Source organism: Aethalodelphis obliquidens, unplaced genomic scaffold, assembly GCF_003676395.1.
Source record: "Aethalodelphis obliquidens isolate GAN/ISIS:26980383/991018 unplaced genomic scaffold, ASM367639v1 scaffold43, whole genome shotgun sequence".
NCBI classification, from domain to species: domain Eukaryota; kingdom Metazoa; phylum Chordata; class Mammalia; order Artiodactyla; family Delphinidae; genus Aethalodelphis; species Aethalodelphis obliquidens.
Window position 1 is genome coordinate 11,978,579 of NW_020837987.1, and position 51,093 is coordinate 12,029,671.

At 49.0% G+C, this 51,093-nt stretch overlaps 2 protein-coding genes and 1 non-coding gene across 8 annotated transcripts; 2 read left to right on the forward strand and 1 right to left on the reverse strand.

Moving 5' to 3' along the window:
* Positions 1-6,939: 6,939 nt before the first annotated feature.
* CCDC61 (coiled-coil domain containing 61) lies at positions 6,940-24,954 on the forward strand. 6 transcript variants are annotated; one of them, XM_027079920.1, is made up of 14 exons: positions 6,940-7,007; positions 14,175-14,333; positions 14,583-14,665; positions 18,252-18,409; positions 18,992-19,153; positions 21,433-21,643; positions 21,733-21,815; positions 22,500-22,669; positions 22,788-22,863; positions 23,196-23,338; positions 23,428-23,506; positions 23,683-23,737; positions 24,451-24,529; positions 24,644-24,954. In XM_027079920.1, exons 2-14 carry the CDS (start codon positions 14,186-14,188, stop codon positions 24,739-24,741), a joined length of 1,545 nt encoding a protein of 514 aa, XP_026935721.1. In that variant the 5' UTR covers positions 6,940-7,007; positions 14,175-14,185; the 3' UTR covers positions 24,742-24,954. The 6 variants fall into 6 exon arrangements, with proteins under 6 accessions (XP_026935721.1, XP_026935723.1, XP_026935724.1 ...); XM_027079918.1 differs by lacking the exon at positions 6,940-7,007 and adding an exon at positions 7,141-10,748; XM_027079919.1 differs by lacking the exon at positions 6,940-7,007 and adding an exon at positions 7,141-10,748 and having other exon boundaries at positions 24,454-24,529.
* Positions 24,955-25,513: 559 nt separating this feature from the next.
* PGLYRP1 (peptidoglycan recognition protein 1) lies at positions 25,514-29,543 on the reverse strand. Its single transcript, XM_027079924.1, is given in 4 exon segments — positions 25,514-25,764; positions 26,394-26,515; positions 29,064-29,305; positions 29,307-29,543. Coding segments are annotated over 4 exon segments (585 nt in total). The 5' UTR covers positions 29,346-29,543; the 3' UTR covers positions 25,514-25,582.
* An 18,083-nt stretch (positions 29,544-47,626) lies between these two features.
* On the forward strand, positions 47,627-47,699 carry TRNAW-CCA (transfer RNA tryptophan (anticodon CCA)). The gene has a single exon. It is a non-coding gene; the product is annotated as a tRNA-Trp (tRNA).
* The last annotated feature ends 3,394 nt before the right edge of the window (positions 47,700-51,093 follow it).

Genomic DNA, 51,093 nt, shown 5'->3' on the forward strand with positions numbered 1-51,093 from the left:
TTTTTTTTTTTTTTTTTTTTTTTTTTTTTGTGGTATGCGGGCCTCTCACTGTTATGGCCTCTCCCGTTGCGGAGCACAGGCTCCGGACACGCAGACTCAGCGGCCATGGCTCACGGGCCCAGCTGCTCCGCGGCATGTGGGATCTTCCCGGACCGGGACACGAACCTGTGTCCCCTGCATCGGCAGGCGGACTCTCAACCACTGCGCCACCAGGGAAGCCCCACCCTCAGATTTAATTTCTCAAAGTATTGTCAGATTGTTGTCTGGAAAGGATACACCTATTCATACTTCAGTGCCCAATGACCTGCTCTTCCACATACTTCTCCAGAACTTGGTGTTCTTAGACTGTCTAATTTTGGCCAATCGAATGGATTTGAAAGTATTGCTGGGCTTCCCTGGTGGCGCAGTGGTGAAGAACCCACCTGCCAATGCAGGGGACACGGGTTCAAGCTCTGGTCCGGGAAGATCCCACATGCCACAGAGCAACAAAGCCCGTGCGCCACAACTACTGAACCTGAGCTCTAGAGCCTGCATGCCACAACTACTGAAGCCCATGCGCCTAGAGCCCGTGCTCCGCAACAATAGAAGCCACCGCAGTGAGAAGACCGCGTGCAGCAACGAAGACCCAACGCAGCCAAAAATAAATAAATTAAATAAATAAATTTATTTTAAAAAAAGAAAGCATTGTTTTATATACTTTCTTATGTAGATCAATGAAGCTTCTCTGGGTTGCTTTAGTTTGCATATCCGCTCAGAATTACTACAAACTTACCTGTGTGTGTGTGCGTGTGTGTGTGTGGTTTTGAATGCTAACACTTTAATATTTTAGCCACTGTCACAGTAAACAAGGGAACGTAATAGTACCTCCTTCCTATGTCGTGATGATAATTGCCACTGTTTATTATATGTTTACTACATGGCAGGCACTCTGCTAAGGACTTTATCTGTATTAACTCATTTATTCTTCACAAAAACACTATGAGGCACATGCTCCTGGTATCACCCCCGTTTTACAGATGAGAAAACTGACACACAGAGAAACTGGCTAGAAGGAGCAGAGCTGGGATTCAGACCCAGGCAGACACGCTCATTCACCACCTCACTACCTCTGAATGAGACGATGCACGAAAAATACCTGAGGCTTAATGAAGGCTCTGAATTATCACAGCTGTAAAAATTTTACAAATTCTTACAAATTTGTAAAATTTTACATTTTACCAATATAGTAATAACAGCATGTCACATTAAAAAAAAATCATGTTAGGACTTCCCTGGTGGCGCAGTGGTTGAGAGTCCGCCTGCCGATACAGGGGACACGGGTTAGTGCCCCGGTCCAGGAAGATCCCACATGCCGCAGAGTAGCTGGGCCCCTGAGCCATGGCCGCCGAGTTGGCGCGTCCAGAGCCTGTGCTCCGCAAGGGGAGAGGCCACAACAGTGAGAGGCCCGCGTACTGCAAAAAAAAAAAAAAATCGTGGTAGAATGTGTGAAACCCGGAAGGGACTCACCTGGACCTCTGTTCCACCATCCTGTAAAGGGATAAGGTTGGACAGAATCCTCATCCCTATTCGTTTCACAGTCCCTCTGTCTTCCCAAATCAAAGCACTTATAGCTGTTACAGTTGCCTTCCTTTCCAGCACTCACCAGGTACCAGGTCCTGTTCCTAGCTTTTATGTGAATGAGATTGCAGGCAATTCTCACCTTACTCTCCTTCTCATCTGCCATGTGCCTGTACCTGCTGAATGTGGCTGGGCAAAGAGACACACTGCAGTGAGCCTGAGTTTACCGTAATTTCATGCCTGGAAGCCCCCCTCATGCCCATTCACTCTCCCGCATTCCTGGAAGTATATTTCACACCTCCTCCTCCCTCCTTCAAACTCAACCACCTCCTCTGTGTCCTCACTCTCACCCTTGACCCTGCTCCTGTTTTAAATCCATCAGAAGAGAATTTCCGCAGATTCCCAACATATTTATCCCAGCTACCTGTACCAGAGACCCTATTCTCAGCCTTCCCTCCTGCTAATGATGGGAACCACTCCTAGCCAAGGCCACTTCTTCACGTGTGCATTGCATCCCATCCCCTCTTGCCTACTCAGGGATGTAAATCAAGCAATTCTCTCCTCTCCTGTGTCATCAATTCTCCCCTCTCTTCTGGATCATTCCCACTGGTGTAAAAACACGGTGTAATACAAACAAGCTTTATTAACCCCGTCTAGCTGCAGCTCCAATGATGTGCTGCTTTTTACAACAACAAAACCCGCCAAAAAAGTTATCTGTGCTAATATCTCCAATTCCTTTCCTTCAGTCCTTCTTGAATCACTCCGGTTAGGGTTTGGCTCCCCCACTTGGCCAAATCACCCCTTGAGGTTATCAGGAACCTCCCTATGGCTCAATTTAATAGTTCAGTGCCCTGCCCACACGTTACCTGAGCCTTCTCTCAGACAGTCACACCCTCTTCCTAGGTTTATTTTCATCCCTTGACTTCTAAGACACCCCACTCTCATGAATTCCCTCCTATCTCAGTGGCTGTTCCTTCCCAGACTCCTTTGTTGTTTCTTCCTCATCTTTGGGGTCTTTAAACATTGGAGGGTCTTGGGGCTCAGTCTTTGGTCCTCTTCTCTTTTTTTCTCTCCACTCACTCCTTTGGGGATGGCCTCCCCAAAGCATTCATCTATCTATCTATCTACTTACCTATCTATCTATCTAGGTTGGACCTCACCCTTGAATTCAGACTCATCTATTCAGCTACCCTCTCAACACTTCCACTTGGAAATCTATTAGGTACCTCAATGCATCCCAAACCGAACTCTCGATCCCCACTCTTCCCCTGCCTCCCGCACCTGCTATTCATCTAATCTCAATAAATGGAAACTTCATCTTGGCAGCTTCTCAGCTCAAAAACCTTGCAATCATTTCTGACTCCCCTTTCTCTTCCTCCCAACACCCAATCCATCAGCAAATTCTGTCAGCTCTACCTTTAGAATAGATGCAGATTCTAACCACGTCTTTCCACCTCCACTGCTACCACCCTCAGAAAAGCCACCATCATCTCTCGTTTGAATGATTTTTTGGTAATCTTTTGCTTAAAAGATTGTTTTATTGAGGCGAAAGCCACACACCATAAAATTAACCATTTTAAAGGGCACAGACCAAAGGCATTTCATACATTCACAATGTGGTGAAAACATCATCTCTATTTAGTTCCAAAACATTTTCATCCTCCCCAAAGGAGACCCCACACCCATTAAATGATTCCCCATTCCCCTCCTTTCCACCTCCCAACTCCAGTCCCTGGTACTGCTAATCTGCTCTCTGTCTCTATGATTTGCGTATTCTGGACATTCCATACAAACGGAATCATACAATATGTGACCTTTTGTGTCTGGCTTCTTTCACTTAACACAGTGTTTCAGGGTTCATCCATGTTGTAGCATGGATCAGTACTCCGTTCCTTTTTATAGCTGAATAATACTCCATTGTATGGATAGATCGTATTTTGTTTATCCTTTCATCTATTGATAGACACTTGTGTTGTTAACACCTTTTGGTTATCATGAATGGTACTGCTATGAAGATTCATGGAAAGTATTTGTTTGAACACAAGTTTTCAGTTCTCTCGGGTATATACCTAGGAGTGAAATTGCTGGGTCATTAAATAATTGTATGTTTAACTTTATGAGGAACTGCCAAAATGTTTTTCCCAGGTTGTACCATTTTATCTCATTGGAATTATTCTTACAGCCTATTCTTGTTTTTTTTTTTTTTTTTTTTTTTTTTTTAATGCAGTACGCGGGCCTCTCACTGTTGTGGCCTCTCCCGTGCGGAGCACAGGCTCCGGACGCGCCGGCTCAGCGGCCATGGCTCACGGGCTCAGCCGCTCCGCGGCACGTGGGATATTCGCGGACCGGGGCACGAACCCGTGTCCCCTGCATCGGCAGGCGGACTCTCAACCACTGCGCCACCAGGGAAGCCCTAACAGCCTATTCTTAACAGAGTATGACTGCTCAAGACATGAGTAAAATTATGCCCCTGCTGCCCTCCACCTTCAGTGGGTCCCTTCTCACTCACAGCAAAGACCTCACAATGGCTTTTAAGACCCTACACAACTTGGCTTCTGGATCCCTCCCAGACTTCTTCCACCACATTCCCAGTCACTCAATATTGACCTCCTCACTGTTCTTTTTTTTTTTTTTAAAGACTTTATTTTTTATTTATTTTTAATTTTTGGCTGTGCCGCATGTGGGATCTTAGTTCCCCAACCAGAGATTGAACCCGTGTCCCCTGCAGCGGAAGTGCCACGTCTTCACCACTGGACCATCAGGGGAGTCCCCTCACTGTTCTTTAAATGCATCAGGCATGCTCCCAACCTCAAGGCCTTTGCACTCACTGTTTCCTTTTCCTGGCATGCTCTACCCCTGGACCACAAGGCTGGTTCCTTCACTTACTTCCGGTCTCTGCTCTAAGCCAGCTTCGCTGAGACACTTCTCTGACCATCCTGTCCCCTTTACTCTGCTTTATTTTCTCCACAGCACTTATCACCACCTGACATTTATTTATTTGCATTTTATTGTTTGTCTCACTTTCACTAGAGCATGGGCTTTTTCTGCCTGTTCACTGAGGTACCTACTCTCAGCACATAGTGTCTGGAATATAAAAAAGTGCCTGGAATATAGCAGGTGTTTAGTAAACAGTTGATGAATGAATGAATGCACTGAACTCCATTTACAGATGAAGAAAGCGAAGCTCACAGAAGACGTATGGCTTATGGACAGTCCCAAGCTGGTAAGAGGAAGCCTTGAGAGATTATTTTTTTTCCATATGCTTTGGGATTCTAATCCAGGTCTCTCTGATTGCAAACCCCCAAGTTCTTTTTTTTTTTTTTGCGGTATGCGGGCCTCTCACTGCTGTGGCCTCTCCCGTTATGCACAGGCTCAGCGGCCACGGTTCATGGGCCCAGCTGCTCCGTGGCATGTGGGATCTTCCCGGACCGGGGCACGAACCCGTGTCCCCTGCATCGGCAGGCAGATTCTCAACCACTGCGCCACCAGGGAAGCCCCCCACCCCCACAAGTTCTTAATAGGACTCTTTAGTGGACTTTATGTTGGGGCCTCCTAATAACCCCAAATGTTAGTCTTTTAGCAATACTCAATCTATAGGTGGGAAAACTCACACCCAGAGAGGGAGGGGGTCCCCACAGCCAGTTGGTGGCAGTGTCAGGATGAGCTATTATGCTTCAGGGCAGGATTTCTGGCATTAGTCTCTGGCACACAGTGGACATTCAATTCAATAGATGCATGATGACAGGTATTCAGAGTGGATTTATAGTAAAGCTCACATAAGCTTCAGGGCCCCTGATTTGCATAGGCCCTTCCATGGCCCTAGCAAGGTGTTCCTGTGGGCTGATGTTTTTGTAAGATTTGCAAAAGGAAGGTATTTAAAATGCAGCTGGTTAAGACCACTGGTTTTTCCCAGTTCTATGTCCCCCTGTTGCATTTCTCTCTACCACGGGTGGGGCTAGAGTCACCTTGGTTACTGGTGGGATCTAGGTGAGGGGAAGGTGAGTTGAGGATACATTTAGGTCGGGTTCCATGGGATGTTCTGATGTGGTTCATAGACACTTTCAGCTGTACTTAAATTACCTAACTAGTTGTCCTGGTGTCTGGAATGGCTTCCAGAATAATCTTATTGTCCAGGGTGCTAACTGACTAGTTACAAGGCCAGTCTGCTGTGGTATGAATGGTCCTCTTGTGGTCTACTCCAGAAGCACCTGCATAATGAAAGAGAGTCAAGAATTAAAAGGACTGAGCTAGAAGCTAGTCTGTGGAAACATCTTCCAAAACATGTAGCTTACATGAGTTAAACTTTATGAAAGTTTTCACAAATTTCCAAAAAACTTAGATGACATCACCAATACTGACTTGTGAAGCTGAACTTTTTCTAAATGATAATGACTAAAAAAAGTTCCATCAAGTATGCAGAGGAAAGATAATTTACTTTTCTCTTCTCTCTGCAGATCAGGATATTATGAAATAAGTATAAGCAGCCAGAAAAGTAGGAAACATACCACAGAGGTGTGTCAGGTAGTAAGTTAATAAAAACATTATCTTATCTTTGGGGATTTTGCAATGTTTGTGGTATTTGTCAGCTCTTTTAAATATGTACCATTTAAAAGTAACAATAACAATATTAAAAGTACAATAACAATTATTTCATATCATATTCTAAGTAAATTTTCATGTTCATACCCAGTTTTGTGTTAGTGATTTTGTATTCCTTTCCTTAAAGAACGCTCCCCTCCCCTACTCCCCCATCAAATTCTATAAACTGTATCGTCCCTATTGATGACTCATAAGCCAAAATAGGGGTAGTTTTCAAGCTGTGTGATCCCAGGCCAGTGGCTGTACCTCTCTGAGCCTGTTTCCTTAGTGACAAAATGGGGATCATAATAGCCCCTACACTGCATGGTTACTGCTAACTATCAATAAGCCAAGGCCTGCAAACTGCTAAGTGCAGGCTTGGAACGCACTGAACGATGATAAATCTCAACCAGTCTTCAGGAACGTTTCCGCATCTTCTGTACCCTCAGCCAAGACGTTCCTCTGCGCAGGCGCGTCGGACACTCTCCTCCAGCCTGCCCCTCCGCGTGGGCGTGGCCTGCTCTGCCGCAGGGGGTTACGGGCGGAGTCAAAGAGCTACTTCCGGGATTCCCTCCCCTCTCAGAGGAACAACCTTCTTTGTATGACTGGCAGTAGTTTCCGGCCAGTAGTGATTGGAGAGAAGACTGACGACCCGACCCATTTCGGAGCCTCTCTTCTGAGTTGGCCAATTGCAAGCATTGGAGGGCGGGTTCTTCTCTGGGGCGGGCTATAGTGACGGGCGTCTGTTTTGACTAATGGGAACTTGGCTGCGATTAAGCCATTACCAATCAGAAGCGAGAAGGCCGGATCCTGGGGCGGGGCTGGAGCTTCGGCAGTTGAACCGCTCGCGAGGAGTGTTGTCCGTGGAGAAGGTGAGAGGCGGCGAGAGTAGTTGGTGCGCGGGCTGGGGTAGCGATCCTGGGGGGAGGGGGGTGCTCTGGGGGGAGAGTGGGCTGGGCAGGCAGCAGAACTGGCAGTATGAGAATCGGGAGGGGTTGCCCTTTAACAGGGGTAGAGTTGTGAGGCAGAGGGCAGTATGTGAGGCGGGGGGCGTTTTCTGTTTCGCAGGAGGCTCTTTAAAGGGGGAAGTGTGTAAAGTAGGAGACAGAAGATGGTAAAATATAGAAATGTCCTTGTAAGATAGCCTTGCGATTTAATGGGAGGTTTTAAGGCAGAGGGTTATTATAGAGCATTGTGGAGTGGTGGAAGTCCCTGCCATCAGTTAAACCTTTGATTTGGGTGGAGGGCAGGTGCAGAACAATATTGAGAACTCCAAGGATGAGGGTGTGCTTTGATGAGGTGTGAAAGCTTATGATACACGTAGCGTTTACTGAAGGCTTACTATGTGCCAGGCACCTACCAAGTGTATTATGTGAATTAACTCTTAAACTTCTTAACCCTACCGGTGGCTAAGAGTGTGGGCTCTGGCGTTGTGTTGCCTGAGCGAGAATGCTGGCTTTGCCACTGGCTTTGCCACTGGGTGAGTTGTTTAACCCTCTGTGCCTCAGCTTCATCATCAGTAGAATCACTTCCTCTCTTCTCAGTCTGTACCATTCACCTTGTGGCCTCACCCAGTCTCCTGGCTTCATATGCTCTTTATGTAATGATATTTCCAAGAGTCTATCTCCAGTCGGGATATCTACTCTGAACTCAAGACTCATATGTCCAATGGCTGGCCCTTCTCTACTTGGAAGTCCAGCTGACATACAGACTTTAAAAACTTGTCCCAAACTAAACTTGGCGTTTTCCCCCTTCAACCTCCAAACCCAGTTGATGGCAGTCCCGTCCTTCCAGGTACTCAGGACAGAAATCTTGGAGTTGTCGTTAACTCCTCCCTGTTCTTTCACCCACATACTGTCAATCAGCAAATCTCACAGGCCTGCCTTCAAAACACATCCAGAATCCAGCCGTGTCTCACCACCTCCCTTGCTACTGCTCTGGCCTAAGCCATCACCTGTCCTTACCTGATGTTTTGCAGTGGGCTCCTCACTGGGTCCCATGCCTCTGCCCTTGACCCTGCGGTCAAGTTAATACAGAAGTGAGATCATGTTGCTCCCCTGTTCAGACCCTCCCATGGCTCCCATCTCACGCAGTAAAAGCCTTTGTCAAGCCTACAAGGCCCCACCTGATCCAGCTCCCCGCCCCCCCGCCGCTCTCAAATCCCACCAATCCCACTTACTCTGCTTCAGCCACCCTGGCCCCCTTGCTGTCCCTCAATCATAGCAAATACATCCCCACTTGGGGAATGTACTTGCTGTCCCCTCTGTCTGCATTGAGTTCCCCCAGATGCCTTTGTGGCATCTCCTTCAAGTCTCTGTTCAAATGTCAACTCCACAGACAGGCCCTCGCTGACCACCCAAACTAAAATAGCTCCTGCCATCCTCTGGCCCTTCACCACCTGGCTTTACTTTTCTTCATAAGGTTTACCATTACCTGACATATGTTAGTGTTTGTTTATATCCACTGGGCTTCTTAGACGCCCCTCACTAGAGTGTTGGCTTCAAGTGGATCTAGAACTCAGCACCTAGAAACGCACATAGTGCTTAAAAGGTGTTAGTTGTACTGTTCCACCATTACCACCGTTTCGTGGGGGGTCTCCCTGTGATATAGGGCAGGGTTGTTGAGCTGGGAGGGTGTTGGGGTCTAGATGGGATCATAAACTGGGCAGATTGTGGTGGCCACAGGCAGAAGATCTCAGCTCTAGTTCGTGCTGGGGGAGCTTATAGGAAATGCAGATTCCTGGGCCCACCTCCAGGAATTCTGCTTCTGTAGGTTTGGGACCAGGCCCAGGATGATGCATTGTCATCAGGCTCCTGTGTTGATGCTGAAGGTCTGCGGCCCTCACTTTGAAAAACAGGTCAGTTCAGAGCTTGGGCTGGAACTCTCATCATTCAACTCCTCTTCTGTGGCTGGCCCAGTGCTAGGCCATGTTGGGGACTCTGCAGTGATCGAGGCAGCCCTTTACCCAGCCTGGGAGTCAGGGAGGGCTTCCTGCAGGAGGAGACATTGGAGCTGAGACTTGGAGGATGACAAGGAGTGAGCTGAGAAGACCTTGCTTGTATCTCCAGTGCCTTGAACCCTGCCTCCTGGCATCGATCATTAATTCACAAGCAGCCCCCGATCTGTGCCAGGCCCCGGGTGCTGAAGATACAAGAACGATCAAAATGGCTGTGCCCTCATGAGCTTCTGGTCTGGCAACTAGTCATCAGCTAGTTGCACAGATGGTAACGGTTGACCAAGTGCCAGGCTCTGTTTGAAGCACCTTGTATGTATTGACTAATTCAATCCCCACAATAATCCTATGTGAGGTGGGAACTCTTATTATCCCCGCTTTACTGATGGGGAAAGGCCCAGAGAGGGTAAATGCCTTGCCGGGGGTCACATCGTGGGTTAGCATCTGAACCCAGGAGTCCCCAGCCTGCAGCGTGTACCATGCTTAAGGTGTGAGCCCACATTTGGATTTGTGCTGGAAGGAAGAGAGTTATGGCAGGAAAAGGAAGGTAGTCAGGGAAAGGCAGCTGAGTAAGGAGTAGGGGGATGAATGTGCCAGTCCCTCGCGGTAGGATTCGAGGCAAGATGCTTCATCCTCTGTAAAATGGGGGATGGTTACAATACCTACCAGAGAGCAGAGTTAAGGGTGAGTCACTGGTTGGTAGGTGTGCCTAGTCCTTATCTAAGGCAAAAAGCATTTGAGGGACACTGGGGGAGGGTGTCTGATATCCAGGGGGTGGTGATGGGCTGCGGTGGGCACTATGGGGGTCTGGATTGTGGGGTGTCCTAAAAGGCTTTGGGGTCCATATATTCCAGGGGGATAATGTGGAAGGTTTTGATCTGGAGTGCAGGGCTAAGGGGAAGGGGGTTCCATCCAGCCCCAATTCACCCACATGGTGGGGGGCGGGGCAGTGAGCTGGGGGCTCGGAAGAGTCACTGAGGCCAGGCCACGTGTATGAAGGTGAAATGGGGGGTACGCTGTATTGGAGACTCCAGCTAGGTCATGGCTGGCGGGAATATTTGGTGTGGGGCGTGGTGGTGGCAGATGGTGGGAAAACAACCATCGGGTAGGGGCTGCCAGGGGCGGTGATTTACCCATGTCTGGTGTAGGACATGGTGATGTGGACTTGTTTTGGGGGAGCCCAGCGTGGAGGACTGTCAACTCCGGTCCTGGGGTGAGGGCTGTGAAATCTGAAATATCCGGGGAACATAATTCGGGAGGAGGAGCCAGGGGCGGTGGTGTCACACTGGAAATGGAGAGGGGGTCACCTTAGTGAAAGATGAGAGGGCTGGGGGTTGGAAAACTGAGTGTGTGTACACGCGCGTGTGCACTGAAGCCATGATGTCATAAGGCCGGAGAAATGGTGTCAGGTGTGAGGACCAGAGTGGGGCGCTGGGGAGTCCAGCCGGAGTGCACTAGGTGGAAGTGCTGACGTCGCGGGTTGGTAGGGGCGGGGCCTCAAAGGCACAGCACCCCGGCTGGGTTGCAGAGGTCACTAAGCTGAGGCGAAGAGGAGCTGGGAGAGACGTGAGACTGGAACAAAACCAGCGACCAGGATGGGCCACTGGTCGGCGGTCACGGGCCACTGGTTGGAGTCACAGAGCAAGGATGGAGGATGCAGGTAGAAGGACAGGGTCGGCAGTGGGGGCAGGGTGGGGCATGAAGGAGGGAGGGAGTGACTCCGTGCCTGGAAAATTCCAGAACTTGGGGGAGAGGGGGACTTCAAGGAGGGCTCTCCAAAGGGAAGAGAAGTGGAAAATGGGGGGTGGTGCGGGGAGTTTACATAGAATTTGAGAGGGAACAGAATCCAGATGAAATATCAGGGTTACAGAATACAGGCTGAAGATGGGGTGTGTGTGGAGTAGAACCTTGGGCAAATATGCAGACAGGATCCAGGCGGAATAGTGTGTGTGTTGTGGGGGACAGGACAAAATTCAAGTAGAATATGGGGGGAACCCCAGTAGAACATGGGGGACTGGGAGAAGGGGGGTGACCAGAATCTCGAGGCCATCTAGGGAGTGAGTGATGGGGAGCTGGGGTCAGGAGGGGAGAGTCGAGCTGGCTGGGGAGTGTGGGATTTATTCTGTCTAGAAGAGAGGATGGAGGGAGAGAGCGGGCGCAGTTTGTACAGGTGAGGAGGCAGGTAGGTGTAAGGGGAGAGTTGAATTCGGGCAGAATATTCAGGGGCTTACTATCTGGAGACTGAGGTGTTGGCTGTGTCATCAGGGCAGTGGGATGCAGAAAGGCCCTGTTATCTATCTAATGAAGGCCTATGAATGGGGGGCTTATGTAGGGGAGTGGGGAAGGAGGAGGGCAGGGCCGGGTCCCCTTCTTCCTCTGCCTCCTCGGGAGAGTTGGGTACCAAGAGTGGGGTGGTGAATGGGGCGGTTAGGCTGCGTGGCTCGTCAAGTGTTCCGCTGCTGCCTTTGGCGCCGTGGTAACCGGGACAGCGCAACCGCTGATTGGCTTGCGGGGTCTGAGGGGCGGAGTGGGTGGGCGGCGTTTAGGACACCCGGTAGGGCGGGGCCAGCGCTGCCTGGCACCCGCACTAGGGGCCAGGGGATGAGGGATATGTTGAAATGTGTAGCTGTTTGTTTGCCCGTAGATCAGGAATTATTAACCTCCCCCCGGCTTCTGAAACCCCAGAGAATGAAAGTACAGTTATGAGAGTGTGAGTGGGAAAAGGTTCTCCAGATTTCATCAGTCCGTCCAAAGCACCAGAGACCCCCTCCCCCAGATAAAGTTAAGAGCTTGGGTCTAGAGGCAGAGACGTGCCTCTCAGGATGGCTGGGGCTCTGGCGATTGTCCTTGGGCATTTGAGAAAGGGGATCTGTGGATGAGCCTGGGGATGTGGTATTCTGGGAGACTCTGAAATTACTTGCAGAGGTTATGGATCTATTCATTTATCTGGGGAGGGTTCAGAGATCTCATTAGATTCTCAAAAGCTCAAGGACTCTGAAAAGATTAAAAATCACTGACCTAGAGGGACTTCCCTGGCAGTCCAGGGGTCAAGACTCGGTGCTTCTGCTGCAGGGGGTGCGGGTTCGATCCCTGGTCGGGGAACTAGGATCCTGCATGCCGTGCAGTGGCACGGTCAAAAAAAAAAATCACTGACCTAGAGATTCAGGGCTCAAACTATTAAATTTTCCAATATCAGACTTTAGGAAGGACTAAATTGGGGAAAGTGTGAGGACTAAAGGAGACAGTGGGGAGAGAAGGAGGTCAGGCATTGGAGGAGTCCCCATGAACTGGGTTGGGGGCATCCCTGGGTGCCTCTGTCTTTGCAGCACCCGTGGGACTCTGCACAGGGCTCTTTTTCTCACAGAGCCACAGTTTCCCCATCTGTACACTGGGAAGGGAATGGGCTGGCCTTGTCTCTCTAGTCCCTTTCAAACTCAGAAACAACAACAAAGTAATAATAACAAAAATAGTGATGACTGGGAGTGGGGATGAAATAGGTGAAGGGGATTAAGAGGTACAAACCTCCAGCTATAAAATAAGCCACATAATATGATCAGTAATATTGGAATAACTTTGTATGGGGATAGATGGTTACTAGGTCTGTCGTGGTGATCATTTCATAATGTATGCAAATGTCAAGTCACTGTGTAGTACACCTGAAACTAACATAATGTTGTCCATCAACTATATTTCAATAAAAAAAATGATGATGATGCCGATATGTATTGAGTGCTTGCTTGGGTCAGGGATGGCTCAATTTCACCAAGGATTTTTACATAATTAATTCATTTAATCCTTACACCAATCTAAGGAGATAAACGCTGTTATCCTTCTGTGGGCTTACAAAGGCCTGCAGGAACATCATCTGGCCCGTTACCTCTCTGATCTCCTCACTTTCCCTCTCTCCTTCCCTCACGCTGACCTCCTTGGTGTTTTCAGAACAGACTAGGTACATCCTGCCTTGGAATCTTTGCCTGGCTGTTCCCTCTACCTGGATCCTAATCCCCAGATATTCACCTGTCTTCCCCCCCTCCCTCCTTCCAGGCCTCTGCTCAGCAGGGAGGGGGTGGCCCTTCCCTGACCACCTTAGCTAAAAGAGCGACCCCTACTCACTAGTATCCCCTTTCCCCACCAGTTGACATTTTTATGCCTCTAACTGTTGCCACCCTCTTGAGGGTAGGGACAGAATCTGGTTTCTCATCATATCCCCAGCACCCAGGATAGCACAGACTTTAAAGATAAGGAATCTGGCTCCAAGAGAGGTTAAGTTACTTGCCCATCTAAGTGCACGTAGCTGAACTTGGACACGAACCCAAACAGCCTGGGGCTCCCATTCTGAACCACTCCCTAGAATTCATGCTGAGGGTGGAGGCCTACCCTCTCCTCCAACTCCTCATAGAACTAACAGTGAGTAGTAGTCCTGTTGGCTGAGAGAAAGTATTTATGCTTACAGCAGACTAATGAAGAAGTTCAATTATTAATTCAATGTAAATGATTTAAGTTTATCATGGATAATCTATTATCCATGCACTGGCTGTTCTCTCGACTTGGACCACTTTCCTTAGGGATAGCCACTTGGCTTGTTCCCTGACCTTCTTCAGTTCTCTGTCCAAATGTCACCTCCCCAGGGAGGCCTGCCCTTGACCCTCTATTTAAAATCTCTGCCCAGCCTGATCTCAGTACTCTGTCTCCCTTTACGGCTTGACTTTTCTCCACAAATGTTTAAATAAATGAATAAACAATAAATATATAATGAGTATAAGGATTAATAAGTTAATAATCAATAGTATTAATCTTGATCCTCTTATTGGAAATCATATATTCTATTAACCAGCGTGTATTGGGCATAGTAACGTGCAGGACACAGTTCCAAGTGCTTTTACATGTATTGTCCAATTTAATTTTCATGACAGCTCTATGAGGTAGGTGCCATTATTGTACCCATTTTCCAGATGAGGAAATTGAGGCACAGAGAGACAAAGTCTCTTTCCTAAGGTGGTACATGGTGGAACCAGGATTCTGGCCTTCCAGCTCCTGAGTCTGGGCTCTCAGCCCCTCCAGGTCTCTGTCTCATTCCCCTCTCCAGCGACACTGGCCATGGACCAGCCAGCTGGCCTGCAGGTGGACTACGTCTTCCGGGGTGTGGAGCATGCCGTGCGGGTGATGGTGTCTGGGCAGGTGCTAGAGCTGGAGGTGGAGGACCGGATGACGGCCGACCAGTGGCGGGCCGAATTCGATGCCAGCTGTGAGTGTGCCTGCCTGGGTGGGCTCACTTGTCCTTCCCTGGGCTCAGCTTCTCCCAGATGAGGCCAGTCAGGATCCTGTCCACCTGCCTCTTCTACCTGACTAGAAGCTCTCTAAGCTGGGGAGGGGGTGTAGGGCTCATCTCTTGGGCCAGGGGCACTGGTGTTGGGGAAAGGTGGAAAGGTTGGGTGCATTGCCCTTGGGCTGGGCAAGTGGCCAGACCTCAGGAAGGACTTTTCTTCCTACCTAGTCATCGAAGATTTGACTCACAAGACAGGGAACTTCAAACAGTTCAACATCTTCTGTAACATGCTGGAGTCGGCCCTCACCCAGGTAGGGGCCAGGGTTGGGGGCTGGGGGAGCTGTCTGTTCCCTGGGTCTCTGGGAGGGTAGATGCCCACCTGATGTATGCAAGACCCTCTACCTTCTCTTTCATTGAAGGAACAGGGCTATCGTTTTCTTTTCTTCTTTCCCAAATGTAAATACCTTATTCTGATTGTAATTCTAATGATAATGATTATCATGGAGAAAATTCAAGTCACAGAGAAATGTAAAGAAGAGAGTAAAAATCACTCCATTCCCAATACTTACTCCTAGTAATATTTTGTTAATAGATATATATTTTTTGGCCGCACTGCGTGGCATGTGGAATCTTAGTTCCCCAACCAGGGATCAAACCCGCACCCCCTGCATTGGAAGGTGGAGTCTTAACCACTGGACCCCTGGGAAAGTCCCTTTTATTAATATTTTGATGGAAATCACTCCAGCCATTTCTGCATTTCTGTATTCACTTGTGAACGTGTGTGTATTTGCAGATCTATAATTTTATATAGTTGATATATTTCCCAAGGTATTCTGTAGCCTTTTAAAAGATTTAACAATAATTCATAAAAATTTAGTCATGTCAGTGGATATAGATAATCATTCATTTCATTTACTGAGCATCTGTTGTGTGCCAGGCACTGGAATACAGCACTAAACAAAAGAGACAAAATTCCTGCCCTCATGAACCTGACAGCCTAGTGGGAGAGACAGACAATTGAAAAAAATATATAATGTCAAATAGTTAAAAATATTAATAGGAAAAAAAGAAGCAGGTTGGAGCTTAGTGTGACATAGATGCTATTTAGACATCATTTAAAAACTGTGAACTACATTATTTCTCTGGTTACAGGTAAAATGTGCACTCATAAAATTGTGATGATATTAAAGTAATGTGTGACTTAGAAAGTAAGAGTCTAAATTCTGTTTCTATCCCCCACCTCAGACTGTTAACATTTTGGTATCTATAGGCAGTATAGCATAATGGCCAGGATCATGGACTCTGAAATCAGTAATCACTAGCACTTACTACTTGGGAGCTGTGGGCCAGTTACTCCATGTCTTAGTTTCCTTACCTGTAATGTGGGGATGATAGTAGTCCCCATTTCATAATGTTATGAAGATTAAGTGAATTACATGTAAAAAGCTTAGAATAGTGCCTGGCTCATAATAAGTGCTACACAGGTATTGTCTATTTTTATTATTATTACAACTTTTGAGTTTGTCATCCTTGTTAGCGGTTGCTTAGTATTCCAGTATACCCATGCATCATGATTTATTTAACCCAGTGGTTCTCAAGCTTTTTGGTCCCAGCGTGGATGGACCTAGAGAGTGTCATACAGAGTGAAGTAAGTCAGAAAGAGAAAAGCAAATATCGTATGATAAGGCATATATGTGGAATGTAGAAAAAATGGTATAGATGTTCTTATTTGCAAAGCAGAAATAGAGACACAGACATAGAGAACAAATGTATGGATGCCAAGGGGGAAAGGGGTGGGGTGGGAGGAATTGGGAGACTGGGATTGACACATACACATTATTGATACTATGTATACAATAGACAACTGATGGGGACATACTGTATAGCACAGGGACCGCTACCTAATGCACTATGGTAACCTAAATGGGAGGGAAGTCCGAAAGGGAGGGGATCCCGTTATGTGTATGGCTGATTCATTTTGTTGTGCAGTGGAGACTAACACAACATTGTAAAGCAACCATATTCCAATAAAAATTAATTAAAAAAAAAAAACTTTTTGGTCTCAGGACCCGTTTATACTCTTAAAAATTACTGAGGACACCAAGGAGCTTTTGTTCATGCAGGTTTTATCTATCAATATTTGTTTGCCATATTGTAAATTAAAACTGAGAAAAATATAAAGATATTTACAAATTCATTTAAAAATAACAGTAACAAACCTGTTACTGACCTAAATAACCTTTTTATGAAAAATATTTTCAAAACCAAAATTATTTAGTAAGAAATATAGTGGGTTTTTTTTTTTAACATTTTTTGCAAATCTCTTTAATGTCTGGCTTAATAGAAAACTGCTAGATTCTCATGTGCTTCTGCAGTCTGTTGTGATACGTCCTGATTGACGTACATGCAGAAAAATCTGCCTCGGGAAGATATATAGCTGAAAAAGGGAGTCCTTTAATAGCTTTTTCAGATAATTGTGCATATCCTCTCTTGCCAGCACATTAAAACTGGACATGTGGTAGTTTCTTAAAGGTTTATCGCAGTGTGGAATCTGAGACCATTCCCAGTGAACTTTTCCTGTTCTGTGACATTAAAATCTATTGGTGTGTCTTTACTTTGCAGGGATCTTTTACTCATTTTCTAACATCATGCATTTGTAGCATCATTTGTAACATCATGCATTGGTCATTTGGAAAATATTGGTTCACGGAGTTGTGCAAATCTTCCAAATGTTGACACATTTCATTATACAATATCAGGAAGTCATATTTGTTAATATCCTCACTGATCTGTCCAGGAAAGCCTTTCAACACTGAGAAGCTATCAAGCACACAGTGGCAGATACAAGTTTTCCAAAATTCTAATTTTCACTTTAGAGTTTGAATTTTATTGTTGCAAAACAAATACCGTTAGCTGTATTTTTTTGGAAGTGACAGGCTTGCTTTGTTCATTTTTGAGAAAATGCTTGCCAAACATCGAAGACTGAATAACCGTAGTTTTTGTCAGTACCTTTTCAAGTAAAAATAGTGTTCCATGAAAAAGTGGCTAATTTAGCTCAAAATTCAATCACACAAGTGCTTTTCCTAGAAAATGTCATACCTTGATATGCAGCCGAATGTGTACTTTCCATTTTGTCACACACAGTAGTAAAAATATGTGCACTCAAGGGTCAAGAGTCAAAAAAATTAATAATTTGGGGTTCCCTGGCGGTCCAGTGGTTAAGACTCTGCGCTTCCACTGCAGGGGGTGCGGGTTCGATCCCTGGTCGGGGAACTAAGATCCTGCAAGCTGCGCAGTGCGGACCCCCCAAAATTAATAATTTTTACAGGTTTATCAAGGACATTCCTAGGTTTCATTTTCTGTGTTTTTATCTAGTTATTTATTTATTTGTGTGTTTCTCCCTCCTTCCCATCCCCCTGCGGAGACTGCGTGGCAGTGGAATATACAATGGTTACTAGTGCATTTGATGCCCCTGGCTTGCTTTCTGCTAATGGGCACCAGCAGTTTTACCCACCATGACTTTTGCACCATCAGTGCAAATGTCAACACAGCAAAAAAGGCAGATGACATCTTAGTATTATTATGCAAGGTGTTTTGACCCCATGGACTCCCCTGAAAGGGTCTTGGGGACCCCCAGGGGTCTGTGGACAGTACTTGGAAGCCCCAGCACTAAGCTGTCTCCTATGGCTGAGCATTTAGGTTCTTTTCAGTTTCTCCCTCTGATGATGTCCTGTGGCAGCCCCTCATGGGGCAGGGTCATCTTGATCGCCAGCCTCAGTGGTGGAAAAGCCCAGCTAGCCCAGAGAATGAATGGGGCGTGGCCCAGGTGTGTGGGTTGTGTGCTCTGGGTATGGCCACGTTGGGTCTTTTGGCAGCTCCTCCCATTCTCTCCAACAGAGCAGTGAGTCGGTTACCCTTGACCTGCTGACCTACACAGATCTGGAGTCCCTGCGGAACCGAAAGATGGGGGGCCGCCCAGGCCCCTTGGCCTCAAGATCGGCCCAGCTCAACTCCAAGCGCTACCTGATCCTCATCTACTCTGTGGAGTTTGACAGGTGGGTACAAGTATACCCACCAGGCTGGTAGCTGGTGGTCAGGTGGGAGAGGACATGGATAGAACTTAAGAACCCCTGGTACCCAGGGCTAGGTGGGGATGTTGCTTAAGTCTAGCCTTTGGAATCTTCAGTGTTGAGGGTTATATCATTTAGTATTGTGTTTGGCTACAAGTATCAGGATAACCATTATCAGTGCCTTAAACAATAGTTTATCACATAACGAGATGTCTAGGTAGATGGCTGCTACTCAACAGTTTTGTTAGGGACTCAGGCTCCTTCTGTTTTTGTTTTTGTTCTTCTTTTCCTCATCCTTAACGTGTTGGCTTTTTGACTGCATCCTTATCTCTTCACGGTCACAAAATGGCTGCTGTTTCTCCAGGCGTTGCATCTACATCAAAGCAGGAGGAAATGGAACAGGGCTGTGCTTGTTAATTGTATCAGCTGTTTTTATCAGGAAACTAAAAGTGCTCCCAGAAGACTCCCAACCAATTTCCTGTAGTATTTGGCTAGAAATGGTCACATGTCCTTTCCTGGGTGGATTCTTGGCCTCTGAGATGCCACGGTTCTAATCCTCCTTCTCAGGATTCACTACCCGCTGCCCCTCCCGTACCAGGGCAAACCAGACCCTGTGGTCCTGCGGGGCATCATTCGCTCACTAAAGGAGGAGCTGAGCCGCCTTCGAGGGCTGGATGGCCAGGACACTCGGGACAGCCGGGAAACTGAGATCTGGCATCTGCGGGAGCAGTAAGTCTGGAGGTGGAGGTGGGCGGTTGGGGCTGGGGGGGGACACATCCCATCATGCACTGCGGGACCCAATGCTTAGCACTGTTGGAAGGACAGCCATCCCTCATTCCCCAAATACTTATTCTGAGCCCCTCCTCTGTGCCCACCATGTGTTAATGGTGCTGGGGACACAGCAATGACCGAGATAATTCTGGCCCTGTTCTCTCCTGGGGCTCCCAGTCCAGTGCGGGAGACAGATCTGTATGCAGACTGTGAAGATTCACCATGGATGGGGCTGAGGGAGTCCAGAGAGAGACCTGGCCCTGCCTGGGAAGGGAGGGGTGTTCCAGGCAAAGGGAACAGCATGTGCAAAGACAGGGTGCGAGGCAGGGCTCTATTCAGTTGAATCCACCTTCCCCAAGCGCCTCTCTTGTGCTGGCCCCTTCCCTGCCCATGGTGTAGTGCCAGTGCAGGGGGCAGAGAGACATTGATCACATACCCACCCGAGTATATTGCAAATGGAGATGGGGTTAGGCAGGAAAGGGAGCCTGTGTTATGGGAGGCTGTGACAGGAACCTGATGGGCATGTTTACCGAGTGCCTGCTGTGTGCTGAGGGCTGTGGAGGGGCTGACTGGGACTTGGTCTCCATCTGGTGGGGGCCCCACTCATTGGGGAGGGCTAATACTATTTTTAGTAGTAGTAATAATAATAATACCAGTAGCTATTGTTTATCGAGCATTTAATTGTGTGCCAGGGACTCTGTTCAGTGCTGTATGATTTAACTGATTTAATCCTCCCAAAGTAGGCACTACTATCGTCCCCATTTTATAGAGGAGGAAACTGAGGCCCAGAGAGGTTAGAGAATTTGCCCCAGGTTACACAGTGAAGTAATATGGCCTGGCTAGACCTTGAATCCAGGCAGTCAGCCCAAGCCACCTTTGGTTCCTCAGCCACTGTGCACTGCTGGCAGCTGCTAGCCCAGGACTGAGCGCTCAGGGCTGCCTGGGAGGACCAGACCTCTCCCCTCCCAGAAGTGCAAGCTCATGGGGCTTGGAGAACCTTGCGAGTCTTCCAGGTGCGTGTGCATGTGTTTCCCAGGATGGCCACAAGATGGCGTCATCTGCCCTGAGATCCACAACTGGACAGTTGGTTCTTACCTTTCTCTTCCCAGCTTGGAGTTAGGGAGTTTGGGAAGACTCCAAGATTCATTCATTCAGTCATCCAACATTTACTGAGTTCCTACGGTGTGCCAGGCACACTGCCTGGCCCTATCGATGTTTACTGAGCCATCACTCAGTGCCAGACATGTCTAAGCGCTCTTTATAGATTCCTGCAGCCTTATCAGTAGGTGTTATTATTATCATCCCACTTCACAGAGATGTGAAGTGAAACTGCCCCAGGTCACACAGCTTGTAAGAACTGGAATAGAGTTGGATGCCATCAGCCAGGCCACAGAGCCCGAGTTCCTACACAGTGACCAGACAGCTGGAGTGAGGATGCAGACAGAAAACATAATCACACTGATCAACGTCAGCTCCACCATGATTGGTGCCGGGAAGGAAACGTACAGAGAGAGCCAGGAGAGGAGAGAATAGAGGGACATGACAGCCTGGCTGGGAGGGCAGGCAGGCTTCCCCGCGGGGCGGGGGATGTGATGTTTGGAGGATGAGTGGAGTGGTTCCTGCCAGGAGGAGGAGAGAGGGTTCAGGAGGAGGGAATTGCGTTTGCAAAGAGCACCATGGGAGAGGGAGGGGGGAGGAGAGGAGGGGAGGGGGGAAGTCAGCTGGAAGGGACCGAATGGGGAAGCTCCTTGGAGAGTGCGGGGGAGCCACGGATTTAAAAAAATGTTTTATTGGGAAAAATTCCAAGCACGCACAGTAGACAGTAGTATAATGCACGTGTACTTGTGCCCCAGCTTCAACGGACTTCAGGGAAGTCCCTGGATTTTGTTGATTTTATCTCCATGGTTCACGTGGTCGCCTGTTCTGTTTATTTCCCGCGAAGTGGTTGTTAAACCTATAGGCTAATCAGATTCAGGTTTCTGGGACAGTGCCTTCCTCTGTGGGACTGTGTATTTGCTACTGTCAGGTGGTGTTGGGACTGATGGGTTTGGATGTTGAGAGCTGGATCCCTGTCTTAGAAAGTTCCTATCAGCTCAGCATCTCTTGATGGTTTTCATTTGCATTTCTCTAATTACCGATCAAGAAATGGTGCGTGCCCAACCCAGTGGAGGAATGAGGATTATGGGACCATGCCTCTCACCCCGCCCCAGCATTCGCTTTCTACCTCCTCCTCCCAGGGTGTCGCGCTTGTCGGCTGAGAAGCGCGAGCTGGAGGCCCAGCTGGGCAGATCGCGCGAGGAGGCGCTGGCCGGGCGGGCGGCGCGCCAGGAGGTCGAGGCGCTGCGCGGGCTCGTGCGCGGCCTGGAGCTGGAGCTGCGGCAGGAGCGCGGCCTCGGGCACCGCGGGTCCGGCCGCCGAAGCCAGGATTGCCGCCGCCTGGCCAAGGAGGTGAGGTGGCGGGGCGGCCGGCTGGGCGCCGGCGGGTCCCGGACTTTGGCTTCAGTCTGGACCTCTACGCTCCTCTTCCCTCCCGGCAGCTAGAGGAGGTGAAGGCGTCGGAGCGGAGCCTGCGTGCCCGGCTGAAGACGCTGAACACCGAGCTGGCCATGTACAAGAGGGGGTGAGGGGCGCGGCCCGGGGTGGGTGGGGCCTTGGAGCTGTGGACCCCGCCTGCAGGTGGGCTCCGGGCGTGGTTGGGCGGGGCCTGAGTGACGGGGCGGGGCCCAGGTAAGGTGGAGAGGGCGGGTAGAGCCTGAGAGTGGGCCTAACGGAGGGATGAGTGGGGCCTAAAGGACTGCATGGGGCATAGGGAAGGACACACACAGTAGTTGAAAACGATGGGCGGAGTCTGTAGAGAGATGGGCAGGCCTGAGGCGGCATTCAGGAGGCTGAACCTGGAGATAGGGACCGAAAAGGGGCAGGGTCTGAGGTCTAGTTGAGCGAAAGGGCGTGGCTAAGCATGTGGGTATCCGAGTGATGTTTGCTGGCATGTATTGGGGTGGGTGTTGAAAAATTGGGAAGGGTTTCCAGGGAGCTGTGGGAGACCTCTGGGAGAAGGGCCTGGTGAAAGGATGTGTTAGGTTGTAGGGAAGTGACAGATGGGTTTGGGGGGGCGTGGTTTGGGGGGCTCCGATAGGGGTGGACCCTGGGAGAAGGTATCTGTGAGGATTGTGTAAGTACGTGAATGTTTAGGAGTTGATGGGGGATGGGCCTGAAGTTTCGGAGATGGTGCAGTCCGGCAAGAGGCTTGGGATAGGAGTTGTCTTCGCTGGTGGGAAACTGACAGTGGGCTTTGTGCTCCCAGGAGACGGACTACACCGGTGGTGCCGCCCTCGGCCCGGGAAGATCGGGCTTCGACGTCTCGGGAGCGCTCCACGTCGCGTGGCCGTGGCGCTGCCCGCTCCTCATCCCGGGAGAGCGACCGCGGGGGCCGGGGTCAAGGCCGCCCTGGCCGCCCCTCGCCCTCGCCCACAGGTCTGTGACGACCCTGCTCTGCCCGTGGGAGGAGGTGGATGGAACTAGAACTGTGGAGGCGTGATCCTATGACTCCAGCCTCCTCTTCTCTCCACACCCCACCCCCACCCGGTCCTAGGTGGTCGCGTGCCCCGTTTCGACCCAACAGCCTTTGTGAAAGCCAAGGAGAAGAAGCAGAGAGCGATCAAGATGAAGTTAGCGCCCACTTTCTCCTCACCTGCGCATATCCCTGCCCCTTTACCTGACCCTCTGACCATCCATCCCCAACTCCCAACTCCATCACCTGTCACCTGCTCCATCTCTCCCCTTCCCCCTACCTGCTCTTGCTTCCCGCCTGACCTCCATCCCCTCTCCTGATCGCCAGCCTCCCCCATCCCCACGCCCTGCTTCTTTGTCTCTCCCACCCCTACCTGGTCTGTGTCTCCGCATGATTTTTCCCTATTTAGGTGTGACCCACGGGGCGCAGCGACGCCCTTTCCCGAATTAGTTGGGCGCACAGGTGGGCGTCTCCTTTCTTGTTCTCCAGGCAGCAGCAGCAGCGAAACCGATTGGGCAGCGGAGGAAGCGGGGACCGTCCATCCACCTCCTGGTCTCGCCAAACTCGGCCCCCCGCAGCCGTGACCGGTCGAGGAGACGCGGCTAACCGCTCCCGAAACCGCAGCTCCTCGGGTAACTGGGCCGGAGCGCGCGGGACTGGCAGACGAGCTGGGCGGGGCTGTGGCCAGTGCTAGAGGCTCACACTCTCCTTCTCCCTCTAGTGGACAGTTTCCGCAGCCGCTACTCGTCCGCCAGCTCCTGCAGCGAGTTCGAGGATTTCTCTGAATCCCTCCCTAGAGGGTAAAACTTGGGCTGGGGGAAGGGACCGCCCCCAAACAGGTGTCTGGGGAGACTCGAAACAGTCTTTTGCGGGGAACTTGGGTGATGGAGGCTGGAGCCTTGAAACCAAGGAAGAGGGCCAGGTGGGAGGTGCCACAGACCCCTCCCATTGGTCCTTGGTTACTCCATCCTCTCAGCGTTCGTCGCCGGGGGAAGCCGCCCAGCCCCACCACTTGGAGGGGGTCCAATACGGTGAGTGTCTTTCCTCAGGCTTTGGAGGAGGCAGGGGCCTCGCTGGCCCTTTCTCCCATGATTCCATTCTAGGGGATCAGGTTGTAAAAGCGGCTCCGCAGTGCCTCTGGAGGCAGTGTTTTTTTGTTTGTTTGTTTTGTTTTTTTGCGGTACGTGGGCCTCTCACTGTTGTGGCCTCTCCCATTGCGGAGCACAGGCTCCGGACGCGCAAGCCCAGCGGCCATGGCTCACGGGCCCAGCCGCTCCGCGGCATGTGGGATCTTCCCGGACCGGGGCCCGAACCCGTGTCCCCTCCATCGGCAGGCGGACTCTTCTCAACCACTGCGCCACCAGGGAAGCCCTGGAGGCAGTGTTTTGAGACCTTTGGGTTGGAGAGGAGGATGGGGCTGAGGTGGGGGCAGGAGACTCTGGTTAGGAGCACCGGCTCTGGCCTCAAATTGCCAGGTCTTGAAACCTGCTTCCCCTCCCTAGAACCTGTGTGACTCAGGGTAGCTACTTAGCTTCTGTAGCTCAGCTTCTTTATCAGTTAAGTGGGGATGGTAATGGCATTCACGTCTGAGGGTTCTGGTGAAGCTACAGGGAGCTTATTTTGCATATAAGTACTCAGTAGGTGTCAACCATTAATTTTTATGAGGTCCTTTGGTTCAGAATTGCCGGTGGGATTTGGGGGGCAGGCATAGAGGGTGCCTGACCCCCTTTCCTGCCACCCCCAGCAGCAGAAGCCTAGCCCCCTGGAACGCGGCCGCCATCAGAGACGCCTGGCGGACTCGGGGGGCTGGGTCCCCATCAAAGGTGAGCCTGGGACTCCACATCTCCCCCTCACCTGCCCCAGAGCCCACTGGGATGCTACTGAGGGCAGGATATTGGGCCCCTCACGGACCCCCACAGCCACGCCTGCTCTCACAGAGTACAGCTCGGACCACCAGGCAGCTGACATGGCCGAAATCGACGCCCGCCTGAAGGCCTTGCAGGAATACATGAACAGACTGGACGTGCACTCGTGACCTCAGAGAGAGACTACTGCCCCTCCAATGGATTCGGATGGATTCGGCGTGAGGGGTGGGGCTGGTGTGTCCTGGCCCCGCCCAGGCCCCGCTCCTCCTGGTGCTGTTGGGGTCTCAGGTGTGTGAGGCCCCAATCCCTACGTCTCCCGCAGGCATTGCATTCTGGGAGGGAGGGTAAGTGTGTTTTGTAAATAAACATATGTGCCCTTGGGATCCCTCAGCTTATGACTGAAGGGTCGGGGTGGAGTGAGGAGGAATGAAGATTGGGTGGGGAGGGGGTGTAACTGGGACCTGTGTGTATTTCTGGCCATGCCTATGACTGGGCGGCAGATTGGAGTACAGGCTCAGAAAAAACTCCCGCACTCTCTAAAGCAATGGGGGGGGGGGAAACCTGAGGGGTGGGAGTGAGCAGCTTGTCCCCAGAGGAGTTCAAGCAGAGATGCTGCCCAGGATGTCTTTGGCGGTGTGGTAGAGAGGGGGTGTCTTGCCGCATGGCTTACTGCCCGGGAGGTGAGGACCCCTGAGCTTCTGGTGGTGACATCTCAGCTGACTTGGTGCTATTCCTGTGCTGTGACCTGGGACCTCTGGGTTCTGAGCTGTGATTTGGCTTCCAAGCTGGGATCTCTGGGGTCTTGGTTCAGGGTCGGGGCCTCTGGGTTCTGAGCAAGGTCAGAGTTCTGGGAGGTTGGGGGGCGATGGCTGGGATCTTATGGGGGAGAGAGAGGGTGGGGAGGGGGATGGCGGGACACAAATACAGTTTGAGGTTCGCCTTTATTGGGGGAGGGGGAGGCAGTGGGGTTTCTGATGGGGTGGGGGTGTGTGTGAGAAGACGGACAGGGCCTTACACGTGGTGGTAGTGTGACCATTGCTGGATGATTTCGTAGAGCTGGTAGCCTGGAGAAAGCGTCTGCTACACATCCCGGTGTCCTTTGACCTCGTAGCTAGGAGTCAAGAATCCCTGAGCCACGCCGCAAGGCAGCAGACTCTGGGCTGCCCTGATGGCGCGGGGCAGGGGCACCCGATCTGTGGGAGGTAGAGGCAGGAGTTAGGCTGGGGCTTCCTCGAAGGGCAGAGGGGGTGTGGGTAGTGCTTCTGATTTTGTACTCTGAGCTGGCCCGCTAGGGCCCGGAACCCAGCCTGCCGCCACCAAGCAGTGACTTAACCTCTCTGTGCCTCAGTTTCCTCATCTGTGAAAGGGGAGAATGACAGAACCTCTCTGTGCCTCAGTTTCCTCATCTGTGAAAGGGGAGAATGACACCTGCCCACAGGGCTGTGGGATAATCAAAAGAGTTATTTTATGTACAGAGTAAGCCCTCAGCAAGTGTCAGCTGTCAAGATTACTGCTTATTTGCCCTCATCTGCCCGCAGACCTCCCCAGCCGAGCCGCAGCAATAGCTGGCATTTATCAAGCACTTCTTAGGTGCCATGGACTCGTCTAAGAACTTTTATAGAGACAGACTAATCTTCACTGAAACCATATGGTTGCAAATAGTCTTTATCCAAAAGAGGAAACAAGGCTCAGAGAAGCAGAGTCATTTGTCCGAGGTCATAGAGCTTCCAGGTGGCAGAGCCTCCCAGCAACTACTCACCACGCGGTGCCAACCCCCGGGCTCCATGTCAGCCCCCTAGCTGATGGCTGGACAGTCACTTACCCACGTAGTTACCCATGAAGGAGATGCCGAGGGATATGGGGTTCTAGGTGGGACCTGAGTGGGCGCCCAAGGTGTTCCAGCCCCGGCCCTCATACTGGAGCCTGTCTTCTCCCATCAGGAAGCTGTGGGGGTGGGAGGGTGGTCTGGATGAGTGACAGAGGGCTTCCCCGGGTTGGGGGGGGACTGCCTCCCTGTCCTCTGCTTGCCCCGCCCCTGTCCCTGTCACTCACACACAATTTCCCCAACACCCTCCTCCTATCCTCTCATCTTCCACAGTAAGAACAATGACCGTGGCCGTTGCCATTTGTCAAGCACAGCTCTACATGCGCCTTTTTGCATCCTCAACCCCGTGAGGAGTCAGGATTTTCACCCAGGTCTCCGTGACTCCCACCCACATGGTCTGGCTCTCTCCTGCCTCCCCGGAGGATTGGTTGAGCTCTTGCTTTGCTGAATTCTCACATGCAGTCCTCGGAGGCAGGCACTGTTGTCATCCCCACTTTAAGCTGAGGAAGCAGACTTAGATTATTTACCCAAGGTCACGTCCTGGACGCTAATGCTTCTCAGAACTCTCCACTGAGAAGCTCTTCTGCCCTCTCCCCAGCCTGCTTCCTGCTTCCTCTTCCCTGCTGGGGTACACTTGAGTGACAGGATCAGGGACTCGAGGGTTGGCGCTGCAACCAGACACAAACCCTGGAGCCCCAGCATCTGCCTCTTTGAGGTTTCCAATCCTGGAAGCAGATCTGTCAGGTTCAGTCATTCAACACGTCCTGCTTGAGCGAGTTTGATTTGGCACAAATTTGGAATTAACCAGAAGATTGGCGTTTTGGAGATGCGATATCTGTCACCTCGGTCCTCTGGCTCACAAGGTCACCAAGGATGCGCAGAATGTGGGAACTCTAATACTGGGTCCTGAATCTGCCACTTGGGAAGGCAGACTCTCAGAATCTGGATTGAAGAGACTAGAAATACCATAGTGATATCGACCCCCAGGACTGGGCCGGTTATGGTCCTGCCACAGCCCCAGCATCTGGCACAAGCAGTTGGTACTCTCTGTACATTAGCTGAATGGATGCATCTAATTTAAACTTCAAACCCCACCACCTGGTGGGCAGTCAGGAGCCCCATTTTACAGGTGAAGAAACTGAGGCTCCGAACAAGATGCGACAAGGAAGGGGGATTCCAAACATTTGGATCAGACTCTGAATCCTAAAATCTGAGAAACAAACTTCAGTTTGCTTTTCTATAAAGTGATTTAGACCAGAGGCTGTGGAGCCAAGCTCTGCTCTTCGTTCCTTCAGGGAAACGCTTAGAACTGGAGCGCCTGACTTTTGGAAAAATAATTTGAAGTTGGAGTCTTTGAATTGTAAAATCTTGAGCCAGAAGAGCTGGGGATACCCTTGAAGGCTTCCAGGTTTTTCCAAGCGAGGTCCTCAGGCTTTCTGGCTTCACCCCAGCCCTACTGAAGCAGTCTCTAAGCGTGGGGCCTGGGGACCTTCATTTCCAGTAAGGTGATTCTGGTGTTTACCGAGGCTTGAGAACCAGTAGAGTCTCTTGCTATAGAAGCCCATATGCAGGACCCCAGCCTATTACCCTGGAAAGGGAGCTGGTGGGCATGGGCCCCAGAGGCAGATCTAACCAATCCCTGCCCCTGCTTCTGCCCTCACCCCCCTACAGTCTGTTCTCCACACTGCAGCCAGAGGGAGCTTCTTATATCCAAGCAGGCTCACATCCCTCTCATGGCTCCTGTCTTAGAGTAGAACGGAGGTCCTCCCCATGGCCCACAAGACCCTGTGCCATCCGGCCCCTGCCAACTCCTTCCTCATTTCATATCACTCTTCCCGGCTACCTCCAGCCACCCTGACCTTTGTCCCTCAGGAATGACCCACTCACTCAGCCTCCTGGCCTCTACCTCTGCTGTACCCCCAGCTTACCACACTCTTCTCTCGGCTCCCCTATGCCAGAGCCGCGTCAGTCACTCTGTTCCTTTTCTCCATCGCTTCTCTCACCATCTGAATTCATCTTGTTGACTTGCTTGTTTCTCACCTGTTGCTGCCTGCTGGTCTTTAAATCCCTTTGGGCTAGATTCACACTGTTCATGGCTGTGCCCCCGTCCCAGCATATGGCGCACAGCCTGGCACATAGTAATAGGCGCCAACAGTCCATGGATTTGGGGGCTCCCACTGCACACCAGGCGGTGTCCTAAGTGGTATTGGCTGGCTTAGTGATGGGGTGGGCCATGACCCCCCTGACTTTGCAGAGGAGGAAGGTGAAACTGAAGCTGAAAGAGGGTGAATGCCTGCCCCAGGGCTCAGCCATAAGTAAATGGAGCTGGGACGGCAACCCGGCCTGATGCTTAACGAGTCACCGGACTTTACCAAGGGAATCCAGTGCACAGGATATCTTCCTGTGTATTGGCAAAGTCTGTCCGTTCCTCTGGGGGCAGAGCTTGGACTGCAGCTGCTTCCCCTCCTCCTAGCATCTTTGCGCTGCCTGCACATGCCCAGGCCTAAGCGGCGACCCTGGGGACAAACGAAGATGCTGCGCGGTTGAGTAAGGTGCCCGGGGTGTCGGCCAGGCGGCTCTAGAACAGGGTCCCTGCGGTCTCCTGGGCCCGCGCTCCTCCCTCTGCTCCAGTCCCGTCTCCAGCTTTTGCCTCTCCTTCTCACTCACCCGTAGCCCACGCCGCACCAGCCCAGCGTCCGCACGTGGTAGTGCTGCACGTTCTGGATCTGCTTCAGGCAAGAGGATGGGGTGTCCCAGGCGCTGCCCGCTGCGTGCGACACCACCGCGTAGCGCACGGGCCCGTCTTAGCGCTGGTTGCGCTCGGACGCCCGGGCCTTCCACTGTCTGCGGGGCACGATGGGGATGCAGCTTACCGAGGCTTCTTGAGCCGCTCCGAGGCTGAGGACGGCCGGAGAGGGCCCAGGCGAGCAGCGCGCAGCGGCGGGTCATGGCAGGCAGGGCGCGCGGAGATGGCTAGCAGCTCCAGGCTGGCTCTGTGCCTTTATCTGCCTGGGGGGCAGGGAAGGCCTTGCATCACACCCCGCGGGACTTCCCAGTGGGAACCCAGGCTCCGATTCCTTCTCTGGCAGGGCCCCAACAGGATGCGGTGTGGTCCGGTCCGGAGGGGGGATACCGTGGTAAAGCCAAGGGGCCCCTCACCCAGCCGAGAGTTGGGGGTGGGGAGAGGCACACAGGCCCTTGGGCACTTCGCCTCGTGCTTTCTGGAAGACCCAGGGTCTGGATCTCTGCCCTGTTTTGTCTCTCCTCTCAGTGGAGCATTGGACAGCTCACCAGGACTTAACATGGGAGGCAGGCGGCCAGGCCTCTTCTCCCATTCTCCTGCAAGGAACTGAAGAAACAAAGGGACCCATTTTAAAAACACTTCTCCTGGACCTAAGCCCGATGTCATTTAACCCTTGCAGCAAACTGAAGAGGTGACTAATGGGAAGCCCATTTCACAGTTGAGTAAACAGGCCAGAAGAGGGCTACTCACCTTGCTGCCACATGGGAGATAGTAGAGCCTGGTGGTCCAGAGCCCTCATTCAGAGCCAGGCTGCCTGAGTTTGAATTCTGGTGGCATTCCAGTGTGTGAGCTTGGGCAAATGACAACCTTTCTGGGTTTCAGTTTTCCCCACCTGCAAAATGGGGCTGATACTATAACGTATCTAACTCATGGGTCGATCCCTTAGAAGATGTCTGACTCACAGTGCCACGTAAGCATCACCTGGGTGGAGGTGGGGGGTTCCCTGGTGGTGCAGTGGTTGAGAATCCGCCTGCCAATGCAGGGGACATGGGTTCGAGCTCTGGTCCGGGAAGATCCCACGTGCCGTGGAGCAACTAAGCCTGTGTGCCACAACTATTAAGCCTGAGCTCTAGAGCCCATGAACCACAACTGCTGAGCCCGAGTGCCACAACTACTGAAGCCCACGTGCCTAGAGCCTGTGCTCTGCAACAAGAGAAGCGACTGCAATGAGAAGCCCACACACAGCAATGAAGAGTAGCCCCCGCTCTCCACAACTAGAGAAAGCCCGCGTGCAGCAACAAAGACTCAATGCAGCCAAAAATAACATAAGTAAATTAAAAAAAAAAAGCATCACTGGGACTTGACCTCAAATCTACCCTTGGTAGTAAGCTGACAGTTCCATTCCTTTTTAAAAAAATAAATTTATTTATTTTTATTTATTTATTTTTGGCTGCGTTGGGTCTCCCTAACTGTGCGGGGGCTTTCTCAAGTTGCGGTGAGCAGGGGCTACTCTTTGTTGAGGTGCGAGGGCTTCTCATTACAGTGGCTTCTGTTTGTTGCGGAGCACAGGCTCTAGGCACGCAGGCTCAGTATTTGTGGCACACGGGCTTAGTTGTTCCGCGGCATGTGGGATCTTCCTGGACCAGGGCTCGAACCCATGTCTCCTGCATTGGCAGGTGGATTCTTAACCACTGCGCCACCAGGGAAGTCCCAGGACTCAGGACTTTATCCTCAGGACACTGGGCACCATGGCCAGGTCCTGAGCACGGAAGGAAAGTATTCAGATTTGTGTCTGTGAATATCCCAGTACCTACTGGGAGGAGGGTGGACAGGAAGGTTGAGACTAGAGTTAGCAGTCCAGGGAAGGTGCTGCTATAGCAGAAATATTTGTGCAATTACCAGAGTCCTAACTGTTTTTTATCACCCATGGGGGCAGGGGTACAGCATGCTCCCCTCCCAACCCCATATCACCCTCTGGTCTCTGGTGTCCTTTCTCCTGCAGCCGCTGAGTAGCTCCAAACAGCAGATTGCAACATTTTAGTAGGTTAGATAACCACTAGAGTTGGTCATAGCTATGTTATTTTTTAACTGAAAATATATAGATTAGGGAATGGATTTCAACAATTAAACATTGTGTCCTAAACTTGCCCTCAAGGATGTTGGAAGCCACGTAATGTAATATTTATTTTTTCCCAGAGAGCTGCAGCCTGTTGGTTAACAAAGTCTTGAATGGAGGAGGCTCAGGGCAAGGGTGGATTCCTCCTTTGATGAGCGCCACAGACTTAGCTGCCCCGTCATGTTTTACATGTTGGGGCACATTGCTCATGACCTTGATTCCATTCGCTTCCTGTGATGGCTTCAGGCAGGACGGGGCCCAGGCCTGGTTGCCTCTGCTTAAATCTGGAGTGCAGTAGATGCCTGGACAGCAACCAGGGTGAGGGAGAAAGGATGTTTTCTAGGGCAGGGTTAGTGTTCCGTCTCTGAAGAGGGACGAGCCCAGACTGCACTCCAGGGCCTGGAGCCTTGTGTCTCAGGGGAGCTGAGTCACTAAAGGGCAGGAGAGTGAAAGGAGATCAGGACAGGGTAGGGGGGCCTGGGTGCTGATGGGAGAGCAGTGCCATTTCTGAGATCTGTAGAAACCAAGAGCCACTAACTCAACAGCGTTGAGACTTTGGGATGAGATAGCCCTGGGTTCACATCCTGCCTTGGCCCCTTTCTCAAGGTATCAAAAAATCCTTTGCACAAAGTCCTGTCCAATCCTACTACCAGCCCCCTCAGAGACTCCCATCCTACTGTGTCCACCATGGGACCTCACTGTCTGGGGACAGCTCTGTCTTCTGCAAGAGAGCCCAGATCTGGGAGGGACCTGGCCTGTGTTGATTGAGCCGTCATTTGGTGTCGGGACCTGCCACTGCTTATGGCTAGAGAAAGTTCTACTTCTGACTTCAAACAGCCATTTGTTTTATTCTCTCATTCTGTTCCCTGAATCCAAGGAAGACACTGACCCGAGGTCTTACTGCTGGTCAGTGACTCAGGCTGGACTAGAACCCAGGTCTCCTGAACCCCAGTCCGGGGGCCTCCGAACATCCCTGGCCCAGCCCATCTAGGAAGGACAGCCTCTGCTCATAGACAACCCTGGGGAAGACCCAGGTTAACGTTCCCATGTGCCCTTTCTTGGGACTGACAGAGCTGGGCTCCTGGGTGTGAAACCCAAGGTGATGCTGTCAGTTCCTGCTCTCACTGGATTCCCCACTGGCTTCCTTGTTGCCCCAGGAATAAATAGACTTGATTTTCCTCCTGGCAGTATCTGGGTGTTATTTCCATCTGGCCTTAGGGAGCCCCTCCCAGGAAACAAGCAGGAATGAGGTAGACTTTCAGGTGTATGGAGAGAAGGTCAGGGATGCAGGAGAAGGGGCTGGGGCTCCCCAGAGCCAGGAGGTTCCTCCTCTGCTGGCTGATGGGGAGCCTGTGTCAACCCTTTGCACCAACCATATCCCTGGGATTACAGAAAGAGACCCCTGCTCCCTGCAAAGTGACTTCAAGTGATGAAAGAATGGATGATCTGGCTAGACCCAGCCCTGGTTGCATCCTCCACATGATATAGTGAATTAAGAGCCTACATGTCATAGGAGTGGCTGGAGCAACAGGCTCTAGGCTGTGTCTCCATGAATGATACTCAAGACAGCGCTCTTGAGCTGTGATCCAGGATCTGGACACCCTTGTTTCTGCTTAGTGGCTTTTCAGCACCTCAAAGCTATTGCCTAAACTCACGGGTGCTGCTGGGGAAACACCTGGCTGTGATGCCCAGAGCTTCAAATACACCCAGAATTCCAGCCGCAAGGCCGTGTGGGAAAGGCAGTCTGAATCTTCCCAGCCTCTGCAGACAAGGAGGCCCTCAGTGGAGGGCAATGATGCCAAGTGTCCTGCCCATTCCTCATGGTTCCCCCTTGCCCCCAACTTATTATAACTGCTTATTACAACCCAAAATGTCTCCCACGGCTCAACCGCCAAGTCCTCAGCTGTACGCCTCGCCACTCTCTTCCCTCTTACTTGTGCCCCAGCATCAGTGTCTGTGCCCCCCACATCCACAAGTTCCAGGGTTCACGCATGATGGTTTCTGTCTGACCCTCTCTCCAATCTCTTCATGTGCGTTCTATTCACGGCCCCCGCACCACCCCCACAGCAGCTTTCAGTTTAAATGTTGCCCACATGAAATGTCCCTGAACTCTGAGGATGTGGTCTGTAACCTCATTACATCCTGATAGCACCTTGGACGTCTTCTCTTGAGCACTTTTCACAGCTTTTTTTGTGTGTGTGGCTTTGTTGTCAAGGAAGACACTTGAGAATTAGAGCCAGTTGTGCTTCTGATGCTCAGTGAGAAGGGAATGAGTCGTTTCTGGGACCAAACAGATCAAGGGTTTCAGATTTCGGTGAACCACACCAACCTTCGCTCTGCACGAGCAGTTGGGAATCAAAATCACACTATAAAGTGAAGATACTCAGAGAATGTATCATTCCAGAAACAGATCGAATTGGTCAGCACTAGAGGTGTGGACAGTTCCTGCTGTTCTTTGGACACACACCCCCCCATTCAAATGTTTTTACTTTTCTTTTTTTAATGTGTGTGGAAAAATACACCTAACATAAAATTTACTATTTTAACCCTTGTATATTGTACTGTTCAGTGACACTTTGTACATTCAAGATGTTGTATAACCATCACCAGAATATTTTCATCGCCCCAGAAGGATAATCTCATACTCATTAAGCAATCACTGTCCATTCCGCTGTCCTCCCAGCCCCTATAAAACTCTGATCTGCTTTCTGTCTCAATGTTTTCACCTGCTTTGAAGTTTTCCTATAAATTATGAAAGATGTGGTGGTTTGCGTCTGGCTTCGTTCACTCATCACAGTGTTTTCAAGGTTCATCCGTGCTGCAGCATGTATCGGTACTTCATTTCTTAAGAGAAATAATATTTCATTGTATGGGCGTACCACATCTTTTTATCCATTCATCACTTGGTGGACATTTGTGATGTTTCCACCTTTTGACGCTTGTGAAAAATGCTACTATGAACATTTATGTACAAATGATTGTTTGAACATCTGTTTCAATTCTTTTGGTTATAATCCAGGAGCAGATTTGTTTGTTCACATGTTTAATTTAGTGAGGAATGAACAGTTTTCCACAGTAGTTGCACCACTTTGCATATTCACGAGCAAAGTGTGCAGTTTGCAATTTCTCCATATCCCTGTGAACACATTTTTTTTTGTATCATTTAAAAAGTACCACCATTCTAGTGGCTATACAGTGGTAATTCCTAGTAATTTTGATTTGAATTTCCCTTAAAACATGACTTTGATCATGTTATCATGTGCTTATTGGATAGTTGGATATCTTCTTGGAGAAGTATCTATTAAGTCCTTTGCCAATTTTAAAATTGTATTATTTATCATTTTGTTATTCAGTTGGAGTTCTTTATATTCCAGATCGTTATTAGCTATATGATTTTCAATATTTTCTTTTATTATGTGAGTTGTATTTTCACCTTCTTGACAGTATCCTTTGATACCCAAAACTTAAAAAATTTTTTGAAGTCCAATATATGCTGGGTTTTTTTTTTTTCCCTTTGCCTCTATGCTTTTGGTGTCATATGTAAGAAACCATTTTGAAGTCTAAGGTCATGAAGACTTACTCCTATGTTTTCTCCTAAGACTTTTCTAGTTTTAACTCTTACATTTAGGCCTTTCATCAACTTTGATTTAGTTTTGTTTATGGTGTGAGGTAGAGGTCCAGCTTCATCCTTTTGCCTGTGGATATGCATTTGACCCAGTCTGCCACATGTTGAAAACCTCCTCCCATTTTGTATGGTCTTAGGACCCTCATTGAAAATCAATTGGCCAAAGTCCATTTCTCCATCAGTCTGTAAGGACATTGTTGTTGAGCTGTCAAGGTGAAAAACTACCATGGCTTCCAGTTCTTTGACAAAACCTCAGATGTGTGACGTTCTGGCCAAGAATCTGTGATTTCATATTGTTGGAGCATTCATTGTCTCCCTGAGAGTTGAAAATGCAGATTTCTACAGAAAGTATTTTTTAAAAAGAGACTCTTTTTAAAAAATTAATTAATTTATTTATTTGGCTGCGTCAGGTCTTAGTTGTGGCACGTGGGCTCTTTGTTGCGGTGCGTGGGCTTCTCTCTAGTTGTGGCACACAGGCTGTAGAGTGCGCGGGCTCAACAGTTGTGATGCGTGGGCTTAGTTGCCCCACGGCATGTGGGATCTTAGTTCCCCAACCAGGGATTGAGCTCACTTCCCCCGCATTGGGAGGTGGATTCTTAACAACTGGACCACCAGGGAAGTCTGTCTACAGAAATTATGATTCTATAAAAGATTTTGAGGAGATGAGGAAGGCTGGTATCTTTCAGAGTGCAAAGTGATTTTGGAATGCAAAGAATTTCTTTGGGTTGAGTTCTGTGGAAGTTTGTCACTTACCTGTGTTTCTGAACTATGAAACTGTGAACTATGAATATCTGGGCTAAGGAATAGCTTCTCTTGATAAATAAAGAATTAACAAAAAAATCAATTGGCCATAAATGCATGAGTTTATTTCTGGAAACTCAATTCCATTCCATTGATCTATATGTCTATCATTATGCCGGTACCACACTGTTTTGATTACTGTAGCTTTATAGTAAGTTTAAAATTGGGACTTGCGAGTCTCCCAAGACTGTTCTTTTAAGGATTCTTTGAGGTATTCAGAGTCCCTTGCAATTCCATATGAATTTGAGAATACACTTTCACATTACTGGAAGAAGGAAAGAAGTCATTGGGGTTTTGCAAGGGATTGCATTGAATCTGTTGATTGCTTTGGGAATAATCTAAACAATATAAATGATAACTGATTTGGGAGATGTGAAGAATATGAATGGGAGAATGGGAGAAATTGTACTGGGTACTTGGTAAGCAATAGATGACTTTAGAGGTGATTGATGTGACCAAGATCGTTATCATACTAATTTGTTTTGTTGCCATTCTGGACAAAAAGTCCACACCAGATTTTAAGTAGATCTGAGGGAGAGGGGAGTAGTTTTTCCTCTGAGAGAAGCCAGTTGGGATCAGAAGATGAAGGAGCCGCTCCCCTGAGGGAGGCTGACAGTGCACATTTTTGCCTATACTTCTTTTTTTTTTTTTTCGGTATGCGGGCCTCTCACTGTTGTGGCCTCTCCCGTTGCAGAGCACAGGCTCTAGATGCACAGGCTCAGCGGCCATGGCTTACGGGCCCAGCCGCTCCGCGACATGTGGGATCCTCCCGGACCGGGGCACGAACCCGCGTCCCCTGCATCGGCAGGCGGACTCCCAACCACTGCACCACCAGGGAAGCCCGCCTATACTTCTTTTATTTTTTTAAATTATTTATTTTTGGCTGCATTGGGTCTTCATTGCTGCGTGTGGGCTGCTCATAGTGGTGGCTTCTCTTGTTGTGGAGCACGGGCTCTAGGTGCGCTGGCTTCAGTAGTTGTGGCTCGCGGGCTCTAGAGCTCAGGCTCAGTAGTTGTGGCGCACGGGCTTAGTTGCTCTGCGGCATGTGGGATCTTCCCAGACCAGGACTCGAACCCCTGTCCCCTGTATTGGCAGGTGGATTCTTAACCACTGTGCCACTAGAGAAGCCACTTGCCTATACTTCTTTTTGCTTTTTTTGAGATGCGTGATGCATGTATCTCAAAGATGCATTATGATGTAATGTCTATTTTTCCTAATAGATGCCGCCAGGCAGTCAGTAAGATCAAGAATAGAGAAGATTCTGAGCCCCATCTCAACTTGCTCACTCCTGGCAGGGCCCTGATGCTGTTGGTAGCCTGGGTTTCCAGCCCCCAACACAGGGCTGAGTCCTATGTTTGTGGGGTGGGGAAGCAGGGGAGAGATGGCTGGGAGGGAGATCCTTCTGCAAAGAGGGACCCTGAGGCCTTCCGCAGTGTATGAGATCCCAACAGGCCTTGCTGAGGAGCAATATTACAGGGAGGACAAGGGAGATGTCTGGAGAGAGGGAGAGGTTTGAACTTCAGGCGCCAGTTCTCAGTATGTCACAAAGATGTGTTGAGTTAGATACACTCTGAACACATTTTATTCCTTCATCCATTTATGATTTCATTCATTCATTCATGCATTCTTTCAATATTCCCTGAGCACCTGCTCTGCCACCAGCCTTGTGCTATCTGATGATGGGGACACAGTGGTGACTTAGTCCCAGACCCTTTCCCTCTGACTCCCACGTCCAGTTGGGGCACAGACGATAATGACCCAGAGTGAGCAGGTCTGGGAAGAAGGGCCAAGGGTGATAGGGAGGGCTTCCTGTAGGAGGGCACATCTGAGCGGTGATTTTAAGAATGAGCAAGAATTGTAACTATTTCAGAGGGGGCTCAGCCCTGGGAGGGCAGAGGACAGGACAGGGTGAGTCACCCTGTGGGCCTTGGTGAGGATTCGGGCTTAATCTGAGTGTACTCTGAGCCAAGAACACATGCTAAACAGGGAATGAAAGTGGTGAGACTTGGGTCTGTGGAAAATCCTAGTGTCTGTCTCCTGTGAGGGGGGTGGACAGAAGGGTGGACGGACAGGAAGCAGGAAACCAGAGAGGATGCTTCTGGAGCAGAAATAATCATGCAATTACCAGAGTTCTAAATGTCTGACCTCTCTCAAGGGGGTGGGATGTATAGCACACTCGTTTCCCAGAGCCATTTCTTCCCCTGTTCTTCAGGCCTCCTCTCCTCTTACAGCTGCAGGGTAGAAAAGTGTTCTCCAAACTGTGGGTCGTGACACTCCTTCAGGTTGTAAAACCAATGAATTTATCTTAATGAGTTCTTTTAAAATGAAAAGAGAATTGATGGAAGATAGAATAGTGTGCACTGCAGAGAATCTTAACTCACATAAGGATGTAATATCTATCTTTCCCAGTGAGTCACATACAATGGTTAATAAACACACACGATTGGAAAGACTCCAGGCACAGGCTTGTCTTCTGCTTTCCTAAGAGCCAGTGACTTAGCTGTCCCATCATGTCTTCCCAAAAAATAGGTTCAGCTCTCACATCCTCCATCCCAGGTGCTTCCTGGAGTGGCTGTAGGTAGGCTTGGCACACAGCCTGGCATCTATACCAAAAAGAGGGGCGAGGTAGGTCTGGATACCTGCCAGTTCCAGAGAGAAGCTGGTTGCCCAGGGCAGGCTTGGGGTTGGCATCCTTTGAGAGGAGCCCAGCCCCCTCCCCTCCCCTCATCTGGAGCCTCATCTCTCCAGGGGGCTGAGTCAGGACCTGGGTGGAAAAGTGAGAGGAGATCAGGGCAGGGCTAGAGGGTGGGTCTCAGAGGCTGTACTGGTGGGAGGACATTGAGGTCCAGGCCAGGGCTCCATGGACACTGAGAACACCAGACTCAACAGTGATGAGGCTTCAGGGTCAGAGAGCCTTGGGTTTGAATTGCTATACTTTCTCAAAGGGCCAAATAGGCCATTTATAGGTAACACTGTTCCTGTCCTTGTATAAGAGGAGGACTTGCTTTCTCATATTTGACTCTGACAGCATTTTTTTTTTTTTGGCTGCTTCGAGTCTTAGCTGTGGCACGCGGGATCTTCACTGAGGCACGTGGGATCTTTCACTGTGGTGCGTGGGCTTCTCTCTAGTTGTGGCGCACCAGCTCCAGAGCAGGTAGACTCTATAGTTCGTGGCACATGAACTCTCTAGTTGAGGCGCCTGGGCTCAGTAGTTGTGGCTCGTGGGCTTAGTTGTCCCACGGCATGTGGGATCTTAGTTCCCTGACCAGGGATCGAACCTGTGTCCCCTGCGTTGGAAGGTGGATTCTTTACCACTGGACCACCAGGGAAGTCCCTGAGCTGTTTTTCAGATACTGAAAGCCCCACCACGTGGAAGAAGTTAACTATTTGCTGACCACAAGCACATAGATCCCAGACCAGTTGGAACCAGAAGGTTGATGATGTTGACTCCCGATTACCTCACCATCAACCAATCAGAAGAGTGCCCATGAGCTGATCATGCATTCTACAACCCCTCTTCCTCACCCTGTCTTTAAAAATCTTTCACTGGAAGCCATTGGGGAGTTTGGGTCTTTCAAGCACTAGCTGCCCATTCTCCTTGCTTGGCGCCCTGCAGTAAACGCTGCACTTTCCTTCATCACAACCTGGTGTCAGTAGATTGGCTTTACTGCACACAGGCGAGCAGGCCCAACTTTGGTTCTGTAACACTAGGCGATGTGAGGACACAGTGCCAACTCAGTAGCAGATCCTGTACCATCACTGGGGACACAGATCCAGCCTCTGGCTCAGGGAGGTCAGGGCTGGTTGGAAAGCCATAGGTGGGGAAGACCAAGTGTTACCTGGAGAGAGTCTGCGATGATGATACTGGAGAAGCGGCATCTTCCCTGAGATTTCAAGGATGAGTTAGAATTGTGGCTGATTCAGTGAATCTGGAGCCTCTAAGAGCAGAGGGTGGGGCCAGGAGAGGGGCTGGAGGTGGCAGGGCTGGTCATCTCGTGAGGCTTTCAGATACTCTGGGTATGATCCTGAGCTCACGGGGCACTGTGGAGGGATCATAAGCAGGGGATGAAGGTGGTCAAATCTGTGTCTGTGGAACTTCCTGGTGTCTGTCTGCTGTGAAGAAGGTGGACAGGAGAGTTAGTAGAAGCAGGAGACCAGGGAGAAGGCTTCTGAAGCAGAAGTCACCACCCTATAGCAGAGAACTGATCACCCCCTTTCTCCTGACAGAGTATGCGGTCATTTCACCTCCTCTTGCAGGACCATTTCCCCCTCTGCTCTCTGGCCCCATCTCTTACAGCAGCAGGTAGAACAATATTTCCCAAGGAAAAGACTGGGGCATCCTGGTAGGATGTAAAACCAATTCACTTGGGCATAAACAATAGTATGTTTTACTTGAATAAGAATAGACTAGAATACGGGAGAGTGTGCTCTGAACAGGATGCTGTGCTATACTGTTCAATGCACTTTCTCCTGTGACTGTGTGTAAGCTACATAATGATGTAATATCTATTTTCCCCAGTGAGTCACAGACGAGTGGTTAGAACACTTGAGAATAGAGGAGGTTTGGGGATCACCTCCTCTTTTCCTACGAATCACTAATGGACTTCCCTGGTGGTGCAGTGGTTAAGAATCCGCCTGCTAGTGCAGGGGACACGGGTTCAAGCCCTGGTCCGGGAAGATCTCACATGCGGCGAAGCAACTAAGCCCGTGCGCCACAACTACTGAGCCTGCGCTCTAGAACCCATGAGCCACAACTACTGAAGCCCGTGTGCCTAGAGCCCGTGCTCTGCAACAAGCGAAGCCACCGCAGTAAGAAGCCCACGCACCGCAACGAAGACCCAACGCAGCCAAAATAAAATTAAATAAATAAATAAATTTTTAAAAAAGAAAAAAATAAGAATCACTAACTTACCTGCCCCATCACGTGTTCTAATAAAGGGGTTCGAGAACTCCCTGGGGATCCAGTGGTTAGGTCTCCATGGTTTCTACTGTAGGGAGCGCAGGTTCCAACCCGGGTCAGGGAACTAGGATCCTGCATGCTGTGCTGCATGGCCTAAATAAATAAATAAATAAATAAAGGGGTTCATCTCTTTGGTCCTCAGTATCAGGATTTTCCTGGAGGAATGCAAACCTGGTTGTCTCGACCAAAAAGAGAAGTTATGCCAGGACTGGATCCCAGCCAGGGTGAGAGACAGAAGCACAGTCCCCAGGCCAGGGTCGGGGTTAGCATCTCTGTGGAGGGAGGAATCCAGCCCACCCTCCCTGGCCTGGAGTCTGATCTCTCAGGGCAGCTGAGTCAGGCCCTGGGGTAGGAAAGTGGAGAGAGATCCTGACACTGCAGGGGAAACTCAGAGGCTGTGCTGTTAGGAGGGCAGCGGGGACCAGGCCAGGGCTCGATGGACGCCGAGAGCCCCTGATTTGACAGTGATGAGGCTTTGTGCTGGCATCCTGCTTCTATCCCTTCTCAAGTGTCATAAAAGCCATTACACACAGCACTATCCAATCTCACCACCAGCTCCCTCAGAGGCCCCGTCCTATTCTGCCCACCTTGGTCCTCTCTGTGTGGCAGTGGCTCTGTCTTCTGCTCCTGAGCCCAGCTTCGTGAGGCAGGGCCGAGGCTGCTGGGTGGAAGCTGTCTCAGGCGTTGGGATTCTCTGCTTCTACCACGTCTAAAAGATTCTGGGTTTCTGGACAGTAAGGGTGAGATCAATTGGCCATTTATTGAATTCTCTCAACCTGCTCCCTGGATTCAAGCAAGATAGTGACCTGAGGTCCCATGCTGGTCAGTGATACAGGCTGGAATAGATCTCAGGTCTCCTGAATCCCAGTCCAAGAGCCTCCAAACCCTCTAGGAAGGACAGGCTGGACCTGGTCAGACACCCCTGAACAAGACCTCGCTTGTCCTTCCCACAGCTTCTAGTCAAGGATGGCGGAGCTGGGCTCCTGGATGTGAAACCCAGGAGGATGCTGTCAGTTCTTGTTTTTTTTAAAAAAAGATATTTATTTATCTATCTATCTGCGCCAGGTCTTCGTTGCGGCATGTGGGATCTAGTCCCCTGACCAGGGATTGAACCTGGGCCCCTTGTGTTGGGAGCGCAGTCTTAACCACTGGACCACCAGAGAAGTCCCTATCAGCTCCTGTCTTCACATACTTCTTCGCTGGATTCCCCTTTGCCCCAGGAATAAATTGATTGAATCTTCCTCCTGGCAGCATCTAGGTGTTATTTTTATCTGGCCACAGGGAACCTCTCCCAGGAAACAGGCAGGAAAGAGGTGGACTTTCAGGATTACAGAGAGAATGTCAGGTGCGTAGGAGGAGGGGCTGGGGGTAGGAGAATGACCTAGAGAAAGGCACTTGTTTTCTAGGATTTACAAAGGCCTTTGAATGCTTTCCTTCGTTTATCTATTTATCATGCCCTTGGGTCTTTGTGTCTGCGCCTGGGCTTTCTCTAGTTGTGGCCAGCAGGGGCTACTCTTCATTTTCAAATTGTATGAAAAACTGGTTAGGATGGCACTAGATATATTTCTATATATTGCAGCATTTTATTTTTTTATTATCAAGGAAGTGATATTTTATTTTTTTATTTTAATTGTTTTAACATCTTTATTGGAGTATAATTGCTTTACATTGTTGTGTTAGTTTCTGCTGTGTAACAAAGTGAATATATGTATACCTGTATCCCCATATCCCCTCCCTCTCACCCTCCCTATCTCACCCTTCTAGGTGGTCACAAAACACCGAGCTGATCTCCCTGTGCTGTGAAGTTGCTTCCCCCTAGCTATCTATTTTACATTTGGTAGTGTATATATGCCAATGCTACTCTCTCACTTCGTCCCAGCTTACCCTTCCCCCTCCCTGTGTCCTCAAGTCCATTCTCTACGTCTAGTGCAGCATTTTAAAAAGAAATTCTTCCCATCCAGGAGTATGATCTATTTTACAATATTTGGTAAGTATCTTCCTCAGGGGAGTATTATGTGGTATGGTCTATGGAAGATAAAGTAACAATTGTCTGTCTTTACTTCTGGATTTACACAGAGGACTTTTTAAGAAAGAACTTAATTTGCATAGACATTCCACACCAATGTATGAAAGTAATATCATTTTTTAATCTTTGTATTTTTTAATTTAAATTTTATTTTATATTGGATGGAGTATAGCTGATTTACAATATTGTGTTTGTTTCAGGTGTATGGCAAAGTGATTCAGTTATACATATGCTTATATCCATTCTTTTTCAGATTCTTTTCTTTCTTTTTTTAAAAAATATTTATTTATTTATTTGGTTGCACTGGGTCTTAGTTGTGGTGGGCTCCTTAGTTGCAGCTCCAGGGCTCCTTAGTTGTGTCAGGCAGGCTCCTTAGTTGTGGCAGGCGGGCTCCTTATTTGTGGCATGCGAACTCTTAATTGTGGCATGCATGTGGGATCTAGTTCCCTGACCAGGGATGGAACCCAGTCCCCCTGCATTGGGAGCGTGGAGTCTTATCCACTGCGCCACCAGGGAAGTCCCCAGATTCTTTTCCCATATAGGTTATTACAGAATACTGAGGGACTTCCCTGGTCCAGTGGTTAAGACTTTGCCTTCCAGTGCAGAGGGTGAGGGTTCGACCCCTGGTCGAGGAGCTGAGATCCCACATGCCTCAAGGCCAAAAAACCAAAACATAAAATAGAGACAAATATAAAATAGTAACAAATTCAATAAAGACTTTAAAAATGGTCCACCTCAAAAAAAATCTTTGAAAAAAGGAATATTGAGTAGAGTTCCCTATAGTATACAGTAGGTCCTTGTTGGTTATTTATTTTACATTTAGTAGTGTGCATATGTTAATCCCAAACTCCTAATTTATCCCTCCTCCCCACCTTTCCCCAGTAATATCACTTTGAAGTAAAGTGAGAGGTATTAATAGGCTCAAATTATTAAAAGTAATCAAAGTTAATTTCATGGATAATGAGACAAATCATAATCACGTGTCACTGGAAAGGATTCAATAAGAAGACTGAATCCCTTCTGCGGCATTCCCACCAGAGGTGTATATCCTGTAGTGAATGATGAGAAAACATCAGACAAACCCAAATCGAGGGATGTTCTACAAAATAACTGGCCTGGAACTTCCCTGGTGGTCCAGTGGTTACGACTCCGTGCTTCCACTTCAGGGGACGTGGGATCGATTCCCGGTCCGGGAACTAAGATCCCACATCCTGCGCGGTGCAGCCCAAAAATAAAATAATAATAATAAAATAAATAATAATTGGCCTGCAAGCTTCAAAAGGGTGAAGACCATGAAATTCAAATAAGACATGACAATTAAGTGTAGTGGGTGGTTCTGACTTGGGCCCTGTTGTTATAAAGGAGGACAATTTATGAAACCCGAATGCAGTCTGAGGCTTAAAAGGTAGTGATGTATCATGTGAATTCCCTGATATTGAAGGTAGTTATGTAGGAAAAGGGGCCCTTGTTTGCAGTAATTACGCACAAAATATTCAAAGGTGAGGTGATGAGGCATTATGTCGGCCACTTACTCTCAATGGCTCTGGAAACCAAAGCGAGGTAATAATATTTATCTTATAGGATAGATGTGAGGATTAAATGATATGATGTGAGATCTTGTAACATTCCTTGGCACATAATATTTCACTAAATTGAAGGTGTTCTTATTATGTAAAATCAAGACACTAAAAATATGTAATCAATGTGACCTTTACCTGTAGCTATTTCTTCACAAACACACACGCACACACTTTTTACGTATGTATGTTTGAGTGTGTATATCATCACATCCACCAGGGGGCGCGTCAGGCTTAGGTTACGGCTTCATTGTTTTTTAGTTTAGGTAGACCACTTGTTCTCATATGCTTTGGTCTCAGAACGTCTTTATACTCTTAAAAAATGTTGAGGACCCCCCCAGAGAGTCTTTGCTTGTGTGGGTAATATACAATATGGTGTACTGTTCAACCAGCCTTCTGAAAAAAATCCATGATATGATGTTTCTATGGTGTAAATACTTCACCATGGCCCATTTCATGCTATCAAAGTTTTAACAACTGGTACACATGATCCTAAATTTAACAATTCACTCTCCCAAGCCAGTAAGGGCTGGCACCAGCACACCACAGGGTAGTTATTCATATTTACCTTATATAAATTTAAACTGATAAATTTTAAAGATTTATTTATTCATTGAAAAGTAGCAATGATAAATCCATTACATGTTAATATCAGAGCAATGATATCATCAGACATCACATAGCTTCTGGAAAACTTTACCTTATAGTAGGAAGAAGAGGAAAGCCAATAACATCTTAGTATTCTCATGAGAATAGTTTTGACCTTGTGGAGCTCATGAAAGGATCTCAGAGACTCCCAGGGGTCTGCAGACCATACTTGGGAATCACTGGCTTAGTAATATAATATAAAATAATATAATATAATATACCTTAAATCTATTCAATCCAGTACCCCCTTTAAAAATAATAGATTTTTATAGTATTCCTTTTATTACCAGGAAACAAAATTCATGCACAGCATAACTTATTTGTACATATAATCTCTAACTTAAAATTATTGCAATATGTTATCTGTAGTTTAGAAAAGAAAAATACACTCTACAGTCCTTTACCAAACATGTGTGTTTAGGAATGAAGCATGTGTTTGGTTTTTAGAAAGGTGGTTTGTGTATATGGCATATATGAGGTCAGCCCAACTAGGTTCAGGGTGGCTCCTGGAATCAAACAGATCAATATTTCCACAGTGAAATGTGGGCTGTTTATCCCACCACAGTGGGATAAATATAGATTACCAAAATAGCCCGGGTCGGGTCAGGTTTTGCTGTCAAGTACACTAGACAACAATCTCTCCTTTTCAGAGCTATTTGGATCCTGGAATTGTGGATGACTGATGGTGAGCCTGTAATCTATGATTAAATATGAAGTGTTCCATTAGGTCAGTGTTCTCAGACACTACAGGGCCCGATGTTCCTGCTTTTGATGAATTATAAGTTTAGATTTAAGGTGAAGAAGACAAGATTCAGTCAGATTTTTATCTTTATATTTGACATTTTGAAATAAGAGCTAAATAAAAAACATTCATATGTCTATTAAGAGAGAAACCAAAACAGGGTGACCAGCTAGATTGTCTGGGATTCAAATACCCTAAGGAGGGAGAATGTCAGTGATATGATTCTCTGACATGGTGAGCACTCGTAATACCAACTTTTGCCCCAAACAGGATATGATCTTCCCTTGATTCACATGTAGTTGCTTTCCTGGAAAATTCAGAGTATATTAAAATAGTGTAAAATTTTTGCTGTTTATATGTAAAATGGGAGCCGCTGTAGCCTAAGATGATCCTTCCTGCACCTACGAACTCGGGCAGGAACCCAGGAAACCCCTCCTGGTCTGGGCTGCACAGTGCATTGCAAGAATCTGGGTTCCCTGGTCCTGGCCACCAAATACCAGAAGCCCTACAGATTTACATGCATCTCCCGGGACTGCCCCAGCTACTGGGTCTTGCTCACTGAACCCTGAAGGAGGGATGTGCCAAGGAGGTGGGATCTCAGGGCGCTGGGAGGGGCCTCCTGACCTCCCAGAGTGGAGCGACAGATTCTCCTGCAGGGGGCGCCAAAGCGCTGAGCACGCGAGCAGGGGACTCCGGCCACAGTGCAGAGGCGGGGCAGTTACCTGCATCTACACCAGCATACACATCAGCGTCTGCATAGGGAACCATGACATGCAAGAGACTTTTACATGTGTGTGATTATAGTCGTGCGTGTGTTTCACATGTTTTATTGATGACAGGTGCCCTTATTTACAGAACCCAGATATGTGTCACTATCTGTGTGTGCAACAACATGTATCCACGTGCTAGCATCGACAAGCAGGCTCACATCAAGGCATGCCTAATGCCAAGACATATATCTTGACCATGGTATGTACTGACACGTCTCTTTGTCAGAATCCACGTGTTGCTACTGACTTGTGTGTTAATGGCAGCCTGTTACATGACACCTATGTGTGTGACATCAAAATGCACATGGACATGTATGCATGTGGACGTGTGGGTAGTGACCGTGCCTGTCCGAGCCTCGTCTGTCCACCCTCCAGGATGGAGCCCCTTGGCTGGCAGGGGAGTGGAGATTTGGAAACAGTCATCCAATCTACCCCAGGGCATATTATTTTTTTATTAAATGCAGTTTTCAGAAATGACTCTCTGAACCACAGAGAAGTTAAATAACATGGTCAAGGTCACACAGCTGGCACGTGATGGAGCCCAAAGGCTGTCTCTAGAACCATATATTGAAACCACTAAACTATAGGAAAATAACGGAGCCCACCTAATGGGGCTTCATGATGTTCCAGTCAAAGCAGAACAGCACTGGGCACAGAACCCTCGCCCTACTTACGTCCATCGTCTGATTCCAGGTTGGCCTTGGCTTGAGTTTGGAGGGATTTTCTGCCCCTGGCCGTGTTCCAGGAATGCCAGCTGACCTTTATAAACCCATACTATGAGGAGTCAGAGCCAGGGGAAGGGAGAGCAGAGAGAAAATCAGATCACAAGAGGCAGCAGTAGAGAGGTTAGGAGCAACTCCCCCGCAGTCTTGGGCAGTAGGGAGGGTGAGTCTTACAGAGGTGAACACCAGCAACTAAAATGTCTGAGCAGATGTACAGAAAACAGTAGCCGGAGATGCTGACTTGTCAGATTGGGTGTGTGCTTGGTTCTGGGGTTTTGTTGCTGAACCCTATTTCCCTGTCAATAAATCAAGCATTTTTTCTCCAATATCCCAAAGCCTAAGACTCTACCTCCGTGGTGCTGCTCATAGCAGAGCTCCAAGATGTTCTATAAAGAGTGTGGGAGATATTTCTCCAAAATGGCGACAATAATATTTCCAGTTCCGCGTGCTCTTCCTGTGGAAGCTTGACCTTTCCCACCAAGAAGTAGAGTCTGGGGACTTCCCTGGTGGTCCAGTGGTTAAGACTCCATGCTTCCAATGCAGGGGGCCCGGGTTCGATCCCTGGTCAGGGAATTAGATCCTGCATGCTGCAACGAAGATCCCGTGTGCCACAAATAAGACCCGGTGCAGCCTAATTAATTAATTATTTTAAAAAAGAAGTAGAGTCTATTTCCCTCCACTGGGCAGGACTTTGTGATTGCCTTGATGAAAAGAAGTGACACTGCATGACTCCCAGGGCCAGGTCATAAAGGAGACACAGCTTCTGCCTGTCTCCTCACTCACTCTCCCTCTCCCTTGGGGCTTGGCTGCCATGATGTGAGGAAGCCCAAGCAGCTACATGGAAAGGTCACATGTAGATGTTCCAGCCACAGCCCCCAGGTGAGGTCTCAGCTGACAGGCAGCATCAACCACCAGGCATGTGACTGAGGAAGCATCAGATCATTCCTGCCGACAGTCTTTAAGCTGCCCCAGCTGATGCCAAGTGGAGCAGAGATGAGTTGTCTCCACTGAGCCCTGCCCAGATTGCAGATTCATGAGCAAAATAAATCTCGTTTGGGTGGTTTGTCTTGTAAATGAGAGAGCTTCCAGTTCTTTCCAACCTGTGGGGAAAGAGGACTTCATTCAGACCTAACTCAGATGTCACTTTCCTGCTGAAAAGCCTTCTATGTTTCTATCTCCCTCAGAGTGAAAGCCAACACAACCTAAAAAAAACTCACCCTGCATGATCTTTCCACACCGCTGTCCACTTCCTCCCCACATCATCTCTCTGATCTCATCTCCCAATCTTCCCATCCATCCCTCTGCTCTAGCCACACTGGTCTCCTTGCTGATCCCTGAACTTACCAGGCAAATCCCACCTCAGGACACTTGCACTGTTTTTTTTCCACCGTAGATTAGCCTTGCCCATTCTGGAACTTCATGGAATTGAAATCACATAGTAATTCTCTTTTGTGTCTGTCTTCTTTCATTCTACATAATGATTTTAAGATTCATCTGTGTTGTATGTGTATCAATAGTTGATTCTTTTTTCTTACTGAGTAGTATCCATTGTATGGGTGTACCACAGTTTGTTTATCCATATCAGTATAGTAATATGTTGATGTGTGGGTGAACCTCAATATCTTTTCAATCTGTCTCCTCTCCTTTACCCCCATTGCCCCTTCTCTGGCCCAGGCATCTCTTCTTTACACCCAGATCTGCACCCCAGCCTCCCTCCTGTTCTCTGACCTTCAGTCTCACCCCTGTTATCCACTCTCCACATGGCAACCAGAGGAATCTTTTTAAGGCACATATTGTGTTCCTGTCCTGCTCAAAACTCTGCCATGGCTCCCCAGTGCTCCCAGGATATTGCCCAAACTTCTTTCATGGCTCTCAGATCTGGTTTGATCTCACCTGCATGCACCATTCCAGCATCACTGCCCACCTCCTCTCCTTACACTCCACGTTGTAGCCACAGGTACCTTTCAAATATCTCAAGGTCCCAAGCTCTTTTTTTTGCCTCCAAGCCATTGCATTCTCTTCCCTCTGCCCAGAATACTTCTCTCTCTCCCTCTCTCTCTCTCTTTTAATAAATTTATTTATTTTATTTATTTATTTTTGGCTGTGTTGGGTCTTCATTGCGCGGGCTTTCTCTAGTTGCCGCCAGCGGGGGCTACTCTTCCTGGCGATGCGCGGGCTTCTAATTGCGGTGGCTTCTCTTGTTGCAGAGCACGGGCTCTAGGCGTACAGCCTTCAGTAGTTGTGGCTCGCAGGCTCAGTAGTTGTGACGCACGGGCTTAGTTGCTCCACGGCATGTGGGATCTTCCCAGATGAGGGCTTAAACCCGTGTCCCTTGCATTGGCAGGCAGATTCTTAACCACTGCGCCACCAGGGAAGCCCTCTCTTTACCTTCTTCACTCTTATTCATCCTTCAAGTCTCTGTTCAGAGGTCTCCTCCTTAGGAAACCTTCTCGACAACCCCCCCCAGGCTGGGTGAGGTGCCTGCACTGAGCTCCCATAGTTCCTGGTGGCTCGGATCACTCTGCATTTTAATAATGTAAAGCTCTCCCCTAAGCTTCAGCTCCAGGAACAAAACTTGTCTCTCCAGAAAAACAAGAACATATCCCTTTTTTTAAAAAAAAATAATAATTAATTTATTTAGTTTTGGCTGTGTTGGGTCTTCATTGCTGTGTGCGGGCTTTCTCTAGTTGCAGCGAGCAGGGACTACTCTTCGTTGTGGTGCGCGGGCTTCTCATTGTGGTGGCTTCTCTTGTTGCGGAGCACGGGCTCTAGGCGTGTGGGCTTCAGTAGTTATGGCTCGTGGGCTCTAGAGCGCAGGCTCAGTAGTTGTGGCGCACTGGGCTTAGTTGCTCCGCGGCATACGGGATCTTCCTGGACCGGGGCACAAACCCGTGTCTCCTGCATTGGCAGGCGGATTCTTAACCACTGTGCCACCAGGGAAGCCCCAAACAAGAACATATCCTTTTAGCAAAAATTGGAAATCATTTCGAAAAACACATTTCCCATATCACCTTTGCTGCCAGGAACCATCAAGTGAAGTTTAACACTAACCTAGATCATAGATGCCTGGCACATCTGTGTATATAAGTTTTAGTCCTGTTTTAATGTTTGTTTAACAAATATCAATTTTCCTTGGGCACCGTAAATCCTCAGATTGGCTATCTGCTATGACTCAGATAGCCTCTGCTTCCTCGGATAGGACCTGCTTCTCCTGCAGCCCTTCCTAATTTTGACCTCTCATTCACATGTCTCTGTACTGAGGCTCAGGAGATATTCTCTCAGTTTATCAAGATTCTTTTGGGGGTAAGCAGCTGAAATCAACTCAACTAATCTAAGCACAAAGTAAATGAATAAAACAATATTTAACAACAACAGCAACAACCAAAAAACCCATAATGGTTCTAAGATTAAAATGGACTTCAGGTATGGCTGGATCCAGGCACTTAAGTGCTAGTGTTAGGACTGTCTTTTACAAACTTTCATTTCTGCTTTCCTCTGCATTGACATTCAGCATAAAGCCTCTTCTTTCATGGTAACAGAGCCCCATGAGCTCCAGGCTCACATCCCACCAGCTTGGCAACTCCAGTAGAAAGAGAACCTCTTTTGTGATAGTTGCAGCAAATGTCTCAGGGTTGGTTTCTCACTGGGCTAGATTAGGTCACATGCCTTCCCTGAACCAATCACTGTGATCAGAAAAACAGAATAAACTGGCTAGGTCTAGTCCCTGGAGCTGGTGAGGGGAGGGTTATGGCCAGCCCTATTCAAATTAAATAGACTGAGAGGGGAGAGAAGTGGTTCCCCAAAAGAAAACTGAGTGGGACACTAGGATGGGCAAAAACCACTTCTGCTGTAGTGTCCTCTTCCCTGCCCAAAGCTGCATCCTGAATATTGGTCTGCTACGGATTAGAACCCAACCACCACCAACACACACACACACACACACACACACACACACACACACACACAC

Bases quoted from the DNA above. Each gene is read 5' to 3' on its own strand.
- CCDC61 (XM_027079918.1), top strand. The intron at 23,738-24,450 runs GTGAGTGTCTTT...TGCCACCCCCAG, and splicing joins CTTGGAGGGGGTCCAATACG to CAGCAGAAGCCTAGCCCCCT. The intron at 24,530-24,643 runs GTGAGCCTGGGA...CTGCTCTCACAG, and splicing joins GGGCTGGGTCCCCATCAAAG to AGTACAGCTCGGACCACCAG.